Here is a 72,089-nt window from a genome sequence, read left to right as displayed (position 1 = left end):
AATAAATAAGTATATGCATATGTATGATATAGATGTCATAAAATAATAAATAAACTATCACTATTGTATCTATACTATTTCTAGATTATAAAAGATTTAATTATCTAAAATCGCTTCTCACTTATCATGATATAAATGTTATAAAACTATAAGTAAACTAACTCAATAATGTTTACACTATTCCTAGATTATGAAAGATTTACTTGTCCAAAATTGCTCATCACCTATCTGGCTCTCAAAACTTGTGGTCCTACCCGCATAAAAATGAATATATCAAATATGAAAATGATCGAAACATAAGTAAGATGACCAACCTAGAACCAAATAAATGACAAAAGACACATGGAGCTGATATGAGTATGAGTAAATTCTATAAATGCATTGGATTTTTTAGTTAACCATAATAATATAGTCACACCCTAACTTAAAAGGATTATTAAATATATATATATTACTCAAGTAATCGATTTCCTAAAGACCACATCTAATACCTTAACTAGATTGCCAAGAGGATTAAAGATATTACACTAAATAAATAAAAAAAATACAATTTGGGCTTGAATTGAGCCCAAACCCATGCACACAAGCCTAGAAAGACTAAGGTTTTTTTTTCGCTTTGAGAAAGAAGAAATTTTACTCTATGTGCTAACTAACAGTTCGTGTACACTAGATGGGAGGGTGCTCAATCTAATTAAGGAGAAATGTCATGGGTTCTTGTACCAAAAGATAGGCTATGGAATGATTCCTTTAAGATCTGAATTTATTATAAGAATCAGTCCGCGTAATTATGAGAAAATATTATTTAAATATTCTCCTATAGTCAAAAAATTACGAAACCATATGGATTAGATCCATATCTCCCTGATCTATAATTTTTTTATTTATGCTCTTCATAGATTTGAACTATAACTGAGGCAAAAATACGAAAGAACGTGAGTGATGGTGGTGGTGACAGGTGGAGTGGATATTAAAGTTATAGATGATTATGGAGATGAAGGTGAATGATGGATATAGTTAAGGGATATAGAAGAAGTGGAAGAAGTGGTCGAATTCCCAAAGAAGAGGGAGGAATCGACAGTCGAGGGAGATTAGAAGTTAGGAGAGACCTTGCCAACGGTAGAGGTGAAAGGATGGTGAAGAGAGAGGAGGGAGATTAGGATAGATAGATGATAGAGAGGCAAGAAATCAATATTCTAATAGTATAATGAATTTGGCTGCCATCTACATATTTATAGATGCTAGCCAACAAGTCCTAATAACAATAAGTAACCATAATTCTAGAGGATTCCCATCGATCGCATTCGAACGCGCCCGATCATATTCGAACGCAAAAAAAGCGTACTATGCATATGCAAACGCGATGTAGGTGTTCAAACGCGGCGTTCGAAGTCGCCCGACTACGTTCAAATGCGCATTACGCATTTTTCATATTTACGAACCTGATGTAGGCGTTCGCTAGGACATTCGAACGCGACCCCTCCTGTATTTGAATGCGACTTACAAGAATTTTATTTTAATAAAAATAAATAACTAATGCAGTAAGGAAATATCATAATTAAATGTATCAGCCCACCACGCTTCCCCCACCTTGTCCTCAAGGTGAAAAGTCAGAGAAACGCTCTAAGATATCAATCTCCAACTCCTATGTCACCTTAACGGATGGTTTGCCAAGCTACTCGACTAGAATCTCCATCTTTAATCTAGTACCATGTCATCGTCGGCACCTAGCAAGTACTCGAATTGGCTTTACGATCTCTGTCTCCTCCAATGGCTCCGGTAGAGCTGATTCAACAACCTCATGATCACCAATTTGCTCTCTCAGTAATAAAATATGGAAGACAGGATGCACTCTTAACCCCTCCGGCAGCTCCAAACGATATGCAACCGGACCAATATGCTCTAACACCCGAAACGGACCAAATTAGCGATGTTCTAACTTTTGGTTTCGCATCGAACGCAAGGTCACTTGTCGATACGGCTCTACTCTCACAAACACCCAACTGCCGATATCGAACTCCTGCTCCCGATGGCTGCAATCATAAGCTTGCTTCATGCGGTTTTGAGTAAGTTTAAGATGGGCACGCAACCTCCTCAATATGGCGTCTCTATCCATCAAAGCTAAGTCCACCTCCGTCTGATCTGCAGATGCCACTGGATCATAAGCACGTAATATCGGAGTCGTGTGTCCATACATCACCTCAAATAGAGTTATGACAATGTTGCTATAGGACCACTCCGCCCATTGTAAGAACTCCAACCATCGTCTCGGCATCTCTCCAACAAAGCACCTCAAGTACTGCTTAATGCCTCGATTGACCACCTCGGTTTGATCATCCGCCTGTGGATGGTAGGCCGAACTGAAGTTCAATCGAGTCCCCTGTAACCTAAAAATCTCAGTCCAAAAGTCGCTCATAAATACACGATCATGATCCGAGACAATCGTGCGTGGCATGCCATGTAACCGAGCAACATCTCTAACAAAAATTTTAGCCACTGACTTGACTGAAAATGGATGTAACAATACAGAAAAGTGTGCATACTTGCTCAATCTATCAACCACCACAAAGATAATAGAATATTCACATACTAGCGGAAGACCCTCTATGAAATCCATAGAAATATCTTCTTAAACACGGTTTAGTATAGGTAAATGCTAAAGTAATCCGGCTAGTTTCAATGTGGTTGCCTTAGCCCTTTGATAGATTTCGCAAGTATGGACAAAACTCCTCACATCGCGCCTCAATCCTGGCGACGTGCAACTCTGAGATATTCTCTTATAAGTCCTCAACATACCCTTATGACCAGCCTCTCGAGTTTGGTGGATGTGCTCCAACAATTTCTGCCACAATCTATCATTTGCGGGCATCCGAATGCATCCGCAGTCCAGCAGCAAACCGCCTTGATTTTTCAACTCTAGATGGCGCTCCGGATCATCCAACACCTCCTACAAAAATCTCAAAATATTTGGGTCAGATGTATATGTATACCTTAGCTCGTCAAGGAAGGGAAAGATAGGAGAAGAATAGGCTGCGAGCTCAGTGGTATTAGGTTGGCGCGATAGTGCATCCGCCACTCTATTTTCCATTCCCTTCTTGTATTGGATTTCATAATTATACCCAAGCAATTTTGTGACCTATCTCTGCTGTGCCGGAGTGTATATATGCTGTCCCATAAAGTATGGAAGGCTCTTTTGGTCGGTTCGGATAATGAATCGACTACCGATCAAATAAGGCCTCCACTTTGTCACCGCATGCAGAATTGCCAACATCTCTCTCTCGTAAGTCAATAATTACTGAGATTTTTGTGATAAAGCCTTAGTAAGAAAGGCAATGGGACATCCTCCTTGCATTAGTACAACTCCTATGCTAACTTCCGACGCATCACATTCCACAAGGAACTCTTTGGTGAAATCCGATAGAGCTAGAACGGGTGCCATTGTCATTGCTGTTTTCAATTTTTCAAAAGCTGTAGTTGCTTCATTCGTCCATCTAAACGAGTCCTTCTTCAACAAAGAAGTGAGAGGAGTAGCGATCTTGTCAGCCCCAAAAATTCTCTCAATCCTGTGGTGGTAGTAGAAATAAGCCAAGCTGTCATGCATGCCACCTTTTGAGGATCCGCCGATACACCTTCCACTAAAATGATGTGGCCTAAATACTCTACTTATGGTACTCCCCATAGGCACTTAGACTTCTTGATCTTCAATTAGTTTTGTTTCAACAAATTCAGCACATCCTCTAAATGCCTCCAATGCTCCAATTCAGTCCTGTTATACACCAAAATATCGTCAAAGAATACTAAGACATATCTTTGCAATAGAGGCCAAAATATATCATTCATGAGGCCTTGAAAGGTAGCTGGAGCATTAGTGAGACCAAAAGGCATCACTCGGAACTCATAGTGCCCGTCCGGAGTCTGAAATGTAGTTTTGTGCACATCCACCGGGTGAACTCTAATTTGATGATACCCAGCCCTCAAGTCGAGCTTGCTGAATATAGTCGCCCCTGCAATCTCATCCAATAGCTCCTCTATGACCGGAATGAGATAACGGTCATTGATGGTAATAGCGTTTAGTGCTCGATAGTCAACACAAAAACGTCATGTCCCGTCCTTTTTTCGCACTAATAGCACAGGGGATGAGTATGAGCTATGACTTGGTTGAATGAGGCCTTGCTCAAACATCTCGGCTACCATCTTAGAGATAACTTTCTTTTGCACATGTGGATACCGATATGGCCTCACGTTTGCCGGTGTAGCTCCGCGTACAATCTCTATGCGATAGTCCGCCGTTCGCCTCGATGGTAACTCTTGTAGCTCTTCAAACAGTCCAAAAAAGTTATCTAATAAATTAGATAATTTAATTACAGTACTAAAACTCATTTGAGGGTCATCTCCTACTGGTCCTAACTGAAGAAGATAGGACAAATCATACACACAAGGCAGCCCCACCATAGGCTGCATCTCAGGAATCGACGGAGAACGAACACCATCAAACCGCACATCTTTGTGTTCTTGCTTAAATTTCATCCTCATGCTCCGAAAATCAAAAGTAACGGGTCCCAAGCTTTGTAACCACTGAGTGCCAAGGACAATGTCTGCTTCTCGCACCGCCAATGGATACAAGTCCACAATGATGTCGTGTCCTTGCACTCGTATACTGGCCCGGCGACACAAGCTCACCGCCTTAAGCTTCGTGCTGTCCCTAATAGCAATGTCAAACCCCGTGGTCAGTTTAGCATCCAAACCCAATCTCCTCACTAACCTCTCGTCTAGAAAGTTGTGTGTACTCCTGGAATCGATAAGGATGTGCACACAATGCTTTCTAATGAGTCCATCTACCCGTAATGTTCTCGGTGCGGAAGTACCTAAATATGCATGCATTGATATTTCAGCTCGAATATCTTCCTCCACGCCCTCCTCGACGACCTCCTCATGGACCTCCTTTAGATACTCTCCATCATCAACAACCTCATCATCCTCCTCGAGACCATCGATGAGCATCACACTTCCGATCGGTTTGGAACACTGATGACCGGGGGTGAAACGTTCATCGCATCGAAAGCAAAGGCCCTTCGCTCTTTGTTCCTCCACTTGGGCAGGTGTGAGAGTTCGAACAGGGGGTCTTGTGCCTCCTCTAACATCGGAAGAAGGTCTCAAAGAGGTCTAGTACTAGCAACCGCTGTCTTTGAACCTGTAGAATTTTCAGCCGGTGTTCTAGGTGCAAACTGCCCATCTCGGTTGCCCCAACTTATTTTTGCTGCCATCTTGAGAGCCTTATATTTTTGCTCCATCCTCACGACTTTCTCAACGGCCTCTTTAAGAGTGGTAGGAGAAAGAGCACAAACATTCACCTGTATTTCATCCCGCAGCTCTGAAATGAATGAGCTTATCAATGTTGATTTGGGCCAAGGTGACTCACAACGACTACTAACTCTTTCAAATTCAGCTTGGTACTCCAATACGGTCGTCCTTTGAACCATCTTGCTTAATGTGGCAGCAAAATCTTCATAAGCCGTTGTCCCAAATCTGCGTGTAATCCTCCTACAAAAGTCAGCCCAATTAGTAAATCATCCACCACGAATAATCGATCTATACTAAAGCAATGCCATTCTTTGGAGGTGAAAGCTTGCTATCTGGACCTTTACGTCCTCCGCTGTACTTTGATAATCAAAGTATTATTCAATTTAGAACACTCAATCCGTTGGATCACCGCCTTGAAATTTTGGGAAGTCCAAGCGTGCGGTTCTCCCCCAAATAGCATTGTCGAGCTCGCAAAAGATCCTTGGTTCACGTCTGAACCTTTGTGCTTATTGATCTCCTTCTCTAAATCCTTAAGCACGTCCATCACCATCTCCGAAGGGATCAACCTCATCCTTAAAGTGCCAATTCTCCTCATCGATGAAGCGCACCAGTGCTGCGCGCCTCTCGGGTTCCACCATCGCCGGTCTTGGGTTTTGTATTGGAGATGGGAGATGATGTGTAGGCATAGTTAAGAGGGGATCATTGACACTAACATGTCGCACCTGGACCTGTGGGGTATCGAATCGGTGTGGTTCCGCCGCTGGTCCTTCTTGAGGTACTGATCTTCGTCGAGGAGATGACGAAGTTGATCGGTTCATGACATATTACTTTAGATCATTGTGATCCTTTTGTATTGCATCAACTCTATGCAGCAATGTTTGGAACATGCCCATATTCACACCCATAGATGTTGGTTGACTCGGTCCTGCCGTGGTCGCTCCAAAAGAATCGGCCTCACGGTTAGGGTTATCATGGGTTGAGTCTTCCCTTATCGGTGTGCTCTCCATTGGTCTCCTTATTGATGTCATCTTCCTTATTTCTACCATTAATGGAGGTCTGAGGTCCTCCTGACTCTGATACCAAATTAATGGGTTCTTGTACCAAAAGATAGGCTACGGAACGATTCCTTCAAGATCTTAATTTATCATAGAAATTAGTCTATACAACTGTGGGAAAATATTTGTCAAATATTCTCTTTTAGTTAGAAAATTACGAAACTAAGTGTATTAGATCTATAACTCCCTAATCTACAATTTTTGTATTTATGCCCTTCACAGATTCGAACAGAAACTGGGACGAAAATATGAAAAAATGCGGGTGATGATGGTGGTGACGGGTGGAGTAGATGTTAGGGTTATGGATTATTATGGCAAAGAAGGTGGATTGTGGATATGGTTAAGGGATATAGACGAAGGGGAAAAAGTGGTTGAGTTCCCAAAGAAAAGGGAGGAATCGACAGTCGAGAGAGATTAGAAATTAGGAGAGACCTTGCCAAAGGTAGAGGTGGAAGGATGGTGAAGGAGGAGGGAGATTAGGGTAGATAGATGATAGAGAGGCAAGAAATCAATATTCCAATAGCATAATGAATTAGGCTGCTATCCACATATTTATAGATGCTAGCCAACAAGTCCTAATAACAATAAGTAACCCTAATTCTAGAGGATTCCCGCCGATCGCTTTCGAACGTGCCTGATCGCGTTCGAATGCACAAAAGGCGTACTCTATATTGCGAACGCGATGTAAGCGTTCGAACGTGGCGTTCAAACTCACCCGACCGCATTCAAACGCGCATTACACGTTCTCTGTATTTGTGAACCTGATGCAAGTGTTCGCAACAACGTTCGAACACGACCCCTCCTACATAAATTTTATTTTATTAAAAATAAACAACTAATACAGTAAGAAAAGATCCTAACTAAATGTATCAAAATGACTTCAAACCATCGCCTGAAACCTTCTGGATTGCGTTGGTGTGGATTTGGCTACCGCACCTCCCAACCGAGTACTGGGAACTTGAAACTTTGATACTAGTCACTACGTACTTTGTAGGTCATTGATGATTGACGAATAGGGCTATCAAGCTTGACGAGCGGCTCGGGTGAAGCTCGAGTCCGGCTCGACTCGGTCAGAGCTGAACTGAGCTCGAGCCGTTGTAACAACATCGAAATTAATGTTGAGCCGAGACTGAGCTAGATTCGGCTCGCTCAGGCTCGGCTCGATAGGCTCGATAGCCTGACTAGCTATAAGTAAGGACACGTGGCACAAAGAAATATTGCCATGTGTCCCTCACTAACCCATCCTCACCCTCACCCATAACTTATTCATCACCCTCACCCACCCTCACCGACCCCACCCTCACCCATCACTTCACCCTCCCCCATCACGCACCTTCCCCATCCTCACCTATGAGGCCATTACCTTTAATTCACTCACCTACCCCACCCTCACCTTCACCCTCACTCTCACCCTCACCCTAACCCTCATCCAAATGATCACCACTCATAGCCTCACCCCATGCGCCGCCACCTCCTCCCTCTCCGTCGGCCTACATTAGCAAGCCACCACCACAATGCCACGTCCTCCTCTCCATTGGCCCCCTCCTCTTTTGTTGTGAAAAACCCCTAGACACAAGTATGTATCTAAATACTAGGCAATGATATCACTCGTTCGCTTAAGTAAAAGTCCGAAGAAATATTAAGAATGAAAGTAAAGATGAACGCCAAGATTTTATCGTGGAAAAACCCAAACGGAAAAAACCACGGATCCAAACTCAGATCAAAACCAATCACTATGATAGTAGCAGTTACAAGACTGACTCACAAAATAATCCGTCGATCCAAACGACTTTGTTCCTCTTAGTCTTGCTCGCTAGAAACCACGATTCACTGCTTCTCGTGATTGAAGTCCAACCTCAGTAACCCTCGAGATTGATCTTTCGTCTAGATAGCCCTTAAGATCCAGGCCTAAGCCAGTGTCTCCACCAATGCCCCTGCTCACAATCTGTTTGATGAAATGCCTTAGTGAGAAACCTTTCCCTGCTCATTAAATGTTCGAGGAAAGGCCTAAATAAGAAACTTTTGAATTGCCCTCAGGTTTTTGATAAACTGTTAATCTTTCAACGTCTCATGCTCTGGTCGCTTGTTAGAGCATGTCCTTGGTTGGCTTTCTACTTGTCACTCAAAGCGATTAGATCACATAGGTCTCTTCTATTGAGTAGTCCTTGGTGGGCAATGTCTCATCGGGCACATTGGCGGTACTTTTGCGAGTGTGCTCCCCCTCACATAGTCATCTAGGCCACTACTGTGGCTTCTACTAAGTCTGAAATACCCCAAACCATTCCATCGAAATTCCTCCCCGAGTATGCTAAGTGGGTTCTACGTGACATAGAGGTCTACATCCGTCTCAAATCCCAACCCATGTTCTTTCTTCCTTCTTGGAAGGAGGAAGAGGAAGAGGAAGGAAAGATGTTCGCTAGTGACACCGTCAGCATTTACATGCCCGACACCAACACCGTCCTTACAGTCCCGACAACCCATAGTGGAGGAAAAACACCTCCAAGCGGCTGACGGGTAGGGGTGGCAATCGGGTCAAGTTAAGCGGGTTTGGGTCGGGTCAGATTTAGGTCAAGTCAATCTTACCCTAACATGAACACGACCCGATTAATAAACGGGTTGCATTTAGTAAACACAAACATGATCCGATTATTAAACGGGTAACACGACACGACCCATTTAACCCGTTTAATAAACGAGTCATGTTAACACGACATTTTAACACCACCGCCTAACTCGTTTAATAAACAAGTCGTGTTAACACGGCCCATCTAACCCATTTAGTATTATTATATAAAATTTAATATTTATTGATTCAAACAAAATAATCTCTTTTTATTTGAAAAAATATACAATTCTAAATATTCAACCATAAATTCAATTCAACACAAATCTATATACTAATTCAACTACCAGCATTCAACATTAAGTAAATTAATTTAGATACTAATTTTAATTTCAACTTACAACTGACAAATCTAACAATCTCATGGCAATTATAACATAATTTCAAGTTCATAATATATTACAAACTGCAAATAGTTTAAAAAAAAGCAAATAATAGCATTGGGCCCTCCATTTTATTATCCGAAGATCACAACCCTATCAGAAAAAAACAAAAACAAAAGAGAATGTTACATCTTCTATTACAAACTGCCAGTAGTTGTAATCTCATGACAATTACAATATAATTTCAAGTTCATAATATATTACAAACTGCAAATAGCTTAAAAAAAAGCAAATAATAGTATTGAGCCCTCCATTTTACTATTCAAAGATCATGACCCTGTCAAAAAATAAATAAAAACAAAAGAGAATGTTAACTAAGATAGAGAATATAGAGAGATAAATAAAGCATCTGTTATACATGATAAATCAAGTGGAATAGAACGTTATAGTAAAGCATCTATCATTTCAAAACTGTCACTGCAAAATAACTATTATACATGATAAATAAAGCTCCTTCAACAAATCAAGTGGAATAAAGCATCTATTATTTCCTAACTGTCACTGCAAAATAAATAACTATGCACAAGACTCCCTAGTTATTTCTGGATCTATGTATACTAATATTGAAAGCATGCACTTAAAAATGGCATCAGAAACTAGTATTTACATTAGGCTGCATGATTTTCTTCTATTTTCAACAAGAAAAACTTTCCTATTTATTATTCTAGCAACTCTATTACTATGTTGATTGTTATATGTAAAAACTCAAAAACTTACATCCAAAAATTTTGCTGGCCATTTTATTTCAAAAAAACCTTGTCACGAACCGAAATAGGAATCATGACCAGCCATACACCTCAATATGCTTGAGATACACGAAGTCTTATTAATACTTCCTAAGTGTACAGTAGCAAAAATAAATAAACGAAGAAGATCTGCTTTATTAAATTTAAACTAATTGTAATAATTATAAAACAATGTCATTATTTTTGAGTCTCTAAACGTAATAAATTTAACTTCTAATCTAAACCATAAAATCCAAAAGAGCGGAAAAGTAAATAGGTGGATCCTAAGTGGAGGTGGAGTCCGGGTACGTCTCGCTCAGTCGCCACGCTGATTATTACCTGAGATAGATAAATAAATAAATAAAAGAAATCCATGAGCCAACAACTATAGTTCAATGAGTGGAATCCACTCGAAAACTAAATAAATTCTAAATTTTATTAATGTTGAATAAAAAACTAAAATCAACAATATACATAACTATTTGCAATAGGCATACTCTTTAAATAATGACAATGATAATAATAGAGAGTCATAACTTGTAACCTTGCACAGTTTTAACATATTAACATCTTTTTAATATTTATACTGTCATGTCTCAATGGGTCTAAACCCTGTGGATCCACATCAACTAGAAGTCACATCGAGATGACACTCGGGACTTTCCTTCATAGTTGATCCGGTCAGGGTCATCAGATGATATCACTATGTGATCAACACACTCTGTCTTTTCCACTAACAGTTAAGAGAAGTTAGAGTCCCTAACCCCGCCAAAGTCACCTAAGAAAGTCACCGCAGTGGTCTGATTTAGTACTTTCCCTTGGACTTTCAGATAGACTTGAGTCACCACGAAAAACCGCAAGCGATTTATACCGGGACTGTTCTCTAAGTCGTACTAATACTAGTCTTATTTTTCTTTTTTCTAAAATTTAATATTTGCACAAGGTATGGTGATCCACTGAGTATAATATTTAAATGCACACAGAAAATGTAACAATTAAATTTGCATGTAAGGGTGAAATAAATAAATTTGCACAGAAAATTACATGGTCTGACAATGTATGAAATATAATAAAAATAAATATGTGAGTGAACCCACTCAATTCTTCCCGCGATCGACGCGAGGAAGAGAAGAATTGAGGGAGAGAGTGACCGCCGGCGACAGTTCACGACCACACCTCAAGCCCCTCGACTCTCTCTCTCTCTCTCTCGCGCATGCGACTTCGTCATCCTCACGAGGTGGAGGAGAACCCACCACAGACAGCTGACTCAAAAGCCGACGACGACTAGAGTCACGAGGGCTCCAAGGCAAACACCCATGGCATGACACCAACGACAAGAGGCTTCCAGTGGAGGAGAGACAGCGACCCGAAGCTGCCAGTCGGCGTGAGTCGCCGGCAAAGCCGAAATCCCACAAATTAGGTATTTTTATTTTAACCTATTAAACTTAAATTTAATTTGAGGGACGGGAGAGGGCTTACCGACGAGTCGTGTGGTGGTCCCCTATTACTCCGGCAATGCTTCGGTGGTTCGAACTCACGCCGTGACTTCGACGACAAGAAATAAGAAAACGAAGGAGAAGAAGAAGAGAAAGGGAAAGGAGGCTAGGGTAAAGAAGAGAGGATTTAAGGTTTAATTTATAGAGCAAAAATTAAAATCTAAATTAGATTTGGATTCGGCTAGATATTTGCGACTGCCTCGTCGCGTGCCGGAGAGGGAGAGGGGAGGGGGTTGCACGTGCAGAGCACATGCACCCTCCTCTCTCAACCCTTTTTTTTTCAGTTCTCACAAAGCTCCTAAAGAAACACCCAAAAACAAAAAACAAGTTCACCAAACCAATAAGAACATTCAACGCAAGTCTAATAAGTAGTAGATGTATTAGAAATTTGAGTACAAAAACAAAGAAAAGAACTAACCTGTTATATTGAACATATTTCATGTATGCATCATCTATAGATCTAGATGCCATAAATGGTTGAGGCAGTGGAGGCAAGAGGAGGCGAGATGGAGATAAGACTTTCAAGAGGCAAGAGGAGGTGAGAGGTGAGAGGAAGACTATGGCCTCTATGGTGAGAGGCAGTGGAGATGGTTGAGGCAGTGGAGATGGCTGAGACAATAGAGATGGGTGAGGCGGCTAGGACTAGGTGGATTGTTGTGAGGGTGAGGTTGTGTGAGGGGTAGGTTAGTTTTATAGTTTAGTTTATATAGTAAGGGTTGGCGGGTTGTTTCGACCCGACCCGACCCATATACTTAAACGGGTTAAACGGGTCAAAACGTTCAGCTATTAATTGGGTTAGGCGGGTTGACTCGTATATGACCTGAATTCGATTAGACTAAACCCAAACCCGATTAAGAGGTGGGTTATCGTGTCAGATTATCAGGTCGGGTTAAGATTTGCCACCCCTGCCGACGAGGAGAGACTCACCATGATAGTCGTCATCTATGGTGAAGCACCTATTAGGGCTGCTAGAACAAGAAAAAAATACACCCACGATACAAGGTCGTCAACGTGAAGCTAGTAGACAGATTCAGCGTCGATCAATATTGTCGGCCGATGGATCGCTCCAACAAAGCCATAAACACTAAAATTAGGTTTCTATAATCTAACCTATTAATCTCTAATAAAATCTGTGGGGTGGGGAGGACTCACCTGTGATGCTTTTGGTGTTTTCTCACTCCAGCGACTCCTCGATTTCTAGATCCGATAATGGTGGCTCCGATAAGGTAAGGATGTGGAAATAAAAGATTAAGAAGAGGAAGTAGGAGATGACCCCCCTAGAGGAGAATAAGCCTCGATTTATATACGGAAAGAGTTGTTAGGTTTACAGATTCTTTCCATGATGAAATCGTCGAAAAAAAAAAGATTTTGCTCCTTCTCCGAAAAAATTTTAGTTCTTACATCTCAATCCTTATCCTATCCCCCCCCCTGTGATCAACGCACTCTGTCTTTTCCTTTTCATTCTACAATTCACTATAGCATAATATGCAGATAACCAATCCATACCCAGTATAACATCAAAATCATACATGTCTAGACAAATAAGATCTACTGGAAGTTTCTGACTGTCTATCTCTACTAAATAAGATCTGCAGATAAGATTTAAAAGTATGGTCCTCCCTATGGGTGTAGTCACTGCTAAACATGATTCCATAATCTCAGGTGCAATAGGTAATAAGGAAAGAAAATTAGGTGAACCAAAAGAATGAGAGGCTCCAGAGTCAAAAAGGACTTTTGCTGGTATGGAAGAAATAGATAATGTACCTTGCACTACGGATGGCGAGTGCTCAGCTTCTTCATGGGTCAAGGTATAAATTCTTCCTTTATTCTCTGGCCTCGCTCCTGGGTTTCCGCTACTATGCTGGAGGCCTATTGTTCGCTGTGCCAGACAGGGACAGTCGATGCTGTTGATCCTGCTGAGAAGTCGGACGCCATCCCCCACGTGGTGCTCTGCAATCTCTCGCTAAGTGGCCGGGTCTCCCACAGTTGTAGCAGCTTCGTGGTACTCCATTGCACCCAACACTAGATGAATGTGAGCATCCGCACCTCGTACAATTTTTAGGCTGACTTTGTTTGGGACCTCCCCTAGAAGGGTTTGGTCCACTCCCGACCCTCAAGGGCTGTCCAAACGACTGACCACCTCCTCTGTTTTGCTCCTGGTACCTCCTCGGCTTTTTCTGTGGATGCTGCTGTTCTCGTTCTTGGCGAAGCTCCCCAATGTTTCTTTTGGCAAGGAGTGCCTTAGATACCATTTCTGGAAGTGTCTGACACTGAAATAATGATATCCTATCTCTGATGGCTGGCCGCAACTTACCCTCGAAGAAGCTAACTTTCTCTTCCTCGCTCGCTGCTATATGTGGAACAAATCACAACAGCTCGGTGAACCTCGCCTCAAAGTCCACTACAGACATCCCTCCCTGTCTCAGCTCAAAGAACTCATCATGCTTCTTTTACTTTAAGGCCCGAGGGTAGTACTTTTCGAAGAAAATCTTCTTAAAATTTCCCCAAGTCAGCTCCTTCTCTCGTCCAATGTGCTGGCGCTCAATCATCTGCCACCAATGCTCTGCTCGATCCTCAAACATATAGGTCGTCAAAGCAATATTTTGATCCTCTGAACAATCCAATACTCACAATATCTTCTCGATTCGCAGCAGCCATGCCTCCGCTTCAATCGGATCAGTGGTCCCTCTAAAGGCGGCGGGAGATGCCTTTAAAATTTTTTCAAACACTGTACCCCTATCTAGACTAAGGGGCCTTGACTCTGATGGAGCCGGAGTCTGCGATGACTGTCCTCCAATGGCCTGAAGAAGGGTCTGTACCACCGATACCACAGTATGAGTAGCAGGAATAGCAATAGGTGCAAGAGTTGGCGCTTGAGTAGGAGCCGGCTCTTGCTCCCTACTCCGGCCAGGAGATAAACTCTGGGCCGCAGCTCCCTGTTGACGACGACGCGTATACATATTGTCCCTTCAAGATTTATAATGAGATAAGAATAATTTTACTGAATATAATAAAAATTTCATAACGAACCTGAGCTGATGCCACCGAACCTCCACACAACTCTAAGGGTGATTTAGGATAACACAAATTTAGGCTCTGATACCAACATTGTCACGACCCAAAATAGGAATCATGACCGGCCATGTATCTCAATATGCTTGAGATGCACGAAGCCTTATTAATACTCTCTACGTGTACGATGGCAAAATAAATAAATAAATAAGAATGTGCTATATTAAAATTTATAACTAATTGCAATAAAAATATAAAACAATGTTAATGTTTTTGAGTATCTAAACTAAATAAATAAAATGTTTAATCTAAAGCATAAAATCAAAAGAGCGGAAAGAGTGAATCCTAAGTGGAGGTGGAGTCCGGGTACATCTCGCTCAGTCGCCCCGCTGACTATTACCTGAAATAAATAAACAAATACAAAAAAAACAAAAGAACCCGTGAGCCAACAATTATAGCTCAGTGAGTGGAATCCACTCACTAACCTAATAAATTTTAATTCATATTAATGCTGAATAAATTAAACTAAATGCAACAATATCCATCACAATATGCAATAGGCATGCTCTCTAAATAATAACAATGATAACAATAGAGAGAGATGTTACTACTTGTAACCTTGCACGTTTTCAACATATTAACATCTTTTAATATTTATACTGTCATATGTCTCAATGGGTCTAGACCCTGTGGATCCACATCAACTAGAAGTCACCTCGAGATGACACTCGGAACTTTTCTTCATAGCTGATCCGGTTAGGGTCATCAGAGGGTATCACCCTCTGATCAACACACTCTATCTTTTCCTCTAACCGTTGAGAGAAGTTAGAGTCACCTAGGAAATTTTCTCATTCATCCTAGGACTGTTCCCTAACCCCGCCAGAGTCACCTAAGAAAGTCACCGCAGTGATCTAATTTAGGACTTTCCCCTGGACTTCCAGATAGACTTGAGTCACCACAGAAAATCGTAAACGATTTATACCGGGACTGTTCTCTAAGTCGTATCAATACTAGTCTCATTTTTCTTTTCACAAATTTCAATATTTGCACGAAGTATAGTGATGCACTGAATATAATAATTAAATGCATACAGGAAAATAAAACAATTAAATTTTCGCACGTACGGATGAAATAAATAGATTTGCACATAGAAATTACAACAATTTAATTTTTACATATAAGGGTGAAACAAATAATTTGCACACAGAAAATTTACATGGTCTGACAAAAATACGAAATACAATAAAATAAATATGTGAGTGAACCCACTCACCTGAGTCTAGGCAAGACAACCGAAACCTCAAATCTCTAGCTCACGTACTAGAATTCACCACCTTAAATAATAAATAATATTCAAAATTTTAATTTGAATAATAACAATATTTTTAAAATTTAAAAACTAAAAATAACTAAAATGGGTTTAAAAATTACCCATTGGATTGGGCTGGGCTGCTGGCCCGGCCCAATCCAAAAGACATCAACTAAATCGGATTGGGTCGAGGCCCAGCCGAATTAATTGAATTGGGCTCGGGCTAATCCGCAGCCCACCAACTTAAGTGGTTCGGTTCGGGTTTGTGGATCCGAAATCCAAACCCGAACCAAACCCGACTTAAAACGAAAAGGTGGTTGGCTCAGGTTTCACCCGAGCCCAGCCAACCCTTTTCTTCCCCCCTCGTAACCGACGCGAGAAGATGATTGAGGGAGAGGGTGACCGCCGGCGACCCCTTCACGACCACCTTCAACCTCTCCTCTCCTTCTCACCCTTCCTCTGTCGTCCTCACGAGGTGGAGGAGGACTCATCACCGACGGCCGACGCGGAATCCAACGCCGATCAGAGCCACAAGGGCCCCGTAGAAGACATCTCCGACACTAGGCTCGGAGCACGGAGCCTCCGGTGACGATGCAGTTGCGACTCGAAGCCGCCGGCCGGCCAGATTTGCCGACGAGGCCGAAATTCGCAAATTAGGTATTTCAGATTTACCTATTTAATTTTAAATTAAACTAGAGGGATAAGAGAGGGCTCACCGGGGAGGAGTGTGGTGGTTCCAATTTCCTCCGGCGACGCTCCGGCTGGCCGATTCCACGGCGACGACTCCGACGGTGAGGAAGAAGCGAAAGAAGGGAGGAAGGAGAGAGAGAAGAGGGTTAGGGGTTGAAGAGAGAGAGGATTAGGGCTAATTTATAGATTAGAAGAGGATTAAATCTAATCCAATTCGGATTAGATGAAATCCCCCCTTATCAGCCTCGACGCGTGCTGGAGAGGGAGAGGGGAGGGGCTGCACGTGTAGGGCACGTGCACCCTCCTCTCTCCACCCCTTTTTTTCTTTTTCTTTTTTTTTTATTCTGGTTTTGACAACCTCATCCATCAACTGACAAATATAATCTGCATTTTTAAAATGAGCAGTAGCATCCACAGACTTCAAAAATATTGTCCCTATGCCAGAGTACACTAAGAAATTAATTATATTTTTTCTGTTTTTTGTACTCCACTTATCACACATCAGTGTACAACCAAATTCATCCCAATACCGTTTAAATGTCTCAATATAAGTATGAAGTTCATCTACCTCTGAGTCAAGATATTTAGTAGCAATATCATTTGAACTAGGAGGGGGAACACCAGGCCCTACTGATTGTATAGCATCCACCATAGTGTGATAGTAAGGGCTATCAGCTACATTGAAAAGAATATGGTTGTAGAAGAAAAATTTAGAGATAGCTCTACTAATGTGTTTCTTTGCATTTTTAATTCCTTTGAGAGCTGTCTTGATTGAAGTCTGTGTACAACCTTTTTTTTCTGAAGATATGTATCCATTGGTCCAATATTTTTAGACTCTGCTGTAACACCAGGAGTCCTATGGATAGAACTACTGCCCCCATATTCTCTCTCTCCTCGTATATTAACTGATCTAGATCTCTGAAAGTTACCACCAGTGCTTCTTCTCATCTCTTCCTCTTCTCTATGCATATTTCTGCTCTCTTTTATTGCCCTCTTCATCTGTCTCTCCTTCTCATCCTCCTCACTTTGCTCACTGCTATTATCATCAATCTATACAGGATTATGCATCAATTCTTTACGAATCATTAACTCTCTTTGTTGTGCAGATTGTTTATCCTTCTTTTTGCCAATTAAATGAGCCAACATCTGCTTTCTAACTTCCAAATACACTTGAGTGCAAGCTGCTACATTTCCTTATCTTCCAGCTAAATATTCTTTCAAACGGCTGACACCACCACTCATTTCCTTTTCACACTAGTTGCATTTAACGCGCCTTTTATCTTGCCCAATAGTGCTACAATGTTGCCACCCAATGTCGGTATCATATGAGGCATAAACAAAAATTAAAATAAAATATAAAATAATTTAAAATTTATGAGGCATAATTGCATAAGCAGCACCAGGTGTTGCTGCAGCAGAAAAGCTACTGCTGCCTGCTGCTTTTGCTGCTGTGCTGAGAAGCAGCAGCTGCTATACAAAGGGAAAAAAAACTGAAAAAAAAACTTACCGAAGGTCGTCGGAGAACATCGCCGGAGGTCGAGGTCACCGGAGAGACGGAGATCTACTCACTACTCAGTCACCCGTGAGAAAGAGAGTAAGAGATCCGTGAGAAAGAGAGAAAGAAAGAAAGAAAGAAAGAAAGAAAAGAGAGGAAAAGAGAGAAAGAGAGAGAGAAAAGGGAGAGAGGCAGGTGGGGGATGGGGACATTGAAGTCAATGTGCACCACTGCTCAAGAGTACCGAGATGGCATTATTTCTCCCCATTGCATTAGCATTGAGGAGTAGATTGCTAACTTATTCACGAAGTCTCTTCCTTTCTACGCTTTCAGCATCTAGTTAACAAATTCTCGATTTAAGCACTTTTAACATCCATTTGAAATAATTTAAATTTTAAATGACAAGCAATAGCAAGCAGTATATGAATAGACTCTAATCTAGCAACATGAGCAAATGTCTCATCAAAATCTATACCCTCAACTTGAGTATATCCCTGTGCTACTAGTCTAGCTTTATTTCGAACTATATTGCCATGTTTATCACTTTTATTCTTGTAAATCTATTTTGTTCCAATGACGTTCACATTCTTAGGTCTAAGAACTAAATACCAAACATTATTCCTAGAAAATTGCTCTAATTCCTCATGCATAGCATTAACCCAAGAATCATCTAACAATGCTTCCTTCACATTTTTAGGTTCAAAAAAAGATGTATAACAAGTAAATGATACCTCACTTTGGATTTGTCGTCTTGTCTTAATTTGTTCATTCACGTCTCCGATCACTTGTGACAGTGGATGTTCTGATTTCACTCTGGCAGATGGTTCTGGTACGTTGCAGTCATCTTTGTTCATTTCAACTTTGTCCTCGTTCTGATTCTCAATTTCCAGATCAAGCTTCTTTCCAATTTCTTCGTCATATGTATCTGCAGAAATAAAAATAGGAGTAGCTTCAGTTATATCAGTTGTGGATTCATCAATAATAACATTAGCAGATTCCATAACAGTCGAAGTGTCAAGATTACTAAAATAGAGTTGGACGAGCCAAGGAAATCGCAATCAAGCTCAACCAACCATAGCGGCAGAAAATATCACCAGAGTACCAAGAATTACTGCTATAGTGGTACCTCCTCGAGTGCACTTGAAGCTATCCCAATATGTGAAGTACACACCTAAAGGTTCGGGACGAGCACTCACACCTGCTCAAGTGGAGGAACGAAAGGCCAAAGGCCTATGCTTTCATTGTGATGAGTTTGTACCCGGGCATCGCTGTGCTAAACCAATGGGATCGGTGATGCTAATCGACGGATTGGAGGAGGTCCGGATGAGTTTGCAGCTAAAAATGAATGTGTGGCTAGACATGAAAGAGAAGAAGCTGAGGAACAACCCGTGGAGGACATGATAGCCGAAATCTCTCTCCATGCCTATTCGGGGACAACTATGCCAAAGACCTTGGGGGTGAACGATGTAGTCAAGAAAACAACAGTGAGAATCTTGATTGACATTGGGTCCACCCACAACTTCATTGACAAGAGGCTCCTTAGGAAGATTGGGCTCGAGTCAGAACCCACGGAAGGGTTCGATGTGACAATTGGAGATGGCACTACATTGTGAGCAGATTTTATTTGTGGAGGTGTGGAATTGAGGATGCAAGGCCAAACTTTCACATTGGATCTTTATCCGTTGGCCTTGCAAGGTGCCGACATTGTTTTAGGGACTCAATGGCTTCAAAGCTTGGGAAATTGGTCAACAAATTGTTCATCCTTATTTCAATATTTATATTTATTTCAATATGAACATAAAAAATTCAATCTAATAATCCAATAATAATAATATTTATATTATTTATAAATTCTAATCTAATTATATTATTTATATATTGAATATATTTTTTATTATTTTATTATATATTAATTATTTATATATAAATATATTAAATTTATATATATATTAAATTTATTTATATTTATATAATTATTTTTATATAATTATTATATTTTTATATAATTATTATAATATAATTATTATATTAAAATATATTAATATTATATGATATTATAATTATATTATCATTATATTATCATAGTTAACTAAATATAGGTAAATTTTTATATTAAAATTTTTTTTATGTGCTTTTATTTTATTTATATGATGATTATGACTAATTATTCAACAAATTAGATTGATTGATACGAGTTGATTTTCTATTACGATGGATTGACGAAACAATAGCTAGCCCAATAGCAGCTGCAATGGCTATAATAAAGATTGAGAAAATGTCTCCTTTCAATTGACGACTATCAAATATATCAGAAAATGTTACGAGATTTATATTAACCGAATTTAGTATAAGTTCAAGACACATAAGTGCTCTAACCATGTTTCGACTTGTGATCAATCCATAGATACCGATAGAAAATAAATAGACACTCAAAAAAAGTACATGCTCAAACATCATTGACTAACTCCTTATCAATATCAATTCATTTCAATATGAAGAACAATTCAACCAATTCAATTGATTAAAATAGAACAATTACACAACAAAAGAAAGTATTGGCGGTAGATAGATTTAACTAAAAATTCTACGAATTTTGAATCATTCTCAGTCTTTATTATTGCCGAGCCATAGTAATTGCACCTATCAAGGAAACTAAAAGAATTATAGAAACAAGTTCAAACGGAAGATAAAAATCCGTTGATAAATGAATCCCAATTTGTTGAACATTATTTATTAGGTCCTGTTCGATAATCTGGTTTGATCTTGTAGTCCAAATAATTCCATACCATGACGTATCTGGGATAGTAGTAATTAGTGAAAAAAGAATAGTTGTACAAATCAGCGAAGTGCCCCCATCTCCAATGGTCCAAAGATAGGAATCTTTGGAATATTCTGAACCATTCATGAACATTACAGCAAATATGTAACATTTGATTTCTCAAACCTCACACTGACATTTCGGAGGAATGGTCAAAGGGTGCTGCTGGATGGAAATCAACCGCGGCAAGGGCCGACATTGCAACCATTTGTGGGCTTTCCTTATGCAGGGGACCGAGCTCTACTATTGCAAATGGTTATTGCTGAACCAGAACATCCACCACCAAGGAAAATAGCCGCTGACATGCAAGAGCTGCTGCAGGAGTTCTAGGATCTCTTCGATTTCCTATTTCTAGATCAAGCTCCTTTCCTATGTCTTCGTCATATGTATCTGCAAAAACAGAAATAGGAGTAGCTTCAGTTATATCAGTTGTGGATTCATCTATCATAACATTAGCAAATTTCATAACAGTAGAAGTGTCAAAATTAAATACTCTGTAGGCTCTGCTATTATTTGAATACCCTAAGAAGATGCCTTCGTTACTTCTAGTGTCAAATTTAGTCAAATATTCTCGATCACGCAAGATATAGCATTTACTACCAAAAACTCAAAAATATTTAACACTAGGTTTCTTACCTTTCCAGATTTCATATGCAGTCATTTTTGTACCTAGTCTTAGATAAACACGATTTATCACATGTACCGCTGTATTGACCGCCTCTGCCCAAAATCATTGAGTAACCTTTTTAGCGTGAAGCATAACCCTATCCATTTCCTGCACAACACGGTTCTTTCTTTCCACAATCTTGTTCTGTTGTGGAGTTATGAGCTGAAAATTCATGTTGAATATTAAGAGAATCGCAAAATATAGAAAAATTTTCATTTTCAAATTCTCTACTATGATCAGAACGAATCCTAACTAGAGTAGTAGATTTTTCATTCTGCAATTTTAAGCATAGTGATTTAAAAACTTTAAAGGTTTCAGACTTCTCACGTAGAAAGGCAACCCAGGTATATCTGGAGTAATCATCGACCATTAAGAATATATAGCATTTACCTCCAAAACTTTCCGTTTTTGTTGGACCCATCAAGTCCATGTGAACTAATTGTAGCACACGGTCAGTGGTAGCTGCATTTACCTTCGTGTGTGAGATCTGAATTTGTTTTTCAACTTGACACGAACCGCACACTCTTTTTGACATTTCTTTCATCTTAAGTACTCCTCTTACCACTTCTTGTTTGGACAGAGTAAAAAATTCCTTTTGATTCACATGTCTAAGACGTTGATGCCAAAGATCTGCAATGTCGAAAGAGGTATTGTTACATTTCAGTTTATGTGACGTTCCAACAACATAGCAATTATCAGATGTTTTAGATCCATAACATATAACATTACCATAATAATCTAGAATAGTACAATCATTTTTGAAGAATTTTACCTCATAATCTTCATCAGAAAATTGACTGATGCTCAGAAGATTTGCTCTCAAGCCCTTAACATAAAGAACATTTTCTAGAATAGGAACCCCCGGAGAACTTACCTTTCCTTTACCTATTACCTTGGATGAATTACCATCTCCGAATGTCACAACTCCCCCTTCATATTTTTCGAGATTAGAAAATAAGGATTTGTCACCCGACATATGTCTTGAACAACCACTGTCTAAATACCACAGATCAGAATTTAAAGCTTTCAAGGCTGTATGCACAACATAACATTTCAAATCACTTTTCTTGACCCATATGGCCTTTGCTTTCATCCCATAAATGAAAGCACTTCTAGGTTTTTGTAAAAATTTGCAATGAGGTTGAATATGCCAAAGAATGTCGCAATGATAGCATGTCGGAACAAACCCTTTTCTACTCACCTTTTGTCGAGGAGTATGACTAAAGTTTACCTTTGGTGCCGTTGAAGATTCACTAGTTTGTAGATTCAACTTCAGTTTAGAAGCATTCATCCAGGATTGCTTTATAAATGCGGTTGATAACTTCAGATATTCTTCTTTTTGTATATCTGCAGAAACGAAAACAATTTTGTTATTATTTGAATTGCTAGTGTATCCAACAACATACTTGTCTTTTCTAGAGATCTGAGCTTTTAGAATCTCGTCAAGTTTGTTCTTCCCTTTTAGAAATGTCACTTCCTTATGCAATCACTCTAGTTCAATTTCATCAGCCTTCATTTTATTTTTCGCATTGTCAAGTTGTTCAGAAAGGTCTTTGACACGTTCAAGTTTCAATTTGTACTTCTCCTAAAATTGAATTCTTTCTGGTTCGATTACCTTGAGTCGTTGAAGTAGTCTAAGATTGCTTTTCTTGAGTTTAAATGACTCCAAGTACAAGTCATTATATGCCTTTTGAATTTCAAATTCATCTTCCTCAGCTGGTAACATATCCTGATCATCTGTACTATTAGTATCAACAACAGAGTCAGTATTAAGTAGAGAATAAGCAAAAGCTATAAAGTTTTCTTCGTCTTTTTCATAATCATCATAAGATTCATCTGAGTCATCCCAAGTGACTTTCATGACTTTACCCTTCCTTTTAAGATGATTAGGGCATTCTTGTGCAATGTGTCCAAAACCAGAACATTCAAAACATCGAACTTTATTCTCAGAATTCTTATTTTTCTATTTGACATTGTTGTTGCTCACACCTATATTCGAACTCATAGTATTCTTCTTTTTCACAAAGGCTTTGTTCTTCTCAAGTTTTTTAGCATTCAACTTGTTTAGCTTCCGAAATAATTTATTAAATTTTTTGACAAACATAGCCAACATCTCAACATCTAAATCACCTTCATCATCACACTCCTCTATATTTTGTTCTACTGTAGATAAGGCAATCCCTTTGGACTTCCTTGATTTTGAAATACTGGACTCAAAAGTTTATAGATTTCCTACCAATTGTTCAACTTTCATAGTGTCGATGTCCTTACTTTCCTCAATAGCTGTAACTTTCGCCTGAAACCTTTCTAGAAGAGACCTAAGGATCTTACGGACAATTCTATTTTCAGGAATTTTCTCTCCTAGGTTGAAACTTTAGTTGACTATATTACTCAGTTTTGCATAAAACTCATCAAATGTCTCATTCTCCTCCATATGTAGAGTTTCAAAACTAGTAGTCAACCTCTGAAGTTTCGAAAGTTTTACAGCCATAGTTCCTTCATGAGTAGTTTCTAAGATCGTCCAAGCTTCTTTTGCTATCTCACAAGTAAAAATACTTCTAAATTCTTCTGAGGAAATATAACTAAAAATTGCATTTATTGCCTTGCTATTCCATCCAACTTTTTCATAATCTGTCCTATCCCATGACTATATCGGTTTTTCAGTAAGTTTTTTATTCACCATGTACATTGGTGGACTCCAACCGTTCACAATCGCAAACCATACTCGTTCATCTATAGACTTCAAGTAAGCTCTCATCCTAGCTTTCCAATATACATAATTTGATCCATCTAGAATAGGAGGTCTAATAGATGATAGTCCATTTATATAAAAATCCATGCCTATATGATCTCTCTCTACGGGTGAGAGAACCTGCTCTGATACTAATTGAAAAACCCCTAGACACAAGTATGTATTTAAATACTAGGCAATGATATCACTCGTTCACTTAAGTAAAAGTCCGAAGAAATATTAAGAACGAAAGCAGAGATGAATGCCAAGATTTTAATGTGGAAAAACCCAAATGGGAAAAAACCACGGATCCAAACTCGGATAAAAACCAATCACTATGTTAGTAGCAGTTACAAGACTGACCCACAAAATAACCCATCGATCCAAACGACTTTGTTCCTCTCAGTCTTGCTCGCTAAAACCCACGATTCACTACTTCTCGTGATTGAAGTCCAACCTCAGTAACCATCGAGATTGATCTTTCGTCTAGATAGCCCTTAAGATGAAAGATTAAGTTTTATAGATGAGTAGGACCTTGTTAGTTGAAGAACCGATGTAGCCTCAAGAAGTCTACTTCAATAATGCTTCTTGAACCTCCCTAGAGTTAGGGCATCACAATCCTTATATATGATCTCCAAGATAGAGCCAAATCGAAGTCTTATTCGTACTCATGAAAGTCCAAGATTTTCAAACTTCGTTGGTGCGTTCGAACGCGGCCCGGGCGCGTTCAAACGGCTTGACTTGATCTCAGGTGCGTTCGAATGGCCCAAGTGCGTTCGAACGCGACAGCTTGAATTCTTTAGGTTGCGTTCGAACGCGTTTGTGAACGCAGCTCTCAGTTTGTGTGAATGTAGTACCCGCGTTCGAATGTGTTTATGAACGTAGCTCTCGGTCTGTGTGAATGCAGTACCCACATTCGAACGCGTTTATGAATGCAGCTCTCGGTCTGTGTGAATGCAATAACGTAATACCCGCGTTCGAACGCGTTTGTGAACACCTGCGTTCTCGGTCTGTGTGAATGCAGTACCCGCGTTCGAACGCGTTTGTGAACGCGGTGTGAACTCAACAACTTTTCTCCAATAATCTTGCAATTCTTCAAACCAGAGATATTCTAGACTTGTATAAAGCTCATATACATGTAAAAATACACTTAGAATATTTGGTACATAATTGCTAATAATTAAAAACCTAACACGTTGGCCTTCTCCTCGTCAGCTTCCTCCTCTTCCATTCACCATCTCCTCGTCATTGCCTCCTCCTCCATCCGTCTCCGACTCCTTCGGTAAGCCGCCACCGCCCACGCCACCATCGCCTCATCCTCTAATCAAGCTCGAGCTTTACTCAAGCACGGTTAGGCTCAGCTCGAGCTCGGCTCGAGTTGAGCTGAGCTGAGCCTGAGCAAAATTATGAGGCTTGAAAGTAATTTTGAGCCGAGCCTGAGCCAGAGCCGGCTCGCTCAGGCTCGACTCGTTTACACCTCTATTGACGAAATCACGATGGATCATTATCTAAGATGATATGCTAGGGTCTGCGTGGAGATCGGCTTGAGCAAGCCACTCAGACAATTTGTGTGGTTGGGTCCCAAAGCCAACAACCTTGAACAAAGGGTAGAGTATGAAGGCATTCCACACTTATGTATTAGGTGTGGGAGAGTTGGTCATAATGCAGATAGTTGTTTGGAAAAGGGAGACATGAAGCAGCAGAACTTAGAAAAGGAGGAAAACGGTGAAAGTGAAGGTGGGGATGGTGCGAAGGAGCAGATGAGGAGTGCGGTGGAGGCAGAGCATTCAACATTCGGCCCCTAGATGAAGGTGCAGTGGCTATATAAGGCACAATTGCGATGATGGCAACATGGTCAGCCGGAGATAGCCAAACGGGAGGCGGTGCGAGCAAGTATCCCAAAGCAAACATAGCATGGACGACAACCTGCTAATAGTTCGACTAACGAGGGTGGCTACCAAAATCGTAGAGTACAAGAGATCAAATGCATGGGACTGTTCCCATGCAAAAGGTGGCTGGGAAAGTCAACAACTCTTCCTTGACAAGCAAAAGCTGAGAAAGGTAAGAGTGTGATGGTCGAGGAGGCTAGCATATCTTCTAGAGCTTTGAAGGATGATACAAAAGAACTAAATGGAAGGGGGAAGGAGATAAGAAGGCCTTTATACGTTAGCAATACACACAGTGAAGAAATGATGGGACTGGTTTTTCTAGGAATATAAAGGAGGATATGACAGTTTCCAAGGATGCAAAGAACAGTGATGCTGAAGCTAGTGGAGACTGCTTGGCAAATTTTCCACCAGCTGGCGTAGAAGTGTGCTCTTCACCTATTACAAAAAGAGTTGCCTCGGTGGCCGGGATTCAAGTTCACATTGGTGATGGATGTGAACGTCCTATCAAGTCTGATTTTGTTCAAACGATGAAAAACCCTAAACTTAGGGGGTTTTTTTTCCAACTGAAGTCTATCCTACAGAGGTGGTATCGGAAGGACTTGCATTAGCTAGTTCTAAACTGCCATCCAAAGGTCTGGCGGATCCACCAAATATTCATACGCAAGCGGTGACTCAACTAAAAAAGGCAATCTGCTCGGAGGTAGGTGAATCCAATTTGAATGTGACAAGCTAGGTTGCGAACATGGAGCAAGCGCTTGTGCTGTTTGAGGTTGATGGTTCTCATCATCTGGTGGGCATGGAGGTTGACGGGTACCTTGAGGACGGCTCACCAGTTCTCAAATGGGAGAGAAATGAATAAATACCCCCATCACCTCCAGCTTAATGTTATCATGGTTAATGCAATCATATGAAACTATCATGACGCACTCAAAAAGGAGGCATTGGATAAGTGTCGTGATAAGAGAATACAAGTTGGACTTACTTTGTCTGTTAGAGACCCATGTAAATTGGAGAAAGAGTAAGATCGTGGCCAAAGCTCTTGGAAGAGGATGGTTGCATTTTTGTGTTCTAGCAATTGGGTCATTTGGAGGATTAATCATTCTTTGGAGGGTTAACATTAGCTAGGTAGATGTGGTTTCCATATTTTGATTTGTGGCTCCTGTAGTTATCTTCCCATTTGAAGGTCAGACTAGGCTTTTGTTAGTTGTTTATGCTAGTAACCAACTTGAAGAGTAGGTAGAGCTATGGAAGGAGTTGCTCACTATTGCCTGATTGATACCCCATGGGCTATAGTGGGCGACTTCAATGCTTTCTTGACGGTGGAGAAGAAGTATGCAGAGCCGGTAGTACTTGGGCCTAAGGCAAGGGCTTTTTTAGCCTTCATTGATGAAGCTGGACTTTGGGACCTAAGCTTTGAAGGAGTTCTATACACGTTGTATAACAACAGGTTGGGTGTAGCTAGGATGTGGGTTCGACTCGACTGAGTGTTGGATAATCTGTGTTGGTGCGAGCGAGTTAAGAACTGTAAAGTGGTTCATCTCAATCAATTGACATCAGATCATGCCCCTGTCCTACTTAGGTGTGAAGATGGATTGCAGTGCGTGGCAAGACCTTATAGATTTGAGCGTGTTTGGCTTTAGTACGACGAGTGCAAAAGCACCATCGAGTTGGTATGGACTAAGAGATGTAATGGTGGCCCTATGCAGGCGCTAGCCCATAAGCTCGTTGTTGTCAAACACGCCTAAACGATTGGAGTAAATCCAAAATTGGCAACATTGAGCTACCACTTGACAAAGTTAAACAAGAGATCCTTATATTGGAGGAAGTTGATGTTGTTTGTGGATTTGAAGAGATTTAGATAACCTAGCTTAGGGCTACTTATAATCTTAAGAGTGCCTTGAGCCAGCACCCTCTAGTGGCTTCAATGATCTAGACTCTGATGGGTGCAAGAGGGAGATAGAAACACTATATTCTTTTATCTCACTGCCACAATTCAAAACCGATGCAACCACATATCTTGCATCCAAGACGAATCTGGAGCTTGGGTCACAAACCTACTGCCATTGCTTCATTCTTCCAAGAACATTACATGGCCTTGTGGGATCTTTTGGTCTCTTTGAAGATGCAAATGAGCTTTGGCAAAGACTCCCTCCACTACCTAAGCTTAACAGGGATGAGATGGTAGAGCTTATTTTGCCAATCTCGGTGGAGGAGATTAAGGAGGCAGTGTGAAGCCTTCCGAAGAATAAGGCGCCAAGTCTGGACGGGGTCCAAGCTAAAGTACAACTTATTGGGATCTCATGGGTGCATACCTCATTATTGCTGTGAGGAAGTTCTTCGACCAGGGATCTAGGCCAACGCTATAGGGGTGCACTTTCCTCACTTTGATCCCAATGAAGGAAAACCTGGTGCTGGTGAAAGATTTTTATTTGATTGCGCTTTGCAACACTGTGTATAAGGTGATTGCTAAGATCATGGTTGTGACTCAAGGTGGTGCTACCTAAGCAAGTGGGGACTAAGCAAGCGGCCTTCATTGCCGGAAGATCCATTCAGGATAACACCTTGGCTGCCCAAGAGATTGCGCACTCACTAGTGAACACCCGGGGTGAGCCGCCATTGACGATGCTAAAGCTTGATATGGAGAAGGCTTACGATAGGATCTCTTTGAATGTTGTGTGCCATACTATGGAGCTTATGGGTTTCCCCGAGTTGTGGCGAATGTGGATCAAGGCATGCATTTGCTTCCCTCACTTTGGCATCCTCATCAATGTTCGTCAACCGAGTGGATTACGCCACATCGCGACTTGCGGCAAGGAGATTCGCTCTCTTCGTATCTCTTCATTCTTTGCTCCCAACTGCTCACGACTTGCCTCAACGCTTAGGTGAGTAGAGGTGCAATGGAGGGAGTAAAATATGGGGAGGACCAGCTGACCCACCTCCTAAATGTAGATGAATTGTTAGCGGTTCTGTATGCGAACGAGGCCAATGCTATGACTTTGATAGATACTATGGAGTTCTATTTGAAGTTGACAAACCAAAGGGTAAATGTTGAAAAATCTCAGGTGTTCTTTCTGCCATGGCTAGAAGGTAGTGAGAAGACTAAGCTAAGCGAGCTTCTACAGCTGAAGGAAGGAAAAACGCTGTTCAATTACCTAGATGTGCAGATCTCTAGACACCAGATTCCAGCCCATGGCCAACAAGAGTTAGTTGATAGAGTTAAGCACAAGCTCGCTGGATGAAGTACACTATTGGTGGCCATAAGAGTTACCTTGGTGCAAGCTGTGCTCACCTCTATCCCCTACCACTGGATGGGTTCTACATGGTTGCTAGACTCCATTCTTGAAGCTATAATGAACGTGGCAAGATCTCTCATTTGGGAGAAGAATGCCAACCAAAGAAGTATGCATCTTGTCAGCTGGGAGACGATCACTAAGTCAAAAATTGAAGGCGATTTAGGTATAAGGTGTCTCCATGCGGCAAAATGGGTCATTCTCGGCAAGCATGTGCTCAGTCTGATTCCCCATCGGCGGACCCCATGGGTGGACATTGCTCTGTCCAAATATGTTAGTTTGGATATGTGGGAGAATTAGAGGTATACTAAGGTTTCTTGGCTATGGAAAGCTATATTGCAGGTGGTGAAGGAGCTTAGAGAAGTCTTTCAGTGCGATGCTGGTAATGGGAAGGACACAACGGTACTGAAGGATCTATGGATCTCGAAAGTGCCCCTAGCTCGACTACCATGCATTATGGATGTCACTAGGTTCACCATTGAATCCAAAGTGGAGGAGCTACAAAGGAATGGGGAGTGGGACGTGGATTTTCTCTTGTAGTGCTTCCACGTAGACTTGGCTTTCCAGATTGCTACTACGTGCATGGGACAAAGGGCTATGGATGATATATGGGTTTCGATCTCGGTAGTTGATGGGGAAGCTATGATACGATTCGGACTTCACCGACGTCGTCTCAAGCATGGATTCACTTTAGGAGTGTTTTTATTTCATGTTTTAGTGTTTAATTTCCATTAAAATAAGTTTTCTGTAAGTCGTGTTCGAACGCGGGTGGAGTGAGTTCGAACGCGGTTTGTGAACAGAGTTGTGAACGTGGTGAAGAGAATGTACTGTGCGTTCGAACGCGGTGCGTTCGAACGCACTGTGAACGCCTGCATCGCGTTCGCAAATACCGACAGGCGCATTCGAACGCACTGTGAACGCCTGCATCGCGTTCGCAAATACCGACAGGCGCATTCGATCACGCGTTCGAACGCCTGCATCGCGTTCGCAAATCCAGAAGAGCTAATTTGGTGCGTTCGAATGCTGTCGGGCGAGTTCGAACGTGGTCGGCGAAAATTATGTTTTAGGGTTAATGTGAGTTGTTGGTTAGCCTATAAAAGGATGTGTAGGGCAACCAAAATTATTATTGATTATTGAGATTGAGTTTTGCCTTGCCTCCTTCGTCTTCTTCGCTCCCGTTCTCTCAATCCCCGGCGACGCCGCTTCTAACCTCCCTCGTCCGGCTAATCACCCTAGTCCCTTAGGGGTGGCCCTCTTCTCCCCTTCGTCCAATCTATCCAACACTTGCCCTAATCTTTCCATCAACCACAACCCTTCCACCATCACTTTTCACCGGTGCCACCACATTAACGCCGGTCCACCATCCACCGTTACCTAGGATCTCGTGCCTCCATCCACGGATCCAAAACATAGCATCCTGATGTTCGTCCACTAAACGAACAATATCTCGATATCGTCAACTCAGATTCGCCTAAAACTTGATTTGTTGGAAAGCTCCTTTCGAGAGCGACAACATATCAAAATTTCACATCGATCCAACGGCGGAATATTTCGGGATCTTATTTCAAAGTGTCGTGCCAGATCTAGTCCAGATCAAGAATTGGAAGAGATCGACCCTTCACCAAAACGGCGAGATCATATCAAGCTGGTATCAGAGCTCCATAGCCAGAGGCGTGATCGTATCAAGCTTGGTATCAGAGCTCCATAGCCAGAGGCGAGATCGTATCAAGCTAGAGCCAAATCAATGTACTGCCTTTGTAAAAAAGTTGATATCTAGGTATGGTCGGGATGGGCCAAACTTTGGAAGTTAGCTATAGCCCCTCGGGTGAGGATTTTTACATGGAAGATGCTACGGGGGGAAATTGCCTACAAAGGCTTATCTAAAGGTGATAAAGTGTGGGTGAGAAGATGATTGTGGTCTATGTGGGCTTTTCAAGGAAACTGCAAGCCATCTATTTTTTGGTTGTCGATTCGCTAAGGCCACCTGGGAGAAGGTGGTGGAGATCATGAAAGTGGACTATGATATCGTCAATGGAATAGATGAAGAATGGATGAAGAATGGATCAAATACTATTGGGTGTGTAGATAAAGAGATGAATGAGCTCATAAAGACAGTAATAGCGACAACCATGTGGACTATATGAAAAGTAGGGAATGGAAGAATCTTCGAAGGAGAGAAGTTACATCCAAAACTTGCGGCAGTTAGGGCGATGCACTTGGTCGAGGAGTATGGTGGAAAGAGGAAAAGGAAGCTGAACACAAGCATGCCAGTTAGGATTGTGCAGTGGGTGCCACCATTGGAAGGCTGCATCAAGATCAATACAGACGGGGCATTTGATGTCAAAGAGTAACAGGGTGGAGTGAGATCATCAGAAATGCAGATCAAGGCAGTAGTTGAGGCCATAGCAAAAGAATCCCCCTTCACTAGTGAAGCATGTGTGGTCTTACTAGGATTATAGATACGTTATGGGCAGGGGGTGAAAGCAATTGTTGAGACTGATGCTGAAGAGTTGGTGAGGATTTTGAATGGTGATCTAGCGCTATATATTGGAGAATTAGGGCACCAAAGCTTAATATGAAGTATGGTGAGTAATTATAGTGTTGTTGTGTTCTTACAGAAGAGGGTATGTTGGGGTACTGATACCCACTGCTGGAGGAACTTGAGGCCATTCTTCAGCAGGATAAAGAGTTTTAAATGGCCTCCATATGACTTTTAGTTTGTTTTAGCTCATCAATAAAAAAAGAGCTATCTCTCTCCTTTTTCTTTTCTTAAAAGAAAATTCCCTCTCTAGAAGAAAAGGAGAGAAGTATCAAGTGAAAATAGTTCAAAAAAATGGTAAAGGTGATCTTTCTTTTGCCTTGCCTTCCCTAATCTCGATAACTTCAACCTTGCCGGCAGCAAGTGGCTCACCGGAGTCTTTTCCACCCCTATCTTGCTTGAGAAATATTACTGTAACAACCCAATCTTAAAAAAAAACTTTATTGCATGGCACGACGTGGCCGGCCTCGTGGCATGCAGTGGTAAATGGGGAGGGCGTCACGTGCCCTGGGTGCAAGGCGCCAGCCCAGCCAACCTGGCCGAGCTAGCTGGCGCGGTGCACCCAGCGACGCGACCTTCCTCCCTCCCCACCGCCTCTCTCTCTCTTTCTTTCTTTCGATCTCTCTCTCACTTTCCTCTCTCTCTCTATCTACTACCGCCACCACTCCGCTGGCTTGCCGCCGCCACCGCCACCTCCACTAACGCTAATGAGCCTCTTTCCTCCTTCTCTCTCTCTCTCTCCCTCTCTCTCTCTCTCTCCCTTTCTCTCTATCTCTCTCGAGTTTGTCAAAAGAGAGTCGCCGGCGAAAGGCCAGCCACTAGCTGGCCAACAGCAGTCGAGCCCCTCCCTGCCGGCCCAGTCCCCTCCCTCCCTTTCTTCCTCTCCTCTGTTTCTTCTTCTTCCTTCTTTCTTCCTCCCCTCTTTTTCTTCTTCTTCCTTCTTTCTTCTTTCTCTTTCTTCTTTTCTTTCTTCTTTCTTCCATTCTTCTTCTCTCACCAACCTCCTGATCTACAACTTTGATATTCATGTCTTCTCTAGATTCGGAATTTGTCAAAGCTTGATCCGAGAAGTAATTGGAGAAGATAAGGAATACTAATTTAGTTAGTTTGTTAGGGTTTCATCTTGTTTTAGGACTTGTTGGCTAGCCTCTATAAATATGTGGATGGTAGATTATTGATTTTTTGCATCTTATCTTCTCTCTAGACTCCTTCCTCTTCACCATCCTTCCACATCTACCATTGGCAAGGTTTCTCCTCGCTTCTAATCTCCCTCGACTGTCGAGCCACCCCTCTTTTTTGGGATCTTGACCACTTCGTTCCCTTCGTCTACTTCCCTTAATCACTTCCACAATCCACCTTCATCTCGATACCCATCCATAACCCTAACATCCACTCCACCCGTCGCCACCACCATCACCCACGTTATTTTATATTTTCTTCTCTTCTACAGTTCTAATATATAAAGGGCATAAATGAAAGTTGTAGATTAGGAAGTTACGGAGCTAACCCAATTGGCGTTTTAATTTTTTGATTACTGGAGAATATTTGATGAATATTTTTCTACGGTTGCGCGGACTACTTCCTCTAATAAATTCAGATCTTAAGGAATTGTTCCGTAGCCGATCTTTTGGTTCCAGATCCTATCATTTGGTATCAGAGCCTATCATTTGGTATCAGAGCTTATCACTTGGTATCAGAGCTTAACAAATTAGTATCAAAGCCTAACAAGTATTTGAATCGTATCTGTAATATAGACCTAGTTATGTAATCAAAAATAAAAGAGAAGTGATTCTAAACATAAAAAACAGTTATATTTTATTTGAATTAATTACTAACTTTATGGTACTTAAATATTTTCAAACCCTGAACCCCCTTATGTGAGACCTCGTGGACCCTGACGGTGAGTTGATGTTTGACTGACGGACATGAGAGATGCGTGGTTCGTGTCTTTTGATCAGACGGTGAGCAGTCTTATCCCCTAGACACCTTTCTCAAATTAGGTTATATTATATATTATGTACACACATGTTTTGGCCTCTAGTATAATCATATAACTTTATCTAGAGATGATTACAATCGAGCATATTTTATCATGCATTTGATTAGGCTGATATGGGATATGAGTACCTTGGTGATATATAGAGATGATTGAAGATGATTATACTTTTATAATTTTATATCGAGATGATCTCTAGTATGAGTGTGCATGTGATAGATTAGCAGGAGTATGCATATGTTAGATACATGATTGGAGTCGGCATTGCATCATTTTTTTCTTAGCTTCTTCACCACCTAAATTCCTAAGTTGCATGATCTGTTGTAGTACTAGATATGTATATAATCTATCATGCATAGGAAATCATAAAAAATACATGTGTATGTGATGTGATATGATGTGATATGATGGCTGAAATAGTATCTGGTCCGGATTGGTACTTGACATATTCTTAGCATATGGCAGAGTATAGTAATAGCTGATGGTTGTACTCTTAGAATATGACATGGTACAACTATCATTGATATACTCTTACCGTATGACAGAGTATGATTACTTTTTCTTCTGAGATACCCTTAGCATATGACAAGGTATGATTTATTTTTAGAGATACTCTTAGCATATGACAAGGTATGCTCTGAGCTTATGGCATGATATGTATCGAGTTTGGGTCGGGTACCCTAGTCTAATACTGTGGATGATATTCAGAGTTGAGACGGATGATTGTGATAGTGAGAAATATGTGGATTATATCTAGCTCTGACATATACGATTATCTAGTGGTTGGCATGCATCATGCATCATCCTTGATGTGACTAGTACCATTGGATCATGATTGTTATACATGATGTGTTGTTATATTCGGTGATGTTATATGGTAATTTCATCATGAGATATATTTTTGATTGAGGATATAATATGCTCATTCATGAGAATTGATTTCATTTATATATATGTCATTGAGAATATATATATATATATACATGCTCATACATAGCATCATGCTATTTTCTGATTCATATTATCCAATACATGATTTACTCTCTATTTGACATCACTGATTCAGGGTAAGGTCTATTCACTGAGCCTTTTGCTCAAGACTCTCTTTATTTCTTATCTAACCCCACAGATAATATGGTTCGTGATACCGACTTGAAATATCCTGATGAGATATTTTAGAGCAAAGATAAGGTGAACTATAGACGTGAGGTGGTATAGAAGCTAGTATAACTAGATATTGAGTTGTACCGTTATTTGTTATATTGTATTTTATTATATCAGACGATGATTTGTATAGTACATGTCAGATTATAGTGCACTCGTGTATTAGTTATTTAGATGTATCTTGATGGTTTGTTATGGCCTCTGTGGGTCCTACCAGATTAGGTAGTGATCTAGTGTATATTATTATGGACTTGGATATTTATATGTTAACAGATTTATTTGGTTAGTAATATGATTCATTTGGTGTTGGATTATGTGAGTATGAATATGTTAGCAGGTATTATTTGATGATGTCATGATTATATGTACACAAGAGTGTATCTATGTGTGACGGGCCCCGTCCGTCTTGTCGCGTGCGCCGAGCGTGCCGTGTGGACGCGTGGGCGTGCACGTACCCATGCCGGGCGAGGGCATTACAATTACACTTCAACTTGCTTTGATGCAAATAAATTAAAATAGAACTTGTGGAGCAAGACATAACCACTTAAAAGAACCACAACAATAGTCTTCCTCCATGGAGAATCAAATAGTTTCTTGTATAAAGAGGTAGGGGAAACAGAAGTTATAGAATGATTTTGGACAGATGTTATTCCTTGCTTAAATGGCAAACTAATTTTTATGTGATTTTGATAGAGTAACACGCCTCTATATATATATATAACATGCTCATTATAGCTATGATATACAATGGATGAACCCAAGAATACTATCATAAATAAGATAATAAATAAGTATGTTGCCTAATTAATAAGCATATGCATATATATGACATAGATGTCATAAACAATAAATAAACTATCACTACAGTGTTTTACACTACTACTAGATTATGGAAGATTTACTTGTTTGAAATCATTTCTCACTTATCATGATATAGGTGTCATAAAACTATAAGTAAACTGTAACAACCAAACCTTAAAATAAAAAAAATAAAAAAATCTTTGCATGGGCATGACATGAGTGTGGCCGGCCTCGTGCCCATGTAGTGGAGCAGCATGGGAAGGGGGTGCCACGCACCCCCTCGCGTCGCCACAGTTAGCTACGGCCAGCTAGCTGCGGCAGGCCCCAACGCCGTCGCAGCCACCGCCAAGACCCCCCACCGCCTTCCCTCTCTCTCTTTAAATCTCTCTCTATATATATCTCTCTCTCGATCTCTCTCTCTCTCACTCTCACTCCACTCTCTTTTCCTCGTTGCCGACGTCGGGCCGCCGCCACCTTCCTGAAGCTACCGCCGCCACCGGTGAGAAGCTCTTCCTCTCTCTTTCTCTCTCTCTCTCTCTCCTCTCTCTCTCTCTCTCTCTCTCTCTCTCTCGCTCGAGCTCAGGCTCGTCGGAGCCGAGCCGTCGGCGAGAGGCCGACCCCTGGCTGGCCAACAGCGGCCGGTGACCTCCCAACCGGCCCAAGTCCGCAACCTCCTCCCTCACCCTCTCTCTTTCTTCTCTTTCTTCTCTTCCTCTTCTCCTCTTCTTCTTCTTCTTTCTTTCTTTCTTTCTTTCTTTTTCTCCTTCTTCCTCAGCTCCTCCTCCTTCTTTCTACACAGTGCTGGGCCGAGCCCAACACTGATGGTAGAGTTAATTTATTTATTATTAATTATTTTATTTATGTTATTTATTTAGGTATTTTTCTTCTTAATTAATACAAATAGAGTATTTAGACATTAAATATTTTAATAATATTATATATTCTTAAATATAATTTTATTAATGTTAATTTTTATAATTAATGATTAATTAGGTATGAATATAGGTAATACTTATATTTAATTATTTATTTATATATCTATTAGATTAATAGATAGATTTGTAAATTATAATTATTAGATTTATATTCTAATACCTTGATCATATATATATTTTAAGTATTTCTATTAATTTTATGATTATTTTGCAACAAATAAAATACTAACCTTATCTAGTTATTTATTTATTATTTTATCGAGTAAAGACTGCATTGTCCCTAATTAATCAAGATCGTGTATGAATTATAAAATTAATTATAATTAGACCTTGTCTATACTTATTTACCCTTTTATTTTATTTTATTTTATTTTATTTTATAATTATATATCTAGAAATACTCTCATATAAAAGGAAACAGACCTCTTCTCCTTATGTGATAACTAACATTTTATAATAATAATATAATTATAGTATTTGAATCGTACCTATAATGTGAATCTAGTTATATACAAAATAAAAAAAGTGATTTTAAACCAAATAAACATTTATATTCTACGTAAACTAATTCTAATTGGATAAACGACTAACTAATATTACTTGAATATTTTCAGATCTCGAACCCTTTATTTGAGACCCCGTGGACCTTGCTAGCGATGAGTATCACTCGGTTAACTGACGGACGTGTGAGATGCATGGTTTGTATCTTCTGATCGGACGGTGAGTAGTCTTATCCCTAAGATGTCTTTCTCAAATTAGGTTATATTATATATTATATACATGCATGTTTTGGCCTCCAGCATGATTATATGACTTTATCTAGAGATGATTACAGTCGAGCATATTTTTATCATGCGTAGAATTAGGTTGATCTCGGATATGAGTATGATGATGATAAATAGAGATGATTAGAGATGATTATACTGTTATGACTTTGTGTCGGAGTGATTTCTAGTATGAGTGTGCATGTGATAGACTAGCAGGAGTGTACATGTGTTAGATACATGGTTGAAGTCTACATTGCATTATTTTTCTCTTGATCCCTATTCCACCTAAATTCTTATTATGCATTGACTCATTATCATCCTGGATATATAATGTAATATGGCATTTAGAAAGAAAGCATGAAATATGATTGATAGGATAGTTGATAGAAAGCATGGGGATACCCGAGTAGGCGCCAAGGTTAGGGGTGCCTGGAGTGATGATTATGGTCGTTGATATGCGATATCTCGTGGCCTATGTCTGAGGTCAATTGAGTCTGTGCGCATAGACAATCGGACACATGTCATTCTCTAGGGCATATATGGCGAGTTATCCTCACTAGATTTCTATTAACTATGTGGGTATCCGATCTGGATAGATGTTGATACCCTAGCGGGTGGCGGGGTATGATTATATTTGAGATACTCTTGTGGATGGCAGAGTATGCTGTGAGCCTTCGGAGATGATGTTGAGACCGGATACCGGTTGTTGGCTGTGCACAGTGGTCTAGTATGATGATATTATATCGAGATGTCGGTGATGATTGTGATATTGAGAAATGCATATGATTTCATTATCATTTGATTACCTAATTATCGAGTAATCAATATGCATCATATATGGTTGCATTTGATATCATAGCATAGTCATGGTCGGCATGCATCATGTGTCATATTTGAGAGAGAGTTATGATGATGGTATGACATGAAGATTTATTTATACATTGTCGAGGATTATGTATTTTATCAATTATGACATGACATGTTATCTATTTTTCATTATGTATTATTGAGGAACATTCATATACTCATTTTTGGCATGATGATCTTTTTGATTCATATTATCCAATATATGATTTATTCTCTATTTGGCATCACTGATTCGGGGTAAGGTCTATTCACTAAGTCTTTTGCTCATGACTCTTTTTATTTTTTTCCTAACCCTCTCAGATAGATGGTACGTGATAGCGACTTGAGATATCTTGAGGATAGAGCGATCATGAGGTGAGCTATAGATGCGGGACGGTATAGATGATAATTTAACCAGATATTGAGTTATACTAGTATTTGATATTTATACTCTTTTGTATTAGACGATGAATTGTATAATACAGGTCGAATCATAGTGTACTCTTATATTAGTCGTTTTAGTTGTATCTTGATGGTTTGTTGTGGCCTGTGTGGGTCCTATCAGATTATGTAGTAGTTTAATGTATATTATTGTGGACTGGGATATTCATATATTAACAGGTTTATTTGGTTAATAGTATGATTTATCTGGTGATAGATTACGTGATCATAGATAGGTTAGCAGGTTTTATTTGATAATGTCATGATTATATGTGCATAGGAGAGTATTTGTGCATGACGGGCCCCGCCCAACCTGTCGCGTGCGCCGCGCATGCCGTGTGGGCGCGTGGGCGTGCACGTGCTCGTGCCGGGCGGGGGCGTTACATAAACTATCACTAGAGTGTTTATACTATTCCTAAATTACAAGAGATTTACTTATCCAAAAATCGCTCCTCACCTATCTGGCTCTGAAGACTTGCGGTCCTCCTCACATAGAATAAATCTACCAAATATGAAAATGCTCGAAACATAAGTTAGATGACCAATCTAGAACTAAATAGATTTCAAAAGACACATAAAACTAATACGAGTATGAGTAGATCCTATAAATGTGTTGGTTTTATTAGTTAACCATAATAATGATAGTCACACCCTAACTTAAAAGGATTATTAAATATACACAATACTCAAATAATCATTTTCCTAAAGACCACATCTAATACCTTAACTAGATTAACAAGAGAATTAAAGATATTACACTAAATAATAAAAAGATATAATTTGGGCTTAAATTGAGCCCGAACCCTGTGCACACAAGCCTAGGGAGATGGAATCAGGTTAGCCCACAATTGGTTAATCCAACCAATGGATTTGGCCAAACTACGCCAAACCTAAGCTAGAGTAAAGCTAGCTTGACCACCAATAGATTAGGATGGGTTGGACCCATGGGTGTAGGTTGGGTCCAAATCCAACCCCACCTCTCCTTCTCTCTTGAGGGTAGACGTGATCATTGGACGGGTTAGGCCGGGTTTGGGCTGGGCTGAAATTTTTAGGCCAACCAGGCTTAAATATTTGTTTATGGCCCAATTTACCAATCACTCGGGCTGGGCTAGAATAATCTAGCCCGTTACTGCCTACTAGCCCATTAGATATTAGGCTTGAGTTGGGTATAGTGGATCGAATATAATGGATTAAATATAAAAAATATTATATCTTATTGGGCCGAATTTGATGGGCTTATATAGAGATATTTTAGTTTATCTTTTATAGGAACATACTTATATATTGATATATAATTGACTAAATATTCAACGTGGTACTGAAAAAATTATAGGAATATGCATGCATTATGGGTCAGGCCATAGATGAGAGTAGTGGATCGGAATTTCAGGTGAAGATGAGCTAGACAGGTAAAGGCTTAGTTAGTCCATGCTGCCCACTACCATCTTGGGCTCGGGTCAGGCCAGGCCTAAATTGAGTTTAGCTCGATTAAAATCGGACAAGGTCGGATCGGGTTTGAATGGGTCGGGCCTATTGATCATGTCTACTTGAAGGGAGGAAGCAAGAACTAGGAAGACAGGCTGCTAGAGATCAAGGTCAACCGTCCGCAAGCTCACAATAGGGGAGGGGGAGAGGGGATGATCAAGAGCAACAGGCTTGATAATCAGAGAGAAATAGAGAAGTCAAGAGGAAGGGAGATTGTCGTCGGCTAGGGGGGCCAGAGACTCGCCAATTAAGGGAGGAGGCAGGGAAACAATCCCAACAAATTGAGGAGAAAGATAGGAATACAAAGGAATAGAAAGTATGCATGTCAGCTTTGGTGGCCAATAATGATCGGAATCACCTCTCAAAGGCACGATGACCATGTTGTTAGAGCAAGTTGGACACCAATATTCAGTCCACAGGTTAGCCCTCTCCTTTCCCCTTCCTCTAGTCAAAGCTTTGGGTGTTTTCTTTTTTAACACTCATGGCCCTAACAAGAGAGAGAGAGAGAGAGAGAGAGAGGAAATGAAACGTGTGGCTCATGGTGGTAGGAAAATAGAGAAAGAGCTAGAGAATTTAGAGCTAGTCGCATGCACATTTTTTTTTCATTTTGGTGTTACAACTATCAATTATGATTTACTTGTTTATGTTGTCGAGATGAACCTCATTATTTGCTAAATCTTGGCATTTTTAACATGTGTATTAAATTCTTTTTGGAAGTATCTTTGTTTCCTAGAATTATGGTGTTATCATTATTTTTTATTTTTTTGAAACAAACTCGTAGGCAATGTAGTAAGAAATGCGGTTACAGTTCAAAAAGAGAAAGTATCTCCCTCTATTCTTTAGAGATATAATCTTCAATAGCAAGGCTGACTAGGATATGCGCACCAGTATTCTTACACTAGCTAACATAAGAGATCTTGATATTAGAAAGGAGAGAAATCCCCCAAAAAGTTTCTGAATTATAGAGGAAATGATCCATAGCCATCTCTAGAACCTTTAACTATTTTAATAACCTCAAGGCAATCACTAAACTACCAGCATTGGGTGTTAATAGAGAAGGCAACTAGTTCCTTAAGACCATGCATAAAGACGAGCAAGAGCTTCACCAACACAGTGCTATCACAACATTCAATAAATAATGCTTGCCAAGAAGGAAGGTCGTGAGGTGGTAGCAGATGACAATCCCAATGCCACTCCAGCAACCTCAATGCTAAGAGGAATGATTTCGGCAAAGCATCCAAAGGAATGCTTTGATGCGAGGGATGATCACTTTGCACTACCACAATAGTTTCCATATCTTATGAGAGGTGTTGCTGAACGAGGAGCTGGACCAATCACCATCCGTGAGAATAAGGGTACGTGGTTTAGAGAGTTCCCGGAAAAGAGGAAAACCAAACAAGACAGTTCGGGTGAGTCTAAGCAACATTGCCAATATTGCAAATGTTAACTCGAAAAAAACATTAGAAAAGTTAAAAACAAAAACGTTTTTGCAACTTCTAAGATGCTTCTAGAAATCTCACCAGAGAAGAAAACTGGCAAGACGAGCAAAACGTTCCAATCACTACCAAGTATAGGTTCCTAACCTGGCTGACTCCCATGATAGTTAGTTGATTTGCACCCTAGTTGATTCAGGATCCCTATATCTCTCCCAAAATTTCAGATTCAATACGAGTTAAGGAGTTGCTGAAATGAGATTTTATCCTTAGATTTGTCAAATATGATGAAAGAAATAACAGTTTCAATTTAAACATAGTCATAAGATTACATAGAGATGAAATAAATTTAGGGCAATCACAAAGGACCAAATGTAGTTTCCCTTGTAAAATATTTTTGCTGTGAGTAATTTTGAATACTCATAGATGGGAGAACATGACTACTTCATAAGTCATGAATCATGTGGTTTTTTTACAAATAGAGGTTCTATTTGTAAATAATAAAGAGAGAGAGAGCTTTATTTGTGATATAGTCATAATATAGGTTGTAATTATAATTTTCTCGAAATATATTCATAATTAGGTTCTCTTATTCATGAACTAATTGGGGATAAAATGATCAAGAAGAGTTTAATGAGCCGGTAAAAACGGATTGGACATGGACTTGATATTAGCAGAATTATATTCATATCCTCTGTATCTTTATTTACAAGAATATTTTCAGATAAGAATTTCTTATGAGTATACTTCTTTAAAGTTGATATTTACACATACATATATATATATATATATCTTTTTTTTTTTCACCTTCCAGATTACTTTTTGATTAATATAAGGTAAAATCCTAATAATTGATAAATAAAAAATACTCCTAACTAAGATAAATATATAAAAACTAGAATAATAGTAATTTTCTTTTCTAATTCAAATTGATCAAATTTTGATCGTTTGTTAAACGCATTGTACAAAAATCATATATTCCAAGAGGTTTATCATTTACATATCACATTAATCACTGATTTGGCTAAATTTCATAAAATTCTCATATATATATATATATACTTTTAATTTAAACACTTAACTCTTTCATTGTCATAATTAAAGTGCAACCCTATCTTTTCTTTTCATATTTAACTAAATCATAGTCGAATTTGTAAATCCTCGTTGACACAGCTTTATCGGATTGACTAAACTTTTTAATATATCTAAAATAATACTAATTAAATTCAAATAATAGATATATTGAATATATGTATATTTTTTATGATATTTTTGTCTTTTGAAATTTAATAAGCATTGTTTTAAATGAGGAGGAAAGTCTATCTAATTTTCAACAACTTTATCTCTAATGTGAATTTTTAAATTCGTTCAGCGTTTGATTAAATATGATGAAAAAGATAACGATCGCACTTTAGTCAAAATCACATAGAAGTTAAGTGCTTATGTTGAAAGTAAACAAAGATTTTTGTAGAATTGAGCTAAATCCCGTCAGAATAAAGTACAATTAACTAAAAAGAAAAGAAAACCTCTAGAGGATATGCACATAAAAAAGAGATTTCAAGGGGTGTACATGCAAAACAAAACAGGCTTCTGATATGTATATAAATGCGGCGATGGGTATTTCCGTCATTTTACTTTCCTTAAAACCGTTGGAAACGGGTGGCAAATACCGGTCATTTCATCCCGTCGGCCCCACACGTGTCCATTTCCCCTATTGTCTCGCTCTGCTATGCAGCCCAAAAGCCAGAAAAGCGAAAAGAAATTCTCATAAGAGAAGGAATAAAAATAAAATAAAAATAGCTTCGTCCCGCTCTCTAATCCACCGTCCCAAGAAGCCGCATCAAACCTTCTCCCAAGAGAAGAACCGAAGGTAAAAAGCTTGGCATCGCGCAGCGCAATGTCGGGTGCGGGCTCGGATTTCTCTTTTGGTGGCGGCGACGAGTACAAAACCTTCCGCCAGATCAGTCGAGACCGTGAGTTCTTCCTTCTTCCCTTCTCTCTTCTCTTTGTCTTTTCGACGCTAAGATTTCGTGATGCCAATGGAGAAAGGAGTGGAAATTAGGTTTAAGATGCTTGTTGTTTTGTTCATTCCGCTATTCTTCTTGTTCTTCTTTTCTTATGGAGGAATTTGAGGAGCTACTGGTAGATAAAGCATTGATCGGATCAATTTAGTATTGACAGATTATTTAGTACTACATTCTGAAATCCCTGGCGGATTGAGAAAAAAAGAAAAGGGAAAATACATCTTACCCCTTATAGTTAGGTCAGTCAGATCATATTCCAAAGTTCTCTCTGAATTTTTAATTTTAATAGTTTTCCATTAAAATTAACCATAGTTTTCTTTATTAAAGTTGTCAAGTATTTGACCATTTACCCTTTCTATTATCTCGTTTGAGATACTTGCAATACACGAACAAATCAAGCCCGTTGAATGTCTTTGAAATTTTATAGCTGTCTGGAAGGTTAATTTCGTAGGAATTTTCATTGATCTTGTGCAAAATGTGAGAGAGGCCAATCTTTTTAGGATTCGACTTCTTGTAGCTTTTTATTGGAATTTATTCTTTTCGGGTATGCGCCATCACGACGTCACCTTCTTTGAAAACTTTCAGTCTGATATTTATCTGCGCCTGGTAGTAAAGGAATAATATCCATTGGATGATTTGGTGACTGCCCAAAGACAATCTCAAATAGTGATTTTCTCATTGATCTTCTCTTCATGTTTATGTATGAAGACTCAGCTTCGGCAAGGAATATATCCTATTATTTTGGTAGATTTGGTGAACTTGCACCAATAATTAGATCAATATTATCTTGTTTGCCTTGCTCCATAGGTAACTTTATTGAGTAATGGAATTATCGCAAGTAGTTCTAATGTTGAAATTGGGCCAACTTTTTCATCTATCATAGTTAAGACTTCTTTCTTGCAACTCATGCTCTGTGTCATTAACTAAAAGGAAACTTCCATCACTTTGTGTATGGTTGGTGTGTGTTCCTTCTTGTGCATAAAGGTAAGAATAATTTTCCCTCCATCTTCATAAAAAATAAAAGTATTATTAGAACCTGTGTGCACGGAGTTAATATCACCATGGAAGCTAGTTTCTGCTAATCCTGAGTGAGATCGTCCAAAATGGATTGGGATCAGTTCAATGACTAGATTCAGTTTGGTATTGACTAGATCGGCTAATACCTCTTCTGTTTTGGGTATCATTCAATCCCAACCTGAAATTGGGAGAAAGAAAGGGAGAAAGAGAGGAGATTGAGAGAGAGAGAGAGAAAGAAAAGGAAAGTTCGTTGGAGAGAGAGAGAGAGAGAGAGAGAGAGAGAGAGAGAGAGAGAGAGAGAGAGAGAGAGAGAGAGAGACGGAGGTTGATAGAGCCGGATCTGCATCGAAAGATTTTGCCAGACGTTGATGGAGGCCAGAATTATGTTGGAGAAGCATCGGTTTGAGAGAGAGATTTAATAAGCTAGAGAGTTAGTGGGAGAGTTTGGTAAGAGAGAGAGAGAGAGAGAGTTTGATAAGAGAGAATTAGTGAGAGAGAAGGTAGGAATTTTTTTTTATTTGTGTGAGAGAAGGAGAGAGTGTGAGTGGTAGAAAGAGGGAGAGGTAGAAATTGAAAATAGTATTTATTTTTTAGATTTTAGATTTTATATATGAATAGTTTCTATCCATATCTTATAATTTTTTTTTAAATTTATAATTTTTTTATATTTAAAAATTATTTTTAAAATACAGGCCGATACAGATGGCTGATACTGTCGATATAGCTGATATGTATCATTTTTTCAAATAGTTGATACTTGAAACCTTGGATATCACATGACCAAGGGCGACTAAAGAGTGTATCGACAGTATCAGCCATCATCTATGTCGACCGCATCAAAGGGAACTTGATCCTTGTATAGTTAGCTGATAGAGAAAATGATAAGACATTGTTTCATTACTTTTTCTTTGCTGATGCTATTAATCCATCGAATAGAATAAGGATTTATATGATCTTGAGGGGATTGTTTCAGTTTGTTAACCATACTGTGAGACAAGATTTTCTCTGCTACCCTACCAATGATAATGTCACAAACCTATTTTTTGATAGTACATCTTGTCTTGAAATTGTTATGACATTACTTGGGAGGATCTTGCTTCAGAGTATATAATAATTTTCCAACCACTAAAGTAAGTCCTTCGTACTCATATGTTAAATGAGCCTTATTTTCGTCTTCTTGATTATTTTCACATTGCTCTTCTTTAATCAAACCATTACAAATAGTGAGATTGACCAGTTGTCGCTTAGGACATTGACTTTAACAATGTCCTACTACTCCACAACGATAATACTTTATAGGATTTGTAGCGATATATGGGTTGTTCCGCCTAGTTTTGTTCTGAGTCAGTTTCGACGATATATTGTTGAATTCTTTGACATAGTTGGTTGAGAGGCAGTATTTTGCACTATTGAATTTTTTTTATGGACTAGATTGAGCAACTGAATCATGGAGTAGAATACACACTTGGTTTGATAATAGATCCACTAAAATTGTCATAGAAGAGAATATATTGTAGATAGTCCTTCCCAACGATGGCCGTGCCACAGGCACAAAGTGTGCCGACTATCAGCCGGCACGGAAATGTAAGGGATACTCACCTTCACCTTCGTAGTTGCCGTTGCTATCACTCGCCACTCGCCTTCGCCTTCGCCTTCACCCTCTCTCTCTCTCTCTATTTCCTCTCTCGGGCTAGGGCACCCAAAGAAGCGAACACTAATCAACATACATATTGAATATTTTTGTACTACAAAAGTAAGGAGAATTGTATGTCCCAAATCTAACAAATTAATTAACAGAATACAACTGTAATCAACATTTGCCAACTTTTGAAGTCTTCTTTAAGCTCCATCCAATCAGACTAAATTTGTGTTGTCAATAAAGATGAAAATAATTTATGCTAGTCTAATGTCAAAATTTATTAGTTTGACAGAGAATATGAGGAGAAAATTAAACTTAAGAACATTATTATACCAAATTATTTCATCAAAGCAATTCATATGGCTTAGAGAGATTGATATTATTTTAGATATACTTAAGGGGAAATTATATATACTTAAAAGAGAAATTATTGTATGATTAACAAAGAGACAAAACTATTACTAAAATATACTTAAGGGGAAATTAAATTTTACCCCTCGTGGTTAGGTCTAAAATTTACTTCATCCCCCTATAATTTTATTTATATCAATTTATCCTTTGGTGGTCTAGATTAAAGTACAATCATTATATTTTGTAATAAATTAAACAACCTACTGGTCAAATTGAAAATCCTCATTAGAGATAAAGTTGTAGAAAATTAAATAACCTTTTCAACTCATTTAAAACAATACCGATCATATTTTAGATTATCAAAATATGACAAATATTTTGAATAGATGTATATTTTTAATATATATTTTTCATTTGAAATTCTATCAATATTATTTTAGATGCATTGAAAAGTTTATCTAATCTTTTATTACTTTATTTTTAATGAGTATCTTCAAATTTAATTTGTGCTATGATTAAATATAATAAATATGATTGATATTATTTTAGATGCATTGGAAGCTTATCCAATAAGCTACAATCTTATGTTTAATAAGTATCTTTAAATTTGACTTGTAGTATGGTTAAATATGATGATAATCATACAAATAAAATTATGGAGGGGATGAGCGAAGTGAATGCAGGCCTAACCATTTCCCCTAAATTTTATCTTTAGCAAAGAAATAGCTAAGAGAGCGATACTAGTGTAGATCCTTAACATATAAAAGACTGGACAGCTTATATACTTGCATGCTTGGAGAGATGGTGCAATTCTAATACCTCTCTTTTACTAAACTGCTCACCACACTTGTGGCAGCGCACACTACCAAATGATCTATGTGGGATTGCATCATAAGAGGCCCTATGCGTTGAAGAAAAATGATGTGCTCCACCACCACCATCATTACCAAACACAACATTAGAGAGAGAATATCCCCCTAATGCATAGTCAAGAGATCACCTTGGAGGTATAGTAGTATCGATGAGGGAAGAGTTGCTATTGCAGTGGAATCTATAGTGCCATCTTGAGCTAGGATGAGGTTGGAGTGGGTTCTACCTATGTATGCTAGTGTAGTAGTGCAAGGGAAGGTGTTGATGACCGTCATTGCATAGTAGAGGGTTGTGATGGATCTAAATAGAAGAGAAAAAGCTAGGATTAAGGATATTAGTGTGAGAAAGAGCACGACCTAAGGATGATGATGCAAGCCAATAGCTGACGCGTGAGAAGGAGCACAACGCATGAGGGCTAGTTGGCGGAGTCACCATGAGACGGTGTGAGGAATGGAAGAAGAGACAAGAGGGTGCGGCAGAATGGAGATAGCCAGAGTTAGGGATTTAGAAAATTTTGGTAGGGTAAATGGGAGGCTAAGAGTTATGTCTTGTATATATAAGAGTTAACGGGTCAACCCGCCAACCCTACCTGGCTTTATCTAACATGTTTAATTAAAATGAGTCAAGTTGAGTCAAACATGTCAATGGTATAAACCCTAACAAGGCCTGATTATACTATGTTCCATTACATGTAAGAAAGCTAAGTTAGTTTTATTTTTATTGTATGACAGTAGTAATCCCTGTTCTCTTTAGATTAGTGATGTTTTGATTAATTGATTCTCTCTAGTCTTTGTGGCATTTACTTGCATAATTGGTATCTTCTTTGAATGAATTTTTTAGGGTTGTTGCATGAAATGCTACGGTCAGCCAAATCTAAAGACTCAAAAGCAATATGGAAGGTAAGACTTGTAATATTGTTGCATTTTCATTCCTTTTTCCTTTTGGTGTTTCTATTCTTGTTCTTTTTTTTTCTTAGACTATTATAAAATTATGCTCATTTTCGGAAAGATAATTGTTTGTAGTTGTGTTACAAGTTCATCAAAGTTTTACGACATTTTTAGAAATAAAATGTGATATTTTCTATCTCTATAATAATATTTTTGATAGATCACCCAATATTTTGTTGGTCAACATAATATTTTGTAGAACGCAAGGATAAATACGATGGTTTGTAATTTTTCAGTAGCATGAGTGAGAGGTTCACAATGTATTTTAAGATAAACATGATATACTGAAGAATATATGGGAAATTATTATAATTTGATATTTTACTGGCAATTATTTTCATATCTTTAACGGATTTCATATATAATATTCTCATATATACAATAAGAATGACAAGAACTTAATATAAGCCCAAAGGTTTTAAATGAGTTTAGGTTTAGCCTAACCAGATGTAGATGGATTGATTTGCCTAACCATTACTAAGCGAGTTGTATTTGTGTTTGTATTTTCCACCCGCTTAACCCAATCGTTAAAGTTAAACAGGTTATGTCGTGTTAAACCATTTTATGGCTCAACACGTTTATGACTCGAATAACCCATGTACTTATTTAACCATGTAACTCTTAATTATAACCCATTTAACTTGTGTAAATCTGACCCATCTAACCCGTTAAATATTGATCTCCTAACATGATTATTTATTAAAAGGTTACACAAGTGACCCATGTAACCCGTTTAGTAACCCGTTTAATAATTAGGTTGTCTTTGTCTTTAATATTTCATTTAATAATAACTTACATAACTCATTTAATAACTAGGCTGTCTTTGTGTTTAATATTCATTTAATAAATGGATTGTATATGTGTTGGCTTATCTTTGGCCTAAACTGACTTGACCAAGGTTGAATCTGACCCATCATGAGTCTTGACCTGATTGACACCCCTAATGAAATCCTTGAAGTATGTATCTCAAAACAGATTATCATGGATGAAGAGACTCTTAAGAGTACTTTTGGACTTTTGTTAAGGGCTGATCAGATTTATTATATTAGTTTGGATCAATGATGGCCATGTTGATTGGAATGCCTCATGTCGATGGTGGCAGGATACCTGGCACAAGGCATGTTAGAGCCATACACCAGTGTTGTGCCATACCCCATGCTAATCTGCATATGGGGGTGTGCCAACTTGTGCCAGTTGACAACTTGACATAGGTTGCATGAAGTTTAAAATGGATTGTTATTGATCAGAAATGAATCTTTTAGAGCGGTAAATCTAAATATTCTATGGGGGCGCAAATATAATATGTCATGTAAAACCTATTTTTTTAATTTTTTTTTTACTTTAATTATATTATGGAGTATCAATTATTAATATTAGTTTTAATAAATATATTCAATTGTATTATGTGTTGAGTAATTTTATTTATTTGACGATTGCTATAATTTTAATAAAATAAGTTATTTACAAAAATATTTTAAAAATAAAGACTCTAATGTAGATTTTAATACATATATTTAAATCAAAAATAAAAAATTAACATGCAGAAGACAAAACATTTTAAATACTTTAAAAATTATATTAAAAATGTGTCAGAGGAATGCCATTGTGTGTCAAAGGCCTGCCGGTCAACATGCCCCATACTAATCGGGGATCTGCACAACCATCATTGGTTTGCATGACTTGGGGGGTGGGGGTGGGGATGGGGGAGTTGTGTGAGGAGAATGATACTAATGAAATTTTAAGTGGGCAGCTTGATCTTCGACATAACTACATGAAAGTATTTATCCTTGAATGTTTATATCCTGGACCTTATGGATTTTCTGTTTCCATCATTTTCCAATTTACATATGCAACTTATTTTATACTTTGACCTAGATAGAACATTATTATGGCAGTGTAATTAAACAATCCTATAATACAGTTTTTAGCTACTTGTTCAAATTCCTACAGAAATATTCTAGAGCATCAGTAGTGGGATTTTTTTGTGAGGAGAATGATACTTATGAAATTTTAAGTGGGCAGCTTGATCTTCGACATAACTACATGAAAGTATTTACCCTTGAATGCTTATATCCTGGACCTTATGGATTTTTTGTTTCCATCATTTTCCAATTTACATATGCAACTTATTTTATACTTTGACCTAGATAGAACATTATTATGGCAATGTAATTAAACAATCCTATAATACAGTTTTTAGCTACTTGTTCAAATTCCTACAGAAATATTCTAGAGCATCAGTAGTGGGATACTGAACAATCATACTTTTTGATATCATTAATGTTCTGACACTGTCTTAATTCGGCACCTATAGATCTTGTCCATATTAATTATAGAAAATATCTTCAAATTTTCAGTTTTCCAAAGGAATTTTTATTATTCTTCTTGCCTGCAGGTACTCATCATGGACAAGTTTACTGTTAAAATCATGTCTTGCTCTTGCAAGATGGCAGATATTACTGAAGAAGGAGTTTCACGTAAGTTTGCCTAAAGTTGATCTTCTTTAGTACGTTGTTGCTCTTCCGCCATTAAACAGAAATCTAGCTGCATTTCTCAGTTTAGAGCATTTACAGGAAAGCTTTTGAGACCTTAGCTATTGTGATTTTCTTCATATTAATTGTGGTTGAGCTAGTTCCATATTTTCCTTACAGTGGTGGAAGATCTTTACAAGAGAAGGCAGCCGCTACCTTCAATGGACGCAATTTACTTTCTTCAACCACTGAAAGAAAAGTAAAGCTTTGTTTATATTGAGATCCTCATAGCTGGTTAACTTTTATTTGCTTGGAAGTATGCTTTCCTTTTTCTTGATGTCCATCTGATTATTCAAGAAATTAGGTTCCTTTAGAAGTATTTAACACATTAAAATTAATTGTTACTACACTCAATAAATCTGACTTATTGGAAGGAATTCATCCTTCCTTGTAGTTTTCAGAAAATATGGTTCTTTATTACTGGTACGAGTGTAGCTAGCAAAGTTTTCTAATTCTCTATCATGCACGAGTTTAGATCAAATGCTTACTGAACTGTCTTGGACATTAAGTGGATATATTGTTGATTCTAGCCAGCCCTACGTATTAGATAAAAGGGTAGATTATAGTTTATGCCTGTAAGTGTCAATGGGTAGAGGAGTATCAGGCAAGTGGGAGGCAGATGGTGGGGCTAAAGCAGGGACATCTAAGGGGACAGAAGATAGAATAGATGTAGGAAAATCTAGAAAAGATAAGTTTGAGGGAGCCAAAATATCGGAGGTGAAAAAAAGTATCTCTTCTAGAAAAGTGACATAGCGTGATATCCTTAAACAACGAGGATAAGTGTTATTACAACGATAGCCTTTATGCTCAGGACTATATCCTAGAAAGACACATTTAGCTACACGAAGGGACAACTTGTTGTGTTCACCCAGAGGAAGAAGAACAAAACAGGTGCACTCAAAGACACGAAGATAACCATAAAATGGTGAAATACTATAGAGACGTTCGTATAGGTCACACCACCAAAAACTGAAGATGTATTTTGATTGATTAGATAGAGAGCAGTAAGAAGTGTCTCAGCCCAATAAGAACGAGGAACAAAAGCCTCAAAGAGAAGAGCACGAGTGGTCTCAAGAATATGACGATACTTTTGTTCGGCAACACCATTTTGACCAAAGGTATAGGGACACAACTGCTGAGGTAGAGTGCCGGCGAAGCATGAATAGAACGAAACTCAAAGAAAATGTGTCACGACTCGCAAAAGGAATCATGACCGGCCATGCATCTCAATATGTTTGAGATATACGAAGCCTTATTAATATTTTCTATGAGTACGATGGCAAATAAATAAATAAAATGAAGATCTGCTTTATTAAATTTAAAACTAATTGCAATAAACATAAAACAATGTTATTATTTTTGAGTCTCTAACGAAATAAATAAATCTTCTAATCTAAAGCATAAAATCTAAAAGAGTGAAAAAGTAAATAGGTAAATCCTAAGTGGAGGTGGAGTCCGGGTACATCTCGCTCAGTCGCCCTGCTGACTATTACCTGAGATATATAAATAAATACAAAACAAAGAATCCATGAGCCAACAACTATAGCTCAGTGAGTGGAATCCACTCGAAAACCAAATAAATTCTAAATTATATTAATGCTGAATAAAATTGAACTAAAAGTAACAATATCCATAACAATTTGCAATATGCATACTCTTTAAATAATGACAATGATAACAATAGAGAGTCACAACTTGTAACCTTCTACAGTTTCGAAATATTAACATTTTTTCAATATTTATACTGTCATGTGTCTCAATGGGCCTAAACCTTGTGGATCCACATCAACTAGAAGTCATCTCGAGATGATGCTTGGGACTTTTTTTCATAGCTGATCCGGTTAGGGTCATCAGATGGTATCATTATGTGATCAACACATTCTGTCTTTTCCACTAACCGTTAAGAGAAATTAGAGTCTCCTAGGAATTTCTCATTCATCCTAGGACTGTTCCCTAACCTCGCCAGAGTCACTTAAGAAAGTCACCGTAGTGATCTAATTTAGGACTTTCCCTAGACTTCCCAGATAGACTTGAGTCACCACGAAAAATCGCAAGTGATTTATACCGGGACTGTTATCTAAATCGTACCAATACTAGTCTCATTTTTCTTTTTACAAATTTTGATATTTGCACAAAGTATGGTGATGCACTGTGTATAATGATTAAATACACATAGAAAATATAACAATTAAATTTTTACACGTACGGATGAAATAATAAATTTGCTCACAGAAAATTTATATAGTCTGACAAAGGTACAAAATATAATAAAATAAATATGTGAGTAAACCCACTCACCTAAGTCTAGGCAAGAAAACTGAATCTCAAATTCCTAGCTCACGTGCTAAAAATCACCACCAAGGAGTCACGTGGTGGTCTCCGATGGCTTCGGCGGCGCTCTGGCAGGCCGATTCCACGGTGTGACTTTGACAGTGAGGAAGAAGAAAGCGAAAGAGGGGAGGAAGAAGAGAGAGAAGGGGGCTGAGATGGTTAAGCAGAGAGAGAGAGGGGATTAAGATTTTAATTTATAGATTAAAAGAAAATTCCATATCTAATTTGATCCGGATTAGGTGCGATTTCGCCCTGTGCCTCGTCGCGTGCCAGAGAGGGAGAGGGGAGGGGATGCACGTGTAGAGCACGTGCACCCTCCTCTCTCAACCCTTTAATATTTTTTTTTCTAGTTCTTACAAAAGGTACTCCCGAGCACTATCAGATCGGAAGATCTTAATAGATCAATCGAAATGAGTACGTACCATAGAAGAAAAATCATGATAGATTTGACATACCTTAGAATACTGTCGCATAAGATAAATCCAGGTGAAACTAGAGAAATTATTAATAAAACATACATAATAGAAAAAGCCAAGATCAGAAGAAAGGGGAGCAGGATCTCAAATGTTAGAGCGCACAAGATCGAAAGGTGAATCAGAGATACTCTCACTAAGACGAAAAGAAAGAGCCCGATGTTTTGCCAATCTATAGCCAGTACAAGGAGACAAACAAGAAAAATGATTACTGCCTAAGGATTCAGACTTGGATAATGTCTTGAGACATTGACTTGATACATGACCTAGACGTCGATGCCATAGATCTGAAGTAGATAGGGGAGTGACAGGACAAACACTGGGACTAGGTGGAGGAAGATGAAGTTGGTCTACATAGTAGAGCCCATGAATTCGACTACCGTTCCCAATCCTTTGGCCTATTGATATGTCTTGCACAACACACGAAGTAGAAGAGAAGGATACAGTAATAACCGAGTTAGAAAGCTGAGTAACAAAAATAAGGCTCATTGAAAGACCAAGAACAAGCAAATATCAAATAAAGTAAGACAACTAGTGGGATCCGTGGTCGGGGTGATATAACCAATGTGAGAGATGGGTTAATAAGTCCTATCAGTAGTATGAACATGAGGAAGAGCGATGGGGGTAGGGGTGAGACTAGTGAAAATGAACAACTCACCAGTAATATGATGTGAGGCGCTAGAATAAAAAATTTAAGATTTTGTCATGCTACAGAAAGTAGAGGCACAAATAGAGGCACCAGTGAAGCTAAAGCTCTCACGGCTGACCAAAACACAAGGTGCCATTAGAAGAAACAACCTATCAAACATCGTGAGGGTGTTTCAAAAAAAAAATTTTCTGACTTAGGCCTTCGTCAAACACCTGGTGAACAGTGCTGTTAACCTTGACACGCTACCAAATAGATATCAAATTTGGACAAGTCTGCTGAAAACTTGAGGGCTCGACATAGTGGACTTTCGTCGAACAGTTGGTGAGCAATTGCTGAAAATAGAACTGCTAAAGAATAAGAGCTCGACACAGCTCGACACAGTGACATTTCTCGAACATTATGTGGACACTTGTTGGAAACCAATTCTGCTACTGTGCTGCTATTGCATTTAACACAATAAACTTTTGTCGAACACCTAGTGAGCAAAAACTTTGAATAGTGCTGCTGAATGAAAGAGCTGAGGACAAGTGAACTTCCGTCGAACACTTGATAGGCACTAGCTGAAAAATAGGTTGCTGTGCAGAAAAAGGAGGTCGTGGACACCCTAACTTTCATCGAACATTTGGTGGGCGCTCGCTGAAAATAATGCTGTTGGAAGAGACTGCGACTGTGGTGATGGTAAGGAGAGGAGCTCGCGCAAAGGGAGAAGCACAGTTGTGGCTGACTGCTGCCGCTGCCGCTGACTGTGGCTGCTGCTGCTGCAGCAACGGTGGCTACTGCAGTGGTGGCTGCTGTAGACAAGATGGCGAAGCGAGAGGGAGAGGCTGCTGCTGAACTATCGAACTTGAAGAGGGTGAAGGAAAGAAAAAAAATCCAAAGAGAGATTTTTTTTTTGAGCAGTGAGATAGAGAGAGATTGTTGGCAGAGAGATCCAATCTTAAGAAATGTCCCTAATGATCGGGAGGCTCTGATACCATGTAACAATAGAAGATCCAAATCTAAAATAGGTTTGGAGAGAAGAGAAAGGAGAAGAGGAGAAGAGAGGATTTTAGTGAATGTATTTCTCATTGAATGATAAAGTCACCATATATCTAAATAGATAAATCAAATCAAATCAAATAACTCCAATAATGCCCATGGTTTAGCTCGATTATAATTTGCCTAGATAAACTTGTTATTCGTTAAATGCAACTGTAGGATGTGAACTAGGGAGAGACTATGGGGTTCAAAACTTCAAATTATAAGTTTGATTAAAAGGTTTGGTTCTGGTCTGATATCCAAAGGGACCTAATTTCATAGTGACTGAGGTTCAGAACTTCAGAAGTTCAGATTATACTAAAACGAAGAGTAACTTAACAAGGCTTCTCCTGAAAATGAATGGACACCTGACATTTTTTTGACATTTTTTATGCTTTTGAAACAATAACAAAATAATGACAGTGAAAAGTTATCCATGAAAGTAGAGTTTTCCTTATTCTTTCCTTGCCTTAGTTTGACATCTCTTCAGATTAGTTGGCTCCAAATAAATGATATTTAATGTAGTAGAAATGCATTTACATGGTAAACATCCTGCTTCGTTATGTGTCCCTGACTGTCTTGAGCAGCATAATTCTATTGTCTTTTCTACAGAAGTCTATTCATTGAAAGACTGGATTGGCCATTGCATTGCAATTTGCAACATATATAAGAAAATTGATATGTGATACTGTGTTATTGTCTTGATTCTTCAATAGACTTCTGACACAATTGTGGTAACCTGCAGTGTCATAATGTTCCTATCTGACATGTCCGGAAGATGCCCTTTATATAGGAAGTATGTTTCTTCAATTTTCATGTCCATCATACAATAATCATTGGTAGATGCTTCCATCCATTTAGGTATTATCTATCTCTTCATATACTTTGTTCCATCTATAATGTATTGTTGCAGGGCATACGTATTTTTCAGTTCACCAATACCCAAGGAACTAGTGGCTTACATAAAGAATGATACTAGTGTTGTACCTCGTATAGGTGCATTAAGTGAGGTTAATTATCTCATTCTTTCTTAATTTGCAGCATTTAGGTATCATAACTTATGTTTAATTTTCAAAGGTAAGTTTGCCACTTGATTTTCTTCTATCTGTGGTCACTCTTTTTATTACTTCCTTTTGTCTAACATATTGCAGATGAATTTGGAATACTTTGCTATTGACAATCAGGTATTTCAAACATTTCTGACAATAGTTGTATGCAAAGCAAAATGATGCAATTACTGCAGACTGTCACGTAATAATTGGATGTTCATCATTTACTATTCGAGATTCCATCTGTGATTTTAATGTTTATGTTCTTCCTACTGTGCATCGAATACATAGGGCTTCGTCACTGACCATGAAATGGCTTTGGAAGAACTATATGGAGAGAATGTGGAAAATTCTCGGAAGTTCAATGAGTGTTTAAACACAATGGCTACTCGCGTTGCTACTGCATTTGCTTCCCTTAAGGTACTTGTTAGATCTTATTTATACTGGACTATATATGCAGCCAGAAATAGTTGTTCTTAGATACAGATCAGTCATCTGCCTGCATAATAATTCATTTGCCTTTCTGGAAAATAGTAGCTGTAGGTATATTTTAAGGATACAAAATATATGCATCATATGCATAATTATTCTCTGAAATCTATATGGACCTCATAATTGTTAAATATATGATACTGAATGTCTTGGTAATTTTTATATTTTGTATTCAAACACAACTAGTTGGGATTATGTGTTGTTCACCGTACTTCTCATTCCCTTGTAATAAAAAAATGTGGACCACTATCTTTGCATTCATATTGCATTCGCACCTGATATTGAAGAATTCTGGCATGCAATGCCAGACTTGGACTTATATATATATATATATATATATATATATATATATATATATATATATATATATGTTATTATCATCTGAATCAATCTGCATGCTTTTCAGGAATTTCCTTATGTACGCTATCATGCTGCCAAAACTTTTGATTCATCCTCAGTGACCACTCTGCGTGACTTAGTTCCTACAAAGCTTGCTGCTTGTGTTTGGCATTGTCTTTCCAAGTACAAGTCTACAATTCCTGACTTTCCCCAGAAAGAAACATGTGAATTACTCATCGTGGACCGATCAGTAGACCAGGTAAAATTTCATATCATGAAATAAGTTCGAGAGCTTTTCTAATCAATTTTCTATTCCTCCCAAAATTATTACCGTTCTGTTATAGTCTTCAAATTATTTACCAAAGTATTACAGTTTTTGCCATGTAGCAGCTATATAGAATTTCTTTCATTGGAGAAAGCGGTGTATGAAGTTGCTCCCTCCATCAATGACTTCTATTAATTTAGGAGAACTTCTTTACAACAATAAAATGCTTTCATCAAAAGCAACTCTATTTTAAAATATATACTAGTTGCATTGGAAAGTGATTTATTAAATCATTTTCCAAGACAACAATTTTACCTCATTGATGTGGCACTCACATGGCAATAACTATAGTGCATTGGTAAATTTTTTGAAAATTATAGAAAAATAGTCTTTTTTTTAACTAAGGATAGTTGATTGGTCAAAAACTCATAGCTCGAGCTACTTGTCTTTCAATAAAACTTATTCTTGTGTCACTTGACAATACATGTGTCTCCCAACTTTTTTGTTTTGTTGAGAGATTGCACCTGTCATTCATGAATGGACATATGATGCCATGTGCCATGACTTACTAAACATGGACGGAAACAAGTATGTACATCAGGTATATCTAATTTTCTTCATACATACTTTCCCTTTTGAGGTGGTGCAAAACTTCTTAAATTATCTACCTAATCTGAAGGTGCCAAGCCTATCAGGATCAGCAACTGAAACAAAGGAGGCCCTTCTGGAAGATCATGATCCCATTTGGTTAGAGCTTCGGCATGCACATATAGCTGATGTGAGTTTCATGATCTAATTTTAATATTCTTAAGTACATGACTTCTATAAATGCTACCTAATAGTTGATTGGAATGGCAGGCCAGTGAAAGGTTACATGAGAAGATGACCAACTTTGTTTCAAAGAATAAAGCAGCACAAATTCATCATATGTCGAGGTAGGTGGTGGATAATATATATATTTTTTCAATAATATTCATCATATGCACATACCAGACGGATGTTTCATGCACTTTGACAAATTAAAGGTACAAATAGTCTTTTATGTGGTTTCTTGATGGTATGATCCTTGAGATTGAAAATTAAAGAATTACCTTGGTTTATAATCCTTATATTTAATTTATTAACCTAGAGAAATAGTGTTTTACAGTTTCTTCTACTATTTTTGCACTCTTAGTTCATGCCTTAGATCAATTGTTACTTGTTTCAAAAAAAAGAAAAAAAATACTTTCCATTGTATTTCTTGTACCTTCCGGAGGACTTATAGTTTATTGATTGTTAGAAAAAAAAAATGTCATTCTCTATTAGCTTAAGTTTCTTTAACAATTGGTAAGTTAATATATTATCAGAGTAGAGATCCTGAGTTCAAATTTTATTAGGCCTATCCATCATTTAAAATATATAAAGAAAACCTTTGTCTATTTAAGTCAAATCTACTTCTTTAGCCCATTAAATACCTTATACCCAGAAGTAAGGAAAAATATTAGAATACAAAATATAAAAATCATCCTTCTCTATTAACTTTTAGAGTAATGGTGAATTAATATAATTAATCCATCTAGTTTACTTTTCTTCTAAATATGAAGAGTTCTACAAAATTTTGATAGAATCCTAGGCAGCCATCAAGTGGACCCAAAATTTAAGTTGAATTACTTTTTCTCTTTTCATTATTATTCTAAAATTCTTATAGATCATAATTGATTTCCTATCTAAACCCACAAGATGAACCCTCTAAATCCTATTAGCCATCAACTTCTAAACAGTATGAAGCAAGGATTGCCGTGATGAAGGGTTTAAAAGTTGATGAAATGTAGACAAACCGGCACGGGCATGCCTGGTCAGCATGTAGATAGATTGGCACATATTGACACACCTCTAATATATATTATAGGGTATGTATTAAAGCATGCATTAGAGTATTTTATCCTTAGATTATTTTTTGTAAATAACCTATTTTAGTAACAATATAAATAGTCAAGTAGAAAGATGATTCAACACATAATATAATTAAATACATTTATTAGTTGACAATAGTTCAATATTTAAAACCAAAACATAGTTGAACTTAGAACAATAAGATGATCAAATACTTCATTTGTCGGCACAAAAAATAACATAAAATTATTGCATCAAATATTGTCGATAATTCTTAAACATCATCTATTAATAGTATTACTCGTTGTAATATCTCATATGCTCTTCATACAAATATGGAGTTTTCAATTCCCATGACATTATATGCATATTGAACATGCATGGGAATAACTGGCGCAGGCACAACATAGCCATATGCATGTTATAGATATAGAGCATAATAATGATGTTGTGGCTCTGATTAATATGACGGCAATGATGATGATGATTAATTTATTTTCCTCGGAGTGCACATCTCCTAATATCCTACTACCTATAGATTCAAGTTCTTTCTTCACTATAATTATGTTGAGTTTGAGATAATTCTTTTTCATTCTTTTGCCTCTGATAAACTCTCCTCATGTTTTTTTAAAATTTTGCCCCATAATTTGATCATAGGTAGTATTTGTAAAGTTTTCCTCCTCTATAAAAATAACGTCAAACAATGCCTATCTAAGAAGGTTTTTTGATAGAGACATGTCTCATCCTGTTATTCTCATCATCATTGCCACCAACCTCAGATTAAGTATCATCATCATCAGCAGTGCAGCACCACCACCACCATTACCACTATTATTATCTCTAATCTCATCATCATTAGTTGTATCTACGCCCTCTAAGGGATCAACCGGTTGTGAAGATGATCCGGCTCGACCAGTAAATGGTCATGAAGATTATTCAGCTCGACTAGTAAATGGTTATGAAGATGAACTTGCTCGACTAGTAACTAGTCGTGAAGATGATCTAGCTCAACGACTAGTAATTGATCATGAAGATGATCTAGCTTGACCATAAGCCCATCCAATACCCAAATGACCTTCACTAGCTCCCCTAGAGGTTTGACTCCTCTCTAGCTTTGATGAGCTTGACCTAACATGATATGATCAAATTCCTGATTTGAGTCCTCTTGGTATTCCATCTATGTCTACGTCGTCTTCTCCAATAGCCTTGAATCCCTCGTGTGCTCTGCAGCCCATCTTTCAATATCTGTCACTCCAGTCTTTTAGTAATAAATTTATAAGAGAGGAGAATCTCCCTCCTCATCAGGCATTGGGCCTTTTTGATTTTCAGCAATCTGCGTCCACTCCATTATTGGATTCTTCTTATACTAAGAAAACCTAGCTTCTAGGGTGGGTCAACTTCTCTTGTGATTATATAAGAAATCACAACTTTAATCTTAATTAATGCAGTCATTAGCATACGGATAAATTCAACCAACCAATGGCAAACATCCAAAGTCTAAACAACTTAAGAACTACACCTTGGTTTGCCACAGCGAGCAAGAGTAATACACTACATAATTACTTCTCTAGGAAGTAGTGCAATACTTCTTATCCTTATGACATTTGTCAAGGATACAGACAAGAGAGTATGTTGAAACAATCAAAAGACAAGTGTAGAAGTTCATTGAAACTATTAATTTCTTGATGGGATGTACTCTATTACTCTATGATTTAAAAAGCACTCAAGATCCAGTCTAACAGTTGTAATTTAGTAAAGTCCAACAGTAAACGGAGCAGTTGTTAATGGTCAATGCCAATACTTCTAAGATATAATAGTGATATGTCTACATCATACTCTTCTAGATTTTCATATTAAATAATAAGAAGGTCAAGAGATGTTATAGGTCAGTACAGTATTAAGCACAAAAGAATATGCACCATGTTAAAGTTAGGTATTATTATTAATTTATTATACTATGCAATATTTCACTACATGCATCAATGTAAAGCAAAGTCGGATGTCACCCAAATTAGTGATGCAGATTTCTCTACCTTCTACTTTTTTGGATTCTTGAGACTTGTTGCCTTTAGCTTTTCAATATCAGCGAGAGTACTTTGTCATCAACTAGACTCCATGAGAAAGAATCACTATCATAAAATTGTTGGGGGGATTTTGTATGAAACTGAAAGGAGATAAGGAATAACATAGATACAGAAACGAATTATTAGTAGCTGGTTCGGTAAGATGCTAAAAGCTTCTTTTAAGAGAGTTCCTACTGTGGTTGCAAATGGACTTGTGGCTATCCTATCTCTAGATAGAGCTCCCAACACATTCAACATTTTAAATGGATGCACTTCAGAACGAAGTCTCTCAACCCACAATAGGAATCAAATAAAAAAAAATCAACTATTAAGAAAAGTATTCACCACATTTCCTATTTTCCACCAAAGGCATATCTCTATTTCAAATGAAAGGAAATCACACATTTTCATTGTATGAGTTTCACAAACAAAGTTGTAGATGATAACATTCCTCCATTTTAAATGAAAGGACATTACACGAAGCACCCTTTCATAATTATTTTATTATTATAAAATATCCAACAAGATCTTCATAACAAGTGTACCATTTTCACTTTATTTATCTTTTTTGGTTATTTGTTGATTTTACAAACTTTTGTGTTCATTACCAAACACATTAGTAGTTTACTTCCTTAATTGTGCTGCAACATCTTTTTTTTTTACTATTTGTTGTTCTTGATGCTGTAAGCCTGTATATAGGGCAGATGAGTCCACATGTAAAATCACAATTAAATCAAGGATTGCTTGCTGTTTCTCATGGAGATTGCCGAAGATACCTCCCAATGCCACTGCAAAATTAAGGCAAAAGTAGAAAAAGCATAAAATTGAGTTTACTATTGTAATACTAAGTAGATCTACATAGAAATTGTTGTTAATGCAAATGCATGTATAGGTTGGAACTTCACTAATATATACAAAACTAGGATTTTTTTCCAAATCTTCTACCCTGATTCTGTAAGTACGGAAAGTAGGATAATCATCAAATTAGAGTCTAAACTAGAATCCAAGTTTATCTACTCTACATAGGTTGTTTCCAATCATTGTAATTTATTGGTTGAAACTGCAGCCATAAATACAAAATTAGGAATTTTCCCAAACCTTGCCCCTATATAAAAAAACAAATCTGAAAAATGAACTGAAGAAAATCATCAAAATAAATCCTAATTGTCATATGACTTTAAGTGGATCTGCCTTCTAGGTATTGATCTACCTCGAATTTCACAATTTTATCCTCTAATTTGGTTCAAACATGAATGTACATTTCGCTTCGCTACACTTTTCTGCCTTCCATGACTCATTCCTCTTTTTACACATAAAAAGCCTTTTATTTAGTATTTAAAGCATATTTTAAGATCTAAAAATTCCTAGATACCTACATAATAGTGTGCCAATATAGTAACAGTGTGTTACTGCACTCTAGGGCATAGAATGCTTTCGTATTTTATGCTTTCATAGTATTGGTTACTAGATAAGGTTTAATTAGGTAAGCAACAATTTTTCTGTAGGTTCTATATCTTGATCTTTTTTTTTTTCTGATAGAAGGTTCTATATCTTAATTAGTTGCATACTTTTATAGTATTGTTATTATATTTCATACATAAAATGCTTAAGTGCACTATCAGTCTTTACTATGTGAAAAATAAACAAAGAACCCTCTTATATGCTCATTTTATGTATTTATTTATTTATTTATTTATTTATTTATTTATTTATTTTTGTTTCTTCTTAAGAGATGGAAATGAGATCTCAACAAGGGATTTGCAAAAAGTGGTTCAAGCGTTACCACAATATAGTGATCAAGTTGAGAAGCTTTCTCTCCATGTAGAGGTTAGTTTGTGATTCTGTTAATTTCATTCTTGTATGTTATTATTGCTTCTTTTTTTTAATCAAGAAACCATTGACTACAGCAAAATGTTGGCCTCAATGATGTGAGGAAATATGGTTGTTGTTACAATTGTACATGTAAATATCTTCTTGTACCTATTCTGACTAACTTCCAGCCTTTCTCTTTTCTTCCTTTTTTATTTCATACTAGAAATTTGTCATTTGCATGCATAAAATTTATATGTTCCTAAGTCCCTTTCTCATAAATTTTATATGGACCGTAAATATAAAAGTATACCATAGAACCCAGTTTCGGCCAAATTGGCAGATACTCGATCTATATCCAGTTGGGATCAGCCGTATCGGCCAATCTTTTCAATACAAGTGCAGAAGGGAAAGAGAGAGGAAGAAAGAGATAGAGAGAGTGGAAGGAAGAAAGAGAGAGCTGGGCTGTGGTAGTAAGAGAGAGGGAAGAAAAGAGAGAGGGGAAGAGAAGGGAGAGAGAGAAGAAATGGAGTTGAAAAAAGGAGAGAGGTGTTCTGTGGTAGTAAGAGGGAGAGGGAAGTAGAGAAGGAGATAAAGAGAGAGAAGGAAAGAGAAGGGAGAGAGAGAGAGAGAGATAGAATTACTTGAGGAAAAAAAGAGTGAGGTGGGCTGTGATAGTAAGAGGGAAAAGGAAGTAGAGAAGGCAAAAGAGAGAGAAGGGAAGAGAAGGGAGAGAGAAGAAATAGAGGAAAAAATTATAGGATGAGATAGTAAGAGGGAAAGCGAGAGAGAAATAAGAAAAAAAATATAAAATTATAAATAAATAAAAAAGAAAATTTGGCTTGTGGCAGTAAGAGAGAGGGGGGAGGAAGAGAGATAGAGTTTTATTCTTTTAAGTTAATACATTTTTTAAAAATTTTTAGGCTGAGTAATTTTATTTTTTTTTATTTTTTTGTCATTTTTTCTAAATCTTTAGAAAAATATTTCGATTTTTAAATAATATTTAATTTTTATTTAATTAAGAAATTGTCTAATTCGACACGAGCGGTTAATATAACCGATACGGCAGATACGTAAATACGTAGATGTGATCTTAGATATTTTCAGTCAAATCTAGCTTTAGGAATTTAAAATGATGTGTTCTTCTTCCGGGTATTATATTCTTAAAAGTGTGTGTGAGTAAAATGCACATGTTCTTAAATCCTAAGCCCCTTTCTTATGAATCTGATCATTCTAAGTAAATACTAAATATTTTTTGAAGACTTCTCATCAGCATGCACATACAGTTGTGCCACAATAAGTAAATCCTTCAATCCTGTAAAATTGATTATGCTGATTAAGAATTCAGGCAACATGGTAGTGCTTAACCTGCATTTATTCCTTGGTAGTGCTTAACCTGCATTTATTCTTTCCAACACAGAAGAAGAAGGTTCTGTGCGTAAGCTCACATAGCACTTATAGTTATCATGCTTCTAGCTTTACTAAAATCCATTGATGAAATTTCCATCCAACAAGATTGTACCTCAAAGAAGAATATGCATGCGCAGAAAATTTTCTCTCTAATGAGCAAACATTCATGCAGATTGCAGGAAAAGTTAACAATATAGTTAGAGAAACAGGACTTCGTAATATTGGACAGCTGGAGCAAGATCTTGTTTTTGGTGATGCAGGAGCAAAAGAAGTTATCAATTTCCTTAGGACAAAGCAGGTTATGTGAAGACTTAATGAAATATGTAGTGATACTCATTGCTATTAATTGCATATCATTAATGTTATATATTTTTCATTCACTTTGTGCACAGGATGCCAGTTCAGAAAATAAATTGAGGTTACTGATGATCTATTCATTAATATATCCAGAGAAATTTGAAAGTGACAAAGGGGAAAAGTTGATGCAGGTAGGTAGCAGTATAGGATATTTAATTGTGAATATTGTGATTAGAAGTGCTGTTAGAATCAGAAATTTATTATTTTGTTCACATTGATTCCTATGCAAATATTAACGACGAATATACTTAAAATATATATTCTTGTAACTTATATTGTGGTGACATTTTGCATCATTTATGCTTATAGACAGCATTAAAGCATGATATACATTATTTGTCCACTACTTAATAGCTTAAGATTTTGGTTTTTTCCATTATCTGTACTCGGATGATTTGGAGGGGCCCACACATCTTGTCGACATACGATTAAGGTAAGATATTAATTATTGGTCAATTATCTAAAAGCTTAAGCTTTGGGTTTAATTGAGTTCCATTGAGCCTGTCTATTATCACCAATTGAAAGAACTTGAATTATTTATTCAATTTATTATACTTCAGATGCTAGGTTCCTTGTTTTATCTTTTAGTTCTTAATTGCTTCATAAACTCTATAGTAACAAACTCCCAGAAATGGTTTTCTTATCGACTTTAAAGAACTTTACATATCGCAATTTACAATTTTAAGCATTAAAAGCAGATATTTTAAACAAGTAGCATCCTCATTCTGAGAGTCTTCTGGAAGAAAAGTATGGAAGTATGGACTTCTTGTTGGAGTTGACTCTCTGCAAGTTAGACACTTAGACCTACAGATAATGAATATATTTACAATAAGTTTAACATATATGAAACAATTCAATGTCAAACTGAAACAATTCAATCATTTCAATATATGAAGTCACAAACTGAAGCACACCTGAACCAGAAATGCAACCTTACTAGATGAGAACATCACTGGAAACTGAAAACTTTCTTTGAATAATCAACAGATCACAAGCCAGATTTCATGTCAAGATCTTTCTAATAGTTCCAATTGTTTGAAATAGTTCTGTTGTACTAGAGAATCAATCAACATATTCGTTCTTTGAATCATATATTTGTTGTTTTCTTCTGATTGGTTTAGTTTTATGTATGTGGCTGTGGCTAGTTGTTGTCTGAATCGTATACAATTGTCTTTTGAGCATATATTTGTTGTTTCCTTGTTTTGTTTTATGCTGATTGTTTTACTTTTATATATGACTGGAATTATGCTTTACTGAATGTTGATAAAGTATTCATCTCCAATTTGTGTGCTTATATTCTGGTAGCTGGTAAGTGACAGATGGTTATGCATTGCATGCGAAATGTGCTGCATTTTGTCATCACTTCTGTCCAAAGACCATCATCAGACTTTTCCCAACACGAAATCACTAGAGCGCACCTTAATTGGATAAAGCCTCGTGATAGAATCGCTGTGAATTTATGACTAATCATATATCCTGGCATCAACCCCATGGAAGTACTTCTGAGCTTCCTATATTTAGCCATGAAAAAATCTTGAAAGAGAATGCTTGGTTTGAAATTACTGTCAAGCTGGCTAGTAGTGATATGGTTTACACTTTAGGGTCATTCAGATCAGTGTCAGTTCATTGAAGCTTGTAGCAGAAATGGAAGAGCCGTCATGAATGAAAAATGAATTTGTTCTAGATAGCAGAGCACACCCTTTAGTCAGAGATTGACATGAAACCAATTTTCACTTTTCTACCTATGGACTCTTTAAATGCATCCAAATTTTAAGCACTAAATAGCATGCATACTGTCACGACCCAACATCAATGCACTTGAGATAGACGAAACCTTAACTAATATTTTTTTTAAGTCTCAAAATAATAAGATTTTAATTATGAGCAACTAACTCCAATAATTATAATCCAATAATAAAAAACACTAATGTCATCAATAATGTCTCACTAATCAAACTAAATAACAAATAGTTTAGAATAAAATGTCTAATGCAGTCAATTGATAAAATAGTAAAATCCTAAGTGAAGGTGAGGTCGCGGTGTATCTCGTTCAATCGCCACGTGGATCAGCACATGAAATATTAGAAGAAAGAACTTATGAGCCAACAAATATAGCACAATAAGTGAAATCCACTCAAAAACCAAATAAATTCGAATCTATAACACAACTTTAAATAAATTCAAGTCCAATAGTATAAAATGAGAATCTTACTAAGCTTGCTTATGATAACAATAGTAATAACAGTACAAGTAAGGGAGTGATCGTGGGCTTCAAGAGATTTTTATTTTGTTTTTATTTTTTTATTTGGTTCTTACACATACCTTCTGAAAACACTTTAAAATACAACTTCCCCTCAAAATGGTACCTGTGATTTACTTTGGAATTCTGAAAAATATTGAAGTCCTTTTAAAAATATTGAGCTGGACAGAGATATATGCTGCAAGGAAATCAGTATGTTCTGGTGTAAGACAAGCTTTCTAGAGAATTTTGTTAAGATTTTTTCCATAACTTTACAATACAGAGGTCCTAGGATGAGTTCAATAAGAAAGATAAATAAGCCTTTACAGATATATTAACAGCACAGTTCAGGATCCGCAAACAATCGAGCATACTTTTGACAAGGCAGACTAATGTCATGCTCAATAATCAGGAAATTTGCAGACAAATAAAAAAGTTAATATTTGTATTATAAGGTGATTTGTATTATAAGGTGATTTGTGATTTTAATTGAATAGCTATTGCCACTTCAAAAGTTGATATTTATTATTATAATGTTCATGAGATCTTTTATTTTCTTAGAATTCAATATTGGCATGTGGTAAGGATAAATCAGTATAATCATATCTAATTTAGGGTTCAGATTGAACAAGCGTTGTTTATCGTTCCTAATTGTGCACTCATAACTTGTAAGAAAGTATGAATGACTACTCATTTTGCTTTCCAGCTGGCAAAACTATCTCCTGATGATATGAATGCAGTAAATAACATGAGATACTTAGGAGGCTTAGATGGAAAGAAGACATCAGGAAGCGGTTTCTCTTTGAAGTTTGATTCTCAAAACGTAAATAATAATGATTTGCCTAGATTTTCTTCCTTTTTCTTGATTTGAGCTGATTTTTTGTAACTATTCTATCAGAAGAAACATGCAGCTAGAAAGGTACGAAACAATGAGGAGGAAACATGGGCATTATCACGTTTTTATCCCATTATAGAGGTATGCTATTGCTTGCACTAGAATATAATATCTATTCATATTGATGAAAAATTGCTTCAAGTTGTTTATTTATTCTTCCCTTCGTATATGCCTCAAACTTGTATAATATCCTCGGTGTGGAAAGGATCAAACTTGTATAATATCCTCTGTGTGCAAATTCCTTTCCATTCCTTTTTTTTCTTGAACAGTAGCTTGAAGGCTCAGCTTCATTATGAAACTAGCAAAACCAAGATTACTACCCACTCCCTGATAGCAACCTGCACAAAATCTTTTAATAGTTTGCTTATGAAATATTTTTCTTTCTTATAACATCCTTATCCGCCAAAGTATCTCTTTATTCTGGTCAATGATCTTTTTGGCAAAACTTGTATGAAGCATCTATCTTGCTTTCTAGAGCAAGTTTTATACCTACTATTCCATGTGCTTCCCTATATGACCTCTTTGATATTCTCTTTGCTGTTCTTATATACAAATATCCAACCTTTGTATTTCTCATATTTGCCAACAAGCATAATATCCATTTGTCATATTTTTTTATAACAACTTATTATCTTGTAGACAACTCCACGTGTTTTTCTAGTAGAGTTTTGTAACTGTTGGAATAAGAAAGATTTAAACCACTGTTTTCTATCAGCTTAAGATTTTAGAGTGATTTGTGACCTAGGTATTTGTTAGGAGGTCAGTTCGAACCGCACCAAGTCATTTTTGCAAGTAAAATTTAAATCTTCCACTTGTGAGCTATAGATGGCATCCCTTGATATTTTGTATTCCATGGAAAGTCTACTCATCCTCTATGAATGTTTTGCAAAGTATATCATACTCCAAATGATATACTTTGCAAAAGCTATAAAGGGGATTACTCAGTATCTTTTTCAGCTGTATAAATCACCTACTATGATGGTTTAGTTATCTATGCGTACAAAATATGTAGAAAAACTAGAGAGTTTCCTTAACATGGGAACTTGATTACATGGATTATGAGATTGCCTATGATGTTTGCAGTACAGTATGGAAGATTTCTGCAATCAATTTTCATACACAATAATATTTGTAGCTAAGCTCTTGAAGTTACTCAGTAGTTGATTCTTGTTTGATTGCAGGAGCTGGTTGAGAAACTCAGTAAAGGTGAACTATCACAACAAGAGTACCCATGTATGAATGACCCAAGTCCTACAGTTCATGGAACCTCACAGAGTGCACCATCCAGGGCAACTCAAGGTCAGCATGCCCACTCGATGAGATCCAGGAGGACTGCCACCTGGGCTAAGGCTCAGAGATCTGATGATGGTTATTCAAGGTACTAGGGGATATATATCTTATATGATAGCATTTCCATCCTTGATGATAGCATTTCTCTCTCTGACTTAGACTGCAAGAACATATTTCCTCCCAAGTTTTCAAAAGTGTTCACTGCTCTTTCCGTGGTATTCTAATTTTTAATGCTGATTTCTGACACTTCTACAGTGATTCTGTATTGCGACATGCATCTAGCGATTTCAAAAGGATGGGCCAGCGTATTTTTGTGTTTATGATTGGTGGAGCAACTCGATCTGAGGTAGATAATGTTCATGCTATTTAAGTGCCATTCTATATTCAGTTTATCTATGGAGTTTTCTTCTGATTTGATCAGTTACGTGTGGTGCACAAGCTGACATCAAAACTAAAGAGGGAAGTCATCCTAGGATCTTCAAGCCTTGATGATCCTCCGCAGTATATCACAGTGAGTTCAAAATTCACTTGTGAACAATATCAATTTCTCATTGGAAATGTAATTCATGTTAAGGGTTTATGACTGATCACTAGGCTTCTGATATTGATAACTCAATTCCTCTTCAGTAATTTATAGTTGTTGTCTATTTTAGTCTTCTAGACATATAGTTGAATTAAACTTTGCAGTGTGTGTGTGTTGTCAATATTCTCAAACTTCTGTCCAGATATTCTGTAAGCTGAAACTTCTTGAGTAACTTTTGAGGCAGTTACAACAAGGGATCATTGCTTAATTTTTGTCCATAAAATCAAGCTCCACCTTTTATATGTAATCATTTGAAGTATGAAAATTGGAGGGGATCTCGTGGAAGAATTTTGCCTAACAGTTTTTAATCACTGATGCATGTGCAGAAACTGAAGATGCTGGCCTCTAAGGAACTTTCAGTGGATAAACTTCATATTTAATTTTTTCACTGCATTGAAGAAACGATTGTCACCTGTTGGTTTTCATTACAGGTCGGCCATGTTAATCATTCTAGTTTCTTAAGATTTTTCTGTAATTGGAGCCACTTGATTGAAAGTTGAGGTATTAGGTAAACTAAGCTTTCTGCATCATTAGCATCAAGTGTGTAGCTTTAATTATTGTCAATTGTTAATATTGTAAACATTGTACACAAGAAATGCCATGCAAATCATTTATGTTCTGAATACATGTTACAGAAGTGCAGGTTTCCGGTAAATTCTGATTGGCGGTAAGATATAGTGACAGTATCATGTCCATGAAGTGTAATGTACCTTAAACTCACTAAAACATTCTTCTTCTTTTTTCTTTTTTTTACAAGTTCTGATGCACTCAACAACATTGATTAGTTCTACTACAATATTCTGATTTAGATTGATCGAGCTTTGTTCACTTGAATAGTTAAGATGGCTGTATTAACTATAGAAAGAAAAGTATTTCGCATGCTACAATGTGTATATCATGCTCTTTAATATACATAATTTTTCATCTCATATTTTTCACATATATCGAAGCATATATGCTATTTTTCATAAACATGCTTAATATTTTAACACCCTTATATTCTAGTCAATATGTAAGGATAGTTATGTAAGGCATGTCTAACGTGGAATCTTAATTCTCATATTTAAGAATTAATATATTAAATATAAAAGCATTCACATTAAATTTATTACTAAAATTTAATATTCAAAAGACTAGAATGTAATACGTTACAAACAAACAAAAATTCTATCAAAATAGTAAAGCTAATAATAGCAAAGATGACAACAATAAATGATCATTTTTCTAATTTATGATCAGTATTTTTTTATATTCCTCAAAATATAGTATTTTATGCAAATTACAATAAATTTTTATGCTATCTCAAATGGTGATGTCAACATCAAAATTATGATATTTTAAAAACTGCATAAAAGATATATTACAAGAAAATTTTGTGTTCGATAGTCCTTTCTAACACTTGTATGGATTAAATTATGATTAATCAAAATCCAGTGTTTAAACTATAAATTTACTAAACAGTTTATGTGATATTAAACCCAAATGAAGGATTAAAAACTGCAAATATATATATACATATATATATATATGTGTGTGCGCGCGTGCAAGCACGGTCTACTTTTAATTTTTAATAAATACTGATTTTGAGCTCAAAATAATAATAATTTTTTCTGTCTAATATACACAAAAGTAATTTGTTTCAGAATAGTGACCTCTAAAATAAAAATTCAGCATAATAAGAATGCATAG

General features: G+C 37.5%; 2 protein-coding genes across 3 annotated transcripts; both read left to right on the top strand.

The window, feature by feature from the left end:
- Positions 1-26,529: 26,529 nt before the first annotated feature.
- On the top strand, positions 26,530-29,430 carry LOC140801135 (uncharacterized). Its single transcript, XM_073156142.1, has 4 exons — positions 26,530-26,674; positions 27,428-27,534; positions 28,682-28,960; positions 29,074-29,430. The coding sequence occupies exons 1-4, from the start codon at positions 26,530-26,532 to the stop codon at positions 29,428-29,430; spliced, it is 888 nt and encodes a 295-aa protein (XP_073012243.1).
- Positions 29,431-43,785: 14,355 nt separating this feature from the next.
- LOC140801055 (SNARE-interacting protein KEULE-like) lies at positions 43,786-71,025 on the top strand. 2 transcript variants are annotated; one of them, XM_073156052.1, is made up of 21 exons: positions 43,786-43,861; positions 48,630-48,688; positions 51,132-51,213; positions 51,388-51,466; positions 56,483-56,533; positions 56,651-56,747; positions 56,889-56,921; positions 57,078-57,206; positions 57,685-57,876; positions 58,400-58,483; positions 58,562-58,660; positions 58,741-58,817; positions 63,548-63,644; positions 65,209-65,334; positions 65,429-65,524; positions 68,339-68,455; positions 68,531-68,608; positions 69,709-69,874; positions 70,081-70,163; positions 70,239-70,328; positions 70,727-71,025. In XM_073156052.1, exons 1-21 carry the CDS (start codon positions 43,786-43,788, stop codon positions 70,778-70,780), a joined length of 1,965 nt encoding a protein of 654 aa, XP_073012153.1. In that variant the 3' UTR covers positions 70,781-71,025. The 2 variants fall into 2 exon arrangements, with proteins under 2 accessions (XP_073012153.1, XP_073012152.1); XM_073156051.1 differs by having other exon boundaries at positions 69,709-69,905; positions 70,073-70,163.
- Positions 71,026-72,089: the final 1,064 nt, after the last annotated feature.

Source organism: Typha latifolia, chromosome 14, assembly GCF_019914945.1.
Source record: "Typha latifolia isolate L0001 chromosome 14, TyphaL0001v2, whole genome shotgun sequence".
Classification (NCBI taxonomy): domain Eukaryota; kingdom Viridiplantae; phylum Streptophyta; class Magnoliopsida; order Poales; family Typhaceae; genus Typha; species Typha latifolia.
This window is presented reverse-complemented; position numbering and strand designations above follow the sequence as displayed.

Coding starts and splice junctions, on each gene's coding strand:
- LOC140801135 (XM_073156142.1), top strand. CDS start 26,530: ATGACAGTTTCCAAGGATGCAAAGAACAGTGATGCTGAAGCTAGTGGA. Junction 26,675..27,427: donor CGGGATTCAAGTTCACATTG/GTGATGGATGTG, acceptor CTTGAAGAGTAG/GTAGAGCTATGGAAGGAGTT. Junction 28,961..29,073: donor ACTTTGGCATCCTCATCAAT/GTTCGTCAACCG, acceptor CTCAACGCTTAG/GTGAGTAGAGGTGCAATGGA.
- LOC140801055 (XM_073156051.1), top strand. CDS start 43,786: ATGTCGGGTGCGGGCTCGGATTTCTCTTTTGGTGGCGGCGACGAGTAC. Junction 56,748..56,888: donor GTATAGGTGCATTAAGTGAG/GTTAATTATCTC, acceptor AACATATTGCAG/ATGAATTTGGAATACTTTGC. Junction 58,484..58,561: donor GAAACAAGTATGTACATCAG/GTATATCTAATT, acceptor CCTAATCTGAAG/GTGCCAAGCCTATCAGGATC.